Below are 69,007 nucleotides of genomic sequence, written 5' to 3' on the forward strand. Positions count from 1 at the left end.
CATCAGACTTCTTATTTCTAGGGGACGGATCCGTCTTTGGGGGCTTGGATTGAGTGTTCATGGCTCTCATCCATGTATGCACCTCACTATGCGAACAGCTCCCAATCTAACACCAGGAATCTCCTTAAAAAATGTAACAAAGTAAAACTGGTATCGGGAAACTTTGCAGGGTAATATTATTGGGGCATGACAACTGTACACAGCTAATTCACATTTCTGCTATATTTAGCTTAAGCTCTCTTATATGAAGAGAGTTAACCGAGGGGGGGGGGGGCGGGGGGGGGGTGCGGACCGCACCGGGTGACTCATTTTAGGGGGGTGACACCAAGACAAAAAATAGCAAAATATATAAAGAAAAATTGGAGGGGCGGGGGCAAATCGTAAGTTTGAGGGGAGGGGGGTCGCTTCTGGGGGATGACACCATTAAGTGCCGCACCGTGTGACACCCGACCTGGCTACGGCCTTGCCCCTTAGAGATACAGACCAGACTAAGTAAAGGTAAATAATGGAAAGGACACGCATAAAGTGGGTGTTGGGCGGAGCATATTAAGACAGAAGGACATGCAAAAACCACACACAATGACCGACAGAAAGTAGGATTGGCAAAACGTTAGAAAGAAAAAAATAGCTGATTCATTTTTTTTTTAAAATGTAATTTTGCGACGTCAATAATAAAAACTGTTTAGAACATTGTTCTTATTAATTAAAATAATGTAAATAGGTCTAATGATTTTGAATATTCCAAATAGTGCTAAAATGCGTGTAAAAACGGACTTATTTTTAACTTAATTTAGGTATAATTAAAAATCATTTTAAAATGATTTTTAGCTCAGTTATTACAGATTGATTTAATTAAAGAAGCAGAATGATTTCAATGAATCCGATATGCAGCTTTTTGTACTTGGTCAATTTATATTATTAATACAAATATTAATTTTTGTAATATAAATTAGAATTTAATTAGGATTAGTGTTGAAAGAGAGAATAATTAGCAAAATTCCTACCCGATTAATTAAGTGTGTGTGTTTAAGTGTGATAAATAAATGCGTGGGTATTCGTGTGTTTGTTGGTATGGGCCACAGAAAAAACAACATAAATACTGGAAAGTTTCCACTATTCAGTAAGGTTCTTTGCTAATCTTAATTTTTTTTAATAAAGAAAATGAAATACTATAGGTAATCATTTGTGTGGTTAAAAAATGTAAAACAAGATCCATCGTCCCGACATTCAGAATCTGCTACTTGTCTTGTAACCAACCTATAAAAACATCGTGCACTAGCTGCATACCTGTGCTCCACCACGGTGAATCTTTTTTAAATGTACCAACTTGGGAATAGAACAAAACTAAACCCAAACGCAAGCACAAAGTCAAACACAATGCGAACACAAACACAAAAAAACACACAAACACAACTCAAACACAAACAAAAACGCAAACACAAAAACAAAGCATACGTAAACAAAATGCAATCACAAATGCAAACGCAAAAAAATACAAACAAAAACTCAAATGGAACACGCAAATACAAACACAAAAGAAAAAAACAAACGTAAACAAAAACGCAAACGCAAACACAAATGCAAGCGCAAAAGCACAAACGAAAACGCAAACATAAACACAAACGTCAACGCTAACGTAAACGCAACACGCATAACATAAACACAATTTAAATGAAAACATAAACGCATAGTGTTCACAGTCTAGCCTGGTGCTCTAAAACGCAGCCTGCCTGATTCAACTTAGAAAACGACAATAATACCCCAACATATCCATAAAATAAACAAAAGGCAGTATTTAAAATGTCCATGGGTTATCTACCGTATTGCACTTTATCAGTCCATGCTAATTATACAATTCCAATAATAATTTCCTCTTGGACTGCCGCGGAATTTGTATTCACATTTTTATTTCCATTAGCGTGAGTTGAATATCTTTTTAAATTACCTCCCCTGCACAATTATTAAATATTTTGATTAAATAGTTTTTTCGACTCTATTGTTATTAAAATGTATTTAATTTGTCTAAGAATCTATACGAAAATAGTATTTGACATTGATTCTTTTAATATGTTTTAGCAATATGCGTGTATTTAATATTTACTTCACATTATGCGAAAGAGTAAAAGTTGTGGCAACCATACAAATAAAATTTAAGTCTTTATATAAACAAACCTTACTCTATTTTTTATAATGCGATACAATGTAAAAGCAGGGCATATTACTTAACGGTTCCAAAATCTATAGCTGTGACGGAAAGAAGTTTTCCACACAATTTTAGGTCTCCTAGCAACTAAACACCAACTGTCCACAAACGTTTAGGTTTCCTCCATCTCATTTACTATCTGAAGAGATCGGCACCGTCATTGTACCCTGAATCATGAGCAAAAGAAGACACAACAATAGAGATCCCACTAAAAAAGATTTAGACATTGTTTGATGGGAGCTTTCTTGTCGGTAACCTTAATGACATGAGCTCTCTTGTCGGCGATTCTAACGACATAAGCTATTTTGTCGGTAACGCTAATGACATGAGCTCGATTATCTGCGACATTAATGGCCTAATCTCTCTTATGTCGGTGACACTAATAACATGAGCTATGTTGTCTGTAGCCCTAATGACATGCGCACTATTGTCGTTGACCTTAACGACACAAGCTCTTTTGTCGGTGACCCTAATGACATAAGCTCTCGTTAAGGCATAGAATACTACCACGTCACAGTTTTAAAAAAAGAGAAATAATGTGCTACAATGAGCTGGGCACCCTACACCTCCCCTCCCACGTGACGTCAGTTGAAATAGCTGACACTTTCACTCATCAAAAACAAAACAAAAAAGCATCACGATGTATTGATCTACTTTTATTTTTAGTGAACATTTCTTCTGAGATATTTAACGATGGACAATTTTATCTGATGGTATAATTTTACTAAATGGTATAGTTTTTTTGTTACAAGATGGTAAACAATTTGAACTACTTTCACTTTCCTTTCATTGGGTCGAAATGCCATCTGACGAGGGCGTCACCGTGCCCCAGGGGGCCGGGGTTGTAGACCGCCTCTGGGAGGGGGTACTTGCAGTAGACAGAGCTGCAGACGTAGTCTTTGAACTGGCAGCAGGATGGGTACACGGGCTCGTGAACACGGGCAGGGTACTGCAGGGGGTGGGGGAGTAAAAGAAAGATCGGCGATGGATAATAGTTATTTTATTACAAGTCTTAATTTAGTTCACAGCCTCTGTGTGTTGTTTGTACGCGGGCTTGAATTTCTTATTTTCAGTGCATTTAAAAGTTTGTTGCTATAAAGGTTTTTATAAATATTTCTTTTAAAAATAGGATAAAAAATAAAATGTCGATAAATATCGTATTTTTAAAATGTCAAAATTATCTGATATTTCGTTGATGTTTAATATCTCTAACAGATGATTTAAGACAGCACATCTTGGTAGTAAGGTTATTAGTAGGGTTATAACTAAGGTTACTAGTATGGTTGGTATTTGGGATGATAGTAGGGTTGGTACTAGGGTTGTAAGTAGAGTTGTTATTTAGGTTGATAGTATAGTTGTTAGTAGGGTTGTTATTAGGGTTGTTATTAGGGTTGTTATTAGGGTGGATAGTATATCAAATTGAGCGTAGAGCCAGATAGTAGTCACAAACTACAGCTGATATCTGACAATTTATGTATCATAAAACACTGACACATTGAATCTGTCATGGACATATGACATACCGTGTGACACTGACACATTGAATCTGTCATGGACATATGACACACCATGTGACACTTACACACGGAATCTGTCGCTGAATTATGACACACCGTGTGACACTGACACGTTGAATCTATCATGGACATATGACACACCATGTGACACTGACACATTGAATCTGTCATGGACATATGACACACCGTGTGACACTAACACACGGTATCTGTCATTGACATATGACACACCGTGTGACACTGACACATTGAATCTGTCATGGACATACGACACAGCATGTGACAATGACACATTGAATCTGTCGCTGAAGTATGACACACCGTGTGACACTGACACATTGAATCTGTCATGGACATATGACACACCATGTGACACTAACACATTGAATCTGTCATGGACATACGACACAGCATGTGACACTGACACGTTGAATCTGTCATGGACATATTACACACCGTGTGACACTGACACATTGAATCTGTCATGGACATATGACACACCATGTGACACTGACACATTGAATCTGTCATGGACATACGACACACCATGTGACACTGACACATTGAATCCGTCATGGACATACGACACAGCATGTGACACTAACACTTAAATATGACACACGATGTGACACTGACACTTACATGACAGACCGCAGGTGACTTCTCGTGTCGTTCCTCCCGTAGCCTCCACGTAAGGGGCTCCTCATGACTGTGGGGGTAGGGGCAGTTGATCATGGTGTGGTTGCCCATCCATTTCGTCACCCGGGTCATCTCGTCAATTGACAGATCGTATGTGTTAAATATGTCCTGGTTATATGGGCCGTAGCTGTAAACAGACAGATCGTATGTGTTAAATATGTCCTGGTTGTATGGCCCGTAGCTGTAAACAGACAGACCGTATGTGTTAAATATGTCCTGGTTGTATGGCCCGTAGCTGTAAACAGACAGACCGTATGTGTTAAATATGTCCTGGTTGTATGGCCCGTAGCTGTAAACAGACAGACCGTATGTGTTAAATATGTCCTGGTTGTATCGGCCGTAGCTGTAAACAGACAGATCGTGTGTGTTAAGGGTCCTAGGTGCGTTGACCACAGGTGCTTTGATCATAGGGGTTTTGGCCACAAGTACCCATCGCAGTTTGTTAGAATAACAGCCACCCACCTGCATTAAGAAGGCGTGGTCTCGCTGAAAGAACAGCCACCCACTTGCATTAAGAAGGCGTGGTCTCGCTAAAATAAAAACCACCCACTTGCATCAAGAAGGCGTGGTGCTCGGTAAAACAACAGACACCTAAATGCACTTAGAAGGCGTGGTCTCGCTAAAACAAAAACCACCTACCTGCACTTAGAAGGTGTGGTCTCGCTAAAACAAAAACCACCTACCTGCACTTAGAAGGCGTGGTCTCGTTGAACCTCAGGTCCATGATCTCTGAGATGACAGGCGGGTACCTGTAGGCCACCATCCCGTGATGGAAGAAGTCGGAGTTTGGATATTTGTTCCTGTTCCACATCTTGTCTCGGATTTCACTGCGAGACAGAACGAGACTGCGCGTGTTAGCATAAAGTGTTACATAACTTCAAAGCATTGAAAGATAAATACCTGGGAAAAGAATTGTTGTTACGACATTTTCTCAAGTAGAGCATTTGAACCCATAACGTAGCTATCTGTCAGCTTCACCTGTCCTCTAACTCACAAGCCCACAAGCTCATCTGTCACCTTTGTTCAGCTGTCCCTTATCTCACCTCTCCTATTTGCTCACAAATCCCTTATCTTACCTGTCTTATTATCTCACCTGTCACCTATCTCAGGTGTCCCCTGTCTCACCTGCCCCTTATCTCACCTGTCCATAAACTTACCTTTCCCATATCTCAGCTGTCCCCTGTGTCACCTGTCTCCTATCTTACCTGTCCCTTATCTCTCTTTTCACATTAGCTCAAGTGTACTATTAGCTTACCTGGCTACGTGGCTGCGGCAGTTCCCAGAATGGATGATGGTGTGTATGAAGTCTGGCGCCGCGTGGTTTCCGGTTTCACGGATGGTTGCGTAGTTCAGTCTTCGTCTTAACCACTTCTCGTAGATGCTGGGTGGTACAAATGTGGTCAAACCGTGGTCAAACTGGCAGTTAAATGATGGTCAATTGGTGGGAAAATTGTGGTCAAATAGTCGTCAAATGATGGATAATTTAATATTGGTAGAATCTAGTGTAATAAGAGGCAAAACGCAGAGAAAAGTGTTATAATTTCAGGGAATTAGAGGGTTACAAAGGCATACAAATAGGCTACAGTCGTTTGCAAATAAATACTTACGACATATACTTAAATAAGATGGACATACAAAATACCAAACAAAGACTTGTTGCAAAATAAAAAAAAAACAGCAGCCAATAGATAAGGATATCAAGGCCAGTAAATTGGGATGGATTGGTCAAACGCTAAGAAGAGAAGAAGGAACTATTGCAAACAATGCTAAGGACTGGAATCCCCAGGGAAAAAGGAAAGTGGGTCGGCCAAAGATATCGTGGAAAAGAACGGTAGAGGGAGAGGCAAAGATCGCTGGGCTCACGTGGGCACTGATAAGGGGAGCAGCCCAAAACCGAGTCCGCTAGAAAGTGTAACTGCAGCCCTCTGCTCCCCATGGGTTACAAAGGAAAAGTGATGATGAACAATGTTGTTTTCTGGTAAAGTGTAAAAGGATCTGTTATCGGCGGGTACCCGCAGGTATTTGTCATATTTCCAACATGGCATTGACAGTAGGCAGTTTCTTCTTGTCGCCATTTAATCTTTGGGCCTTTGATTGGGTGAGGGGTAGGAGGATGTCTAATGTTTAGAAGATAAGAAGCTTTAAATTATTCGGCCGGGTCTTATCAGCTGACACATCAATGGTGTTGTTTCTGGGTGTGTTGTCCTGCAAGTCTGTAGGTGGTGTTTGAGGTTGGGTAGTCTGTCTGGAATGTCTGTCTGTGTAGTCTGTCTATTCTGGGTAGTCTAGTCTTGGTGGTCTGGGAACAATCAGCTAACTGTAGCTGCTACAGTTGATGTTTCAGACATTGTGTGGTGAGGTACATCTGAATACACACACACACAAACACACACACAAACAAACACACAGATACTAAAGCATCTACTCACTTTTGGCGGATGCCGTCAGTTTCTTGGTTGAGGTAACACTGTCGCATGGTGCTACGGCGGTTGGCCTTCAGTGTGGGCTACAGTGGCGGGCCTTTAGTGTGGGCTACAGTGGCGGGCCTTTAGTGTGGGCTACAGCGGTGGGCCTTCAGTGTGGGCTACAGTGACGGGCCTTCAGTGTGGGCTACAGTGGCGGGCCTACAATGTGGGCTACAGCAGCGGGCCTTCAGTGTGAGCTGCATGCACTTCTGTTGATGAATTGTGTACAATCATCGTGACAATTGAAGTTAGAATTATCACGATTAGAGTACACAAATAATATTACAAATGTCACAAATGGTCAAGATATGTAAATTAAGACCACTACAGACACCATTGTTCAAGATATGTAAATAAAGACAATTTCAGACACCATTGGTCAAGATATGTAAATAAAGACCACTACAGACACCATTGGTCAAGATATGTAAATAAAGACCACTTCAGACACCATTGGTCAAGATATGTAAATAAAGACCACTTCAGACACCATTGGTCAAGATATGTAAATAAAGACCACTTCAGACACCATTGGTCAAGATATGTAAATAAAGACCACTTCCGACACCATTGGTCAAGATATGTAAATAAAGACCACTACAGACACCATTGGTCAAGATATGTAAATAAAGACCACTACAGACACCATTGGTCAAGCTATGTAAATAAAGACCACTTCCGACACCATTGGTCAAGATATGTAAATAAAGACCACTACAGACACCATTGGTCAAGATATGTAAATAAAGACCACTTCAGACACCATTGGTCAAGATATGTAAATAAAGACCACTTCAGACACCATTGGTCAAGATATGTAAATAAAGACCACTTCAGACACCATTGGTCAAGATATGTAAATAAAGACCACTACAGACACCATTGGTCAATATATGTAAATAAAGACCACTTCAGACGTAATTTTGTGACTGTGTGTGATGAGGGGGGTGGGGGCGTTAAGATGGTGCGACGTCACACTTTTGCATTGTAAAAAGGCAATGTTATAAAACTAATTGTAGCCGTTATTTTGCGTTTTAGAAAATTATTTTAATAAATTGTAATAGGAATTGATTAAAATACTCTATTTTGACAGAGTTCAGACAAGATTTTAGAAAAATATCGATGTTTTAAAAAAAAATTCATCTGCAATTTGGAGGGGGGGGGGGGTTGTAGGCTGAGGTGTGACGTCATTTTAGGGGGGGGGGTCTGGCTTTTTGTGGCGACGTGTGACTGAGTAGAGGGGGGGAGGTAAAAATGATCAAAAAGCGTGAGTTCATTTATGGATGACCCCCAAACAACTAAATTCTGACCTTTTGTCGTATTGATTATTCTCAACGAATCATGTAGCTAAATATGGACTGTACTCGGGGACATGATAAATCTACTAGGACATGACTTCAAAACACATTAACTAGACTATTAAGGCCATCTTTATTTATATTTTCATTTTTTTTTTAAATTAGAAACTTTTTTATTTTATTTTGTTTTGTTTAATTACAAAATGAAACAATTTTTTTAAAATTTTGTCTAGACGCTGGAAGTACTAAAAAATCAAATAAATCTATCACAAATTTTCAGTAAGTCTGATCAAAACCAAACCATCAAATGTTTGTAACTACATTTACTTTAATAACACCGCACACATAATTTATTGAAATATTTAATGAAACCTTCGAAACTTCCCGCTGAGCTCCACTATTATGATTATTCCTAAAGACTTCGCAGATAAAGCTTTAGCTTTCAGATGGCTAAGCTATGCGACCTTTTTTTTTTTTGGTTTTTTAAATAAGCTTAAAATAATGGCCATACCATTTGTATTACTTTAGACTACAACTTACGATCAAATCTTGACTTGCCTGTGCACTTTAGATTTTGAAGCGATACTTAACAAATCCAGACAGATTTACCAAAAAAAAAAGTTGTAGATACAACTCTTTATCCGGAAGTTTAGGTATTCTGGGTGAGTGTTGTGGGAGTAACAATTTGGGTCTGAGAGTAAATGTATTTAAAACGTTATAAGCTCTCTAGGACTATTTCACAATGTTTGATTTGGGGTTTTTTTTCAGTCATTTTTTCTCCTCTTCATGATCATAACAAACCCAAGATGACATTTTTTTCCGGTTGCACTATTCATTTAGTTAAATGACACTACGCAATCAATTTTATTCTATAATATATAGGCCTACATTAAATCTTTAAGAGGACCGATTCAAAGAATGATTCCTCAATTTTACTGCTTTTTTACTTTCTTGTATACGTAGTATAAAGGAAATATTGTAATCCCTGAGTGGGAATACATAGTTTTGCAATAGGGTTTTTAAGTCTCGAAATCTTCTAGCTGGCAAGTACGTGAACGAGAAGTTGTGACCTACTTACAAGCTCTATTGTGTCCATATGTCTCGGTGTGTATGTGTGTATGTATGTGTGTATGTATGTGTGTATGTGTATCAGTGAACACGATAACTTAAGTACCGTTATAGCTAGGTTGATGAAATTTTATACATAAGTATTATATCAAATTTTTAGCAATTTCCGGTAACCGGAAGTGGAACCAATTATACTTTCAATTTTTCAAAAGCGTATAACTTAAGAACTATTTCAGATAAATAAACGAAATTTCACATGTAAATACGAGATCTAATTTTCTGTCTTTTGTCAAATTTTGAGTAATTTCAGCTAACCGGAAGTAGTAACTTACGCTATCTCCGATTTCTCAAAAAATGCATTGTGAATTTATAAAGTACTCATAATATTCCGCACTATTATACACATTTTGTTTGGCGTTAGCTTGGTGATAATTTTTTATACGCGATTCTATTCTATTTTAAAATGTTTAAGTAATTAATATACCGTGAATGATCTCACCTCTCGTATATTCTTATATAACACTACGGGGTATGGCAACTCGGGATATAGACAATATTTTAAATCCATTTTTAATTACTTAAACTTTTAAAAATAGAATAGAATCTCGTAAAAAAAAAGAATTGCACACAAAGTGAAAGCTAAAATAAAATGTGCATAATAGTGCGAAATATTATTTGTACTTTATAAATTCACATGCGGTTTTTTTTTGAGAAATCTGAAATAGCGTAAGTTACTAGTACTCAAGTTATAGGCTTTTGAAAAATTGAAATTAGAACAAGATCCACTTCCGTATATCGGATATCGCGGAACAGTCGGTACTGATCTACAAATTTGATATAATACTAATATATGAATTTTCATCCACCTAGCTGTAACGGTACTCAAGTTATAGTGTTTACAGACAAACACGCACACACACACACATACGGACAAAATTGTATACCAGAAAGTAAAAATGTATTAAAAATCATATCCATATCCCGAGTTGCCATCCCCCGTAGTGTTGTAAAAGAATATGCGAAAAAGTTTAGGGGAGATCACTCCCGTTTTGTTTAAAAATTACAACAAATCTCTGAATCAAATGTAGTTTGGCTAAACAACCCTCCCCCTCCCTCCCTCTGCACCGTCTAGTGGTCAACACGCCACGTAATCGTTTATCTTAACAATAGTTTTTCATCGAAAATCTGGACATTTTATATTTTTTTTTAATTTAAATTTTTAAAAATCGATAAAAAATCTTGCTAGATTTTAAACAAAAAGATTAAAGCATTACATTTATGACAAATATAAAATGAATATATTACAGAAATAATTATAAGAATCATGTGATGAGATTTTTAAAAAGTATCAGCTGTAGTATTTTCTAGGGTAGTGGTAGCACATATCTGTTTTCTAGAGAGATTGGTATTAGAGATCTATTTTCTAGAGAGATTGGTATTAGAGATCTATTTTTAGAGAGATTGGTATTAGAGATCTATTTTCTATAGAGTTTGGTATTAGAGATCTATTTTCTAGAGAGATTGGTATTAGAGATCTATTTTCTAGAGAGATTGGTATTAGAGATCTATTTTCTAGAGAGATTGGTATTAGAGATCTATTTTCTATAGAGATTGGTATTAGAGATCTATTTTCTATAGAGATTGGTATTAGAGATCTATTTTCTAGAGAGATTGGTATTAGAGATCTATTTTTAGAGAGATTGGTATTAGAGATCTATTTTCTAGAGAGATTGGTATTAGAGATCTATTTTCTAGAGAGATTGGTATTAGAGATCTATTTTCTATAGAGATTGGTATTAGAGATCTATTTTCTAGAGAGATTGGTATTAGAGATCTATTTTTAGAGAGATTGGTATTAGAGATCTATTTTCTAGAGAGATTGATATTAGAGATCTATTTTTAGAGAGATTGGTATTAGAGATCTATTTTTAGAGAGATTGGTATTAGAGATCTATTTTTAGAGAGATTGGTATTAGAGATCTATTTTCTAGAGAGATTGGTATTAGAGATCTATTTTCTAGAGAGATTGGTATTAGAGATCTTTTTTCTATAGAGATTGGTATTAGAGATCTATTTTCTAGAGAGATTGGTATTAGAGATCTATTTTTAGAGAGATTGGTATTAGAGATCTATTTTCTAGAGAGATTGATATTAGAGATCTATTTTTAGAGAGATTGGTATTAGAGATCTATTTTTAGAGAGATTGGTATTAGAGATCTATTTTTAGAGAGATTGGTATTAGAGATCTATTTTCTAGAGGTAGTGTTATCGGAGATCTATTTTTAGATTCAGCGTGTCCAGAGAAGGCACTGTTAGAAATAAGAGCATTGATTTTACCTCTGTATAATCGGCTTTATCGAAAGTTCTAGAACAAATTAAACGTCCGGGGGTTGTCGTGGGAGCTGTTTACCATGGGGCGGTCCCCAGTTTTTTTTTATCTCAGGTAATTAAAACTCACAGTTGCGGCTCCTGCTCTGCTAATCAGTGTTTGCTTAATTATTCTGGAATGTAATTTCTAAAATCTATGACTTGATTGTTTGGGCATATTTTGCAACGTTTAGTTAATGTTACACCCCCCCACTTCCCCCTACCACCCCCACGGTTATAAATACAGCTTGATGTAGCTCGTTTTCTCTATCATTAGCAGGTTTACGTCATGATGTCAGCCCCACCCCCCCCCCCCCCCCCTCCCGTCTTCACCCTTGTCAGGATTTGTCAACTTTGCTCTTAAAAAAGTATGTAACTCACTCTAATTAATCACTTAAATAAGTGGAAATATCATTTTTCTGTATATATTTTGCTATTTTTTGCCTTGGTGTCACCCCCCCCCCCTAAATGGTGTCACCCGGTGCGGTCCGCACCCCACGCCCCTCCCCCCTCGCTACGCCTCTAGGCCAGCCTGAAAAAAATAAATGCTATGTAGTGTTTTTCAAATATTTACCTTGTTTCAAGCATACTTAGCTGAACATTTATTCGGTAATTATTGCCTGGTTTTCACACCCGACACACCTGCGACACTTTTATATTTCATATTTAATTGTAAAATAATAAAACACATAATTTAAAGTTTTTTTTTTAATACAAAGCACAATCATGGAAAATGTTTGAGCAATCAGTCAACATCAGTGAATACTAACTGCTATCTATGTTTAAGGCAAAAGTGTAATTTTAGGATTCAAGCATGCAATTTTTTATTACAGGTCTGGTCAAGGCGTAAATGTAAAGTTGGCAGGTATAAAATTTAATAATTACACAAATTAGGACCATCCATATATGTCGTCACACATTTAAACCCCTACCGCAGTACTGATTAGTCATCAAAATCCTATATCTCTATGCAATAACGTCACATCCATTACTCTCTACTATATTAACTGACCTCGCTCAATAGTAAGGTACAATAATTAGCATTCTTTTAATTAACAATTATAAAACAATTTTAGAAACATGCAAAAGTTAAAATCCGATAGGAAAATTACTTTGTATAATGGCAATACGTGACTTCATACTTTCTTACTCCCCACCCTTCATCCCCTACTCGTGGAAGCAAATTAAAATCAAAATCACCTACTTTCCTATTCCTTTTGACAGACACCCACAAATAGGCTATGTAGGCCTATATATCCCGAAAGTATGACATTATGTATGGACGGCCCCTTCAAGACATATTATTGTTACTTTTAAAATGGAACATAATATTTCGATTTTAGGTACACATAAACAAATATGTTTTTCACAAAACAGACTAAGGCGAGTTATTGTGTTTTTGCCCAGCACACCGGAAGTGCAGCACAGAAAAAATGGCTGTGCGGTACTTCCGGTTGTGGCCAGCGTAAATAAAAACGTTCATGCCAGAGTTGAGGAAGGCGATGAAAGGCGCCCAGTTGATAACCCAATTTGGCATGTTGACAAGGCCGTACAGGAGACAGAGGAAAAAACCTGGCAACATGCAGACGATGAACACAACTTGGGTCAGGAATATCGTTTTTAGCAGACGCGTGCTAGACTTGGACAAATTTTTCTCCACAAGTTTTCGAGACACGAAAGGCTCAGTGTAAATTCTCGGAGGACTGTTCCGAGGTTCTCGCGAGATCTCATCTACAGATCGCTGAGAACCAGAGCTAATAGATTTACTGTTTTTTGGTTGCTGGTTGGGTAAGTATATCTTTAGAGACGAATGTCTTGAAGAGTGTCTTTGTAGGTGGTCCGCTAAGTTTTTAGGATTTAGTGCCTGTTCATATATATTGGAATGATAGAATCTGCATTCAGCTCTCATTGGTGAGAGCTTGTCTCCAAAATCCTCTAGAGTTCTAGATTTGGTTAGAGGTCTGCACGTTAAAGCTTGTTTATGGGTACGGAATGTTGTGATGCTATCAATCTCATCTGCTGAACACAACGTAGCTAACGGTTGAAAGTGAAAATGTAAAGATGGCATTGAATAATTCAGCCTAACGGTTTCTTTACTGTTCTGAATGCTCAGTTCAGAATTCGTTTCCATCTGAATCTGATCAGTTGGCTTAAAATAGATTGGTGCGCTACCTGATACGTAATTGTATGCTATTATTTTCTTTGGCTGGTAATTTATAGGCCACGATCTGTCGCTATCGTTTTTGTTTGTGCTAATTATGGGCATGCTTCGCCATTGTCTCAAGCCCAGCACACAATGTTCTTTAAAATGACATAGATCGTATCTGTCCTTGAGTGTAGCGGGTGAATGCTCTTCGTTGCCGTGTGTTGGTAAATAGTGTATGTTACATGATGTTCGGGCAAGGCACGGTTCTGTTAATGACTTCCTGGTGTGTAGACGTGACTTAGACCCCGGTGGACGATGGTAAACATTGCAAGGTTCTAGACGTATGTGGCCTTGCTTGCAGTCAACTGGAGGCCAAGAGCAAAGGTCACAAAGGTTACAACTATTTGCAAGGTTTGGATTTTCTACTAGGACATTACATTTGCTTGTACAGCTGTAGGCAACCCAATTGTTGACTGGACGATAGCTACTGCCACAGTGCCGAGGATCTGAAGAGGTCCGAGTGTTTTTGTTGCTGGCATTTAACACGGGGTGAGTGACGGATCTAACAGCTGGCCGCAGACTCTGTGAAACCTCTGGGGCGTGAATGAAAACAAAACCACATCTAGGCGATAGGTACTTGTCGTCTTCCACTCCCGAATTCTGCCTTAAATTGAAGTATTCGTGTCTTCGACAAAATGTTCTCATGCAAGTTTTAGGCTGTCCGTGTTGATGCAAGTTTGCCGGAAGTGACGTGTGATAGCAGGGTCTTGAAGCTCGCCTTTCGTCCTTGACCCGGGCATCTTGCGAGTTTGTGAGTGGTAGATCTGAATCAACGTTTATTCCAGAGTCAGAGACCACTATTTGTTCCTTGAGAATTTCCGAAGGTATCATCCGTTCTATCAAAAGACGATTCACATTTTTTAAACCAAATATTATTTGCCGTTTTCTGCTGAAGTGGGGATAGCGTCTGTACGGAAATGTCCGATTATGTTTATCTGAAAGTACAAAGATAATTGTTTTACACCTAACAGTTACAATTATAAATATTTCAAACTGTAAAAGTATGACAAGCACTGAACTTGAACAGATACTTTATTTACGATTCAAATAGGACACTACGGGGGATAGCAACTCGGGATATAGACAATATTTTAAATCAAATTTTAATTACTTAAACTTTTTAAACTAGAATAGAATCTCGTAGAAAAAAGAATTGCACACCAAGTAAACGCTAAATAAAATGTGTATAGTAATACGGAATATTATTAGTACTTTATAAAATTATATGCGTTTGTTGCAAAATCGGAAATAGAGTAAATTACTACTTAAGGCCCACGGAAGTTACTCAAAATTTAACAGAAGACAGAGAATTAAATATTTGAATTGGTTGTGAAATTTCATTTACCTATCTGAAATAGTACTCAAGTTATAGACTTTTGAAAAATTGAAAGTAGAAAAATTTCCCCTTCCTTTTATCGGAAATCGTTGAAAAATATGAAATAATACTTATGTATGAAATTTAACAACCTATCTGTAACGGTACTCAAGTTATCGTGTTTACAGACACACACACATACACACACACATACACACACACAGACATACGGACAAGATTGCAAAACTATGTTTTTCCTATTCAGGGAGGTGTAAAACGTCGAGATTTGCAAAAATTTCGATTTTCTTCACGATTACCAGACTTTCTCTATACTTCGTATATACGAGAAAGTAAAAATATTTGCATCCAACTTGAAAGACAAACATTGTTCTTGTAGTAGATCTGATAATCTATTTCAAATCGACAAGCCCATAATTTACTTCTACAGTTTATTTATAGCTTTAACGTTGTAAATTACAAATCTTCCTTAAATGTTTTTAAGATAACGTGATAATGTTATGTGCTATGATTAAGCCAAGTTATATATTAAGGGAACAGGGCATTTCCCCCCTGTCAATTACCCCCCCGGACATTTCCCCCCGACATTACCGCCCAGAGTAATTACCCCCCCCCCCTGTCAATTACCCCCCCCCCCCCCGCCCAGTAGGACATTACCCCCCGGACAGGGTTAGAGTTAGGGTTAGGGCTAGGTTTAGGGTTAGGGTTAGGTGTTGGGCTAGGGTTAGGGTTAGGGTTAGGGCTAGGATTAGGGCTAGGGTTAGGGTTAGGGCTAGGGTTAGGGTTAGAGCTAGTGTAATGGTTAGGGTTAGGGTTGTGTCTAGCGTTGGTTTTGGTTTTGTGTGAAGTTTTAGGCTAAGGTGGGTGCTTAGGTTTTGGTCTTTTTCTTAAGGTTTGGATTAAAGTTAAAGTAGTATAAAGGTATAGAATTCTAGTTAGAGTTAGGATTCTAACTTGAGAGGGGGGGTGGGGTAATTCCCCGGGGGGGGGGGGGGGCGGGGGTAATTGCTCCGGGGGGTAAATACGAAGGGGGGGGGGGGGAAATGTCCGGGGGGGATTTCCAGTGGGTAATGTCCTGTAGCCATATATTAAACCATACTTACGTGCTAAACTTCTGTTAAACCAAACTAATGTGCTAAACTTCTGTTAAACCAAACTTACGTGCTAAACTTATGTTAAACCAAACTTACGTGCTGAAGTTCTGAGAGTATTGTAGTTATCGTGGAAGACCCACCAAATTATGCAGTAGCAGACGATACTGAGTGAAATACCAGAGAAACTGAGAACTGTCGTCAGGTAACGGACGTACCAGACTTCGGCCTGGAATAGTTAAATAAAACGTAACAAACATACTCAGCATATAAAAGGAAAACTGTAAAGCTCCAAGCAAACTAAGCGATACAATAGCAATGTCCGTTCCCGGTCGAGCGCACAGTTGTCCTTTATGGAAATCTATCAAAGGCTGGACAGTACCTTTAAAATTTAGTTCAAGCGAGTACTGACCTGCACCATGAGCAGACATTTCTGGTCAGGTGAGTACCTGTTGAAGGCCATCGGCAGAAGTCCGTACACGAGCGAGCACGCCCAGACTCCAATGATGATAAACGCTGTACGTCGTCTGACGTCACGACTAGAGTCAGCAGCGTCAGAAAGAAAGAAATTCACGTCAAAACAAAAAGATCGAATACAAGTCTTGTCACCAACGGATACAAATGAAAAAAGCTTCATACATTAATTTTATTTAATTCTCTTTGTGGATATCATAATTAACATTTGTAGACCTAATTAAATAATAAGTAACTGGTATATTGAAAACTAGTTTACTAAGTGAAGGGCAGTGTTTCTTCCAGACTTTTTTCTCCGGGGGGGGGGGGGGGTTGCACTTGATATTTTCGGGGGGGGGGGGGGGTGGTCAATATTTTCCTAACCCTAACCACTAGTAAAAGTATATGTTTACTATATATATATATATATATATATATCCATTTCGTTCGGGGTGCGGTAGACTTTTTTCGGAGGGGGGGGGGGGGGGGGGCTCAAAGAGATGCCTGGAAGAAGCTCTGATGAAGAGGTTATGCCAAGCAAAAGGCGTGGGCGTTGGGAATGTAAGGAGACTTTGTAAGCAACTAGACTCTGCCTTTTGCTGTTGATCCTTAGATAAATGTTTCTTGTTTTCGTTATCCACACATCAAGTAGGTAGGCTACTTCACAAACTATTTTTACAGATCAAAATTGTATTTGATTAATTAGTTGAAGTCTACTTAAGTTTCTGTAACCAAAGCATTAGTGTTATGGACGGATAAAAGATCTACTCACTTTTTATAATGTATGGATTAAAGATCTACTCACTTTTTGTAATGGATGGATTAAAGATCTACTCACTTTTTATAATGTATGGATTAAAGATCTACTCACTTTTTGTAATGGATGGATTAAAGATCTACTCACTTTTTGTAATGGATGGATTAAAGATCTACTCACTTTTTGTAATGGATGGATTAAAGATCTAATCACTTTTTGTAATGGATGGATTAAAGATCTACTCACTTTTTGTAATGGATGGATTAAAGATCTACCCACTTTTTGTAATGGATGGATTAAAGATCTACTCACTTTTTGTAATGGATGGATTAAAGATCTACTCACTTTTTGTAATGGATGGATTAAAGATCTACTCACTTTTTGTAGTGGATGGATTAAAGATCTACTCACTTTTTGTAATGGATGGATTAAAGATCTACTCACTTTTTGTAGTGGATGGATTAAAGATCTACTCACTTTTTGTAATGTATGGATTAAAGATCTACTTACTTTTTGTAATGGATGGATTAAAGATCTACTCACTTTTTGTAATGGATGGATTAAAGATCTACTCACTTTTTGTAATGGATGGATTAAAGATCTACTCACTTTTTGTAGTGGATGGATTAAAGATCTACTCACTTTTTGTAATGGATGGATTAAAGATCTACTCACTTTTTGTAGTGGATGGATTAAAGATCTACTCACTTTTTGTAATGGATGGATTAAAGATCTACTCACTTTTTGTAGTGGATGGATTAAAGATCTACTCACTTTTTGTAATGGATGGATTAGAGATCTACTCACTTTTTGTAATGGATGGATTAAAAATCTACTCACTTTTTGAAGTGGATGGATTAAAGATCTACTCACTTTTTGTAATGGATGGATTAAAGATCTACTCACTTTTTGTAATGGATGGATTAAAGATCTACTCACTTTTTGTAGTGGATGGATTAAAGATCTACTCACTTTTTGTAATGAATGGATTAAAGATCTAATCACTTGTTGTAATGGATGGATTAAAGATCTACTCACTTTTTGTAGTGGATGGATTAAAGATCTACTCACTTTTTGTAATGTATGGATTAAAGATCTACTCACGTTTTGTAATGTATGGATTAAAGATCTACTCACTTTTTGTTATGGATGGATTAAAGATCTACTCACTTTTTGCAATGGATGGATTAAAGATCTACTCACTTTTTGTAATGGATGGATTAAAGATCTACTCACTTTTTGTAATGTATGGATTAAAGATCTACTTACTTTTTGTAATGGATGGATTAAAGATCTACTCACGTTTTGTAATGGATGGATTAAAGATCTACTCACTTTTTGTAATGGATGGATTAAAGATCTACTCACTTTTTGTAGTGGATGGATTAAAGATCTACTCACTTTTTGTAATGGATGGATTAAAGATCTACTCACTTTTTGTAGTGGATGGATTAAAAATCTACTCACTTTTTGTAATGGATGGATTAAAGATCTACTCACTTTTTGTAGTGGATGGATTAAAGATCTACTCACTTTTTGTAATGGATGGATTAAAGATCTACTCACTTTTTGTAATGGATGGATTAAAGATCTACTCACTTTTTGAAGTGGATGGATTAAAGATCTACTCACTTTTTGTAATGGATGGATTAAAGATCTACTCACTTTTTGTAATGGATGGATTAAAGATCTACTCACTTTTTGTAGTGGATGGATTAAAGATCTACTCACTTTTTGTAATGAATGGATTAAAGATCTAATCACTTGTTGTAATGGATGGATTAAAGATCTACTCACTTTTTGTAGTGGATGGATTAAAGATCTACTCACTTTTTGTAATGTATGGATTAAAGATCTACTCACGTTTTGTAATGTATGGATTAAAGATCTACTCACTTTTTGTTATGGATGGATTAAAGATCTACTCACTTTTTGCAATGGATGGATTAAAGATCTACTCACTTTTTGTAATGGATGGATTAAAGATCTACTCACTTTTTGTAATGGATGGATAAAAGATCTACTCACTTTTTGTAATGGATGGATTAAAGATCTACTCACTTTTTGTAGTGGATGGATTAAAGATCTACTCACTTTTTGTAATGGATGGATTAAAGATCTACTCACTTTTTGTAATGGATGGATTAAAGATCTACTCACTTTTTGTAGTGGATGGATTAAAGATCTACTCACTTTTTGTAATGAATGGATTAAAGATCTACTCACTTGTTGTAATGGATGGATTAAAGATCTACTCACTTTTTGTAGTGGATGGATTAAAGATCTACTCACTTTTTGTAATGTATGGATTAAAGATCTACTCACGTTTTGTAATGTTTGGATTATAGATCTACTCACTTTTTGTTATGGATGGATTAAAGATCTACTCACTTTTTGTAATGGATGGATTAAAGATCTACTCATTTTTTGTAGTGGATGGATTAAAGATCTACTCACTTTTTGTAATGGATGGATTAAAGATCTACTCACTTTTTGTAATGGATGGATTAAAGATCTACTCACTTTTTGTAATGGATGGATTAAAGATCTACTCACTTTTTGTAATGGATGGATTAAAAATCTACTCACTTTTTGTAATGGATGGATTAAATATCTACTCACTTTTTGTAGTGGATGGATTAAAGATCTACTCACTTTTTGTAATGGATGGATTAAAGATCTACTCACTTTTCGTTGTGGATAAATTAAAGATCTACTCACTTTTTGTAGTGGAAGGGATAGGAGATCGATAGGCATCTGTCTAGTGCCAGTAGGGCTAAGTTCAAGGTCGAGGCCATGACAGACGTTGAAGCAAACGAGAGCACAGCCAAGCATGTGTATTTTTGTGTGATGACTAATGACGCTTCGTCTTGGAGGGCTGCGCTGTACAAGTTGGTAGTAAGAACTCAATGTCATATATTCACACACACACACACACATATATATATATATATATATATATATATATATATATATATATATATATATATATATATATATATATATATATATATATATATATATATATATATATATCCGTTAGATTTACACACATTGTTACAAGACATAATTGATTTATTTGTATAACTGACAAGGACAGTGTTTACACAAACTGTCCAATTTTTATGTTTTACTATTATTTTAGCTTTAATCACATTTCGGTTGTCGATCCAAGTTATCATTAATTGTAGCGCTACTTGCACCGGTTCCCAGAAAGATGCGCAACGGAAAAATGCGCAAACAGAAATTAGCGCACACAGAAAAAGGCGCAAACAGAAAATAACGCACACAGAAAAATGCGCAAATAGAACATGCGCACACAGATAAAGCGCAAACAGAAATTTGCGCATAGAAAAAAATACTCAAAGAGAAAATTGCGTACACAGAAAAATGTGCAAAGATGAATGTGCGCACACAGAAAACACAAGAAAAAAATTTTCGCACACAGAAAACTACACACAGATCGCTTACAAATGAGGATTATGGCAATGTGCGTGTGTTGTGTGCGTGCATGTTTGAGTTTTAACGTGCCTATATACATACATAGACGGAAATATTTTATGTCAACGTCTGTAAAATTTTATTTAATAATAAATGCGGCAGATATTTTTAAAAATTAATAGAATCTTACATTCTTAAGTTTTACGATTATAGATGCTTTTTGACCAGAGATGATAAGCCCACATGCTGTTTGACCACAGAGGGATACTAAAAGTCGATGATTAAATCGAATAAGTGGTACCCCGAGGTTTCCAATCAGATAGCTGAGTGCATGTGATCGTCGATTGGGCTTTCTGTGGGTACTACTTGATTCAACGCTTTACCTGCAACAGGGTCGGCCTTCCAACGCTTTTTGTGGACGGATGACATCAAACACTAACCAGTTACTCCGGTCGCCGATAGGTGTTCAATGTCAGGATTACGATGGGTGATTAACGTACACTCAAGACTTTCATACAGCACGTCCTGGGACGTCTAAGTAGCAGTGTGGACAAACCCGCAACCCAGCAATTAATGTCCCGAGAAATATAGCACCGGCGTCGTGGTCAGGGAAGGAGATTTAAATGTCTATGAGGGTTTAATAACATTATTTGTTCATAATATTGATATTATGAAATGAGGTGTAATTATTAAAACCCCTACCTTGTAAGTAGCAGTCATATTTTTTGATGTCCATGTTTTAACTCCGTTGTAGCCTAAAGACTAACAAAGTGTCCCACTAATAAGTTTGGCACATGGGCCCGAAAATCCTTGCTACGCCACTGTATACAGCATTCCAATGAAACTCCAAATTATACCATAATATAAAATTATACAAATTTCTTAGACAAATTTCTGTTAAAAATATCTAAAAAAAATATGTATGCCTATAAATATGAACTTGACCTCAATAACCACGGTGTTTATTTCGTCCTCCGTGTACCAGTATAAGCACTTCCAGGATTTGACGTTGAAAGTGCTTCTATTTTGGACATCTTCCTGTTTAAGTAATCAAGAAAAAAACATTCGCCGATTTGAGGGATTATGTCTCGCACCGTTCGTATACTTTTTGTAGTGGTATGGACAAGAGATCAATAGGCAAGTGTCTAATGCCAGAAGGGCCAAGTTCAAGGTCGATGCCATGACAGACATTAAAGCAAACGATAGGACAGCCAGGCATGCTTTTTTTTGTGTGGTGACTCATGAAACTTCATCTTGGAGGGCTGCACTGTTAAAGTTGGTAGTAGGAACCAATGTGATAAGTATATATATATATATATATATATATATATATATATATATATATATATATATATATATATATATATATATATATATATATATATATATATATATATATATATATATATATATACTAGCTGCATACCCATGCTCCGCCACGGTGAATCCTTTTTAAATGTACCAACTTGAGAACACAACAAAACTAAACACAAACATTTACACCCTTGCTTTGCTACGGTGTGGATATCGCCACGCTGTGGACATGGATATCACCTCAGTTAAGAACCGAATGTGATATATATATATATATATATATATATATATATATATATATATATATATAATATATATATATATATATATATGCGGCTAAGTAATGTGTCAGTCATTCCGTCACTGCTATAGATTCTATGACCATTAAAGTATACAACATATGCGTGCTTTTTACTTGCATCGCAATGTCTTTTTATAATTACTGGAGTTGGTTCTATTTATGTAAAGACTTCAATATTTTATCGTCGGCAAAGTTTTTCCTCCTTTGCATAGTCCACAGACGAACGTGAAGAAAATAATAAATACATTCACATTGCTTAAACAGATCAATGTCAAACAACATTTTCGCTTATATTCCTAGAAAAATGATATATTTTAATAATAGTAGGGTAAAAAAAAACTAATTAACTAAAATGTTTTGTAATTTTGCCAGGGTAGGTAATTTAAAAAGAAATTTAACTAACGCTAAATATTGTTATTTAAGTTTTAAAAAAATATGAATGCAAATTGCGCGGACGCCCGTGAAGACATTATTGTTTGCATAATATATTCGCGTGGAATAATAAAGTGTAATGTGGTAGGTAAAACGCGGATATTTTAAAGACTGCCTTTTATTTTTTATACACTAAACGTAGTTTACTAATAATTTATTATTTTTAAACAATCTTCTTCTTCTTCTACGTTCTTAATTGAGAATATGGAATATGGTGGAGTATCTCAGGGGCCTTGACACAAGGGCATATTTCGCCACACCCGATTTTTAGTTTTTTATGCATGTGTTGATTTAGTCTGTTATGGCCTGTTCTGAGTCGAAAGATTATGTATTGTTGTTTTCCTGTCAAATTGTAATATCCATCATCTTTATTGTAGTGAGGGTGTGTGTCAGACCACATTTGTGGTTTTTTTTTTATTAAACTTTATATTTCTTTCGGGTGTAGCGAGAATTTCGCTTGTTTTTTCATTCCCCCAATTTTTGCCAGCTGGTCCGCAATCTCATTACCCTGTATCTGGCAGTGGCCCGGGATCCACTGCAGCACAATTCTGCTGCAGTTATTTTTTTAGCCTTTCTAGTGCTATCCTAGGTGATTGAGTATAGGACTCTGAAAGAAATACTATCTGACTATTTGGAGATTCAGGGTGTTCTGACAGGAGGTTTGCTGCATGCTCTAAAGTTTATTTCTCTGCTCTAAAATTGTCGGATAGGCTGCCTGTGGCTATTGACTTTTCCAGGCTTTCTCCGCTTGGCCTTTCAATAAGGACGCCAGCCCCGCCATTTTTTGTGGCATCTTCAGCTGAGCCATCTGTGAATACTCTAATCCAGGTATTGCTGGGGTACTGGTCCTTAATGTGCTCTTTGTTATTTTTAATCAATAACAGTTTAGAAGATGCTCTTAAATGTTCTCTATGTTTATTTCTATCTTTGCAGACAAACTATAGTTATTATAGTCGTTCATTAAATTGAATCAGGCGCGTCCGCCGGCACCCCTGGAGGGTTCGATTTGGCGCCCTGCGCTATCCTGTGAGCGCTATGATGCATACTTTCGTTTTAAATAGTGCGATGAACTGTGGGTAAAACGGGTTACTATACTATATGTGTTCACTAAATCGTAACCAGGGAGCACTTTGGCGACACGGGCCTTCCTGTGAGCGAAATGGTGCCTGAGTTCGTTTTCAACAGTTCGATAGGCTATGGGTAAGAAAAAATACTTAAGTCCTTCTCTAAATCGAATCCAGGGCGTGGGCCGGCGGCCCAGCAGGTGCAATTTGGCGTGCTGGACCAGACTGTGAGCACTATGCATTATATTTGCATTTAAGTTTGTGTTTATGTTATGCGTTATTGTTTGCGTTGAGTGTTGCGTTTGATTGTATTTTTGTTTGCGTTTTCATTTGTGTTTGCGTTTTTGTGTCTTTGTGTTTGTGTTTGCGTTTTGCGTTTGCGTTGTGTTTGTGTTTGCGTGTGTTTGTGTTTTTGTTTGCGTTTGTTTTTCTTTGTGTATGCAGCTAGTATATATATATATATATATATATATATATATATATATATATATATATATATATATATATATATATATATATATATATATATATATATATATATATATATATATATATATATATATATATATATGTATATATATATATATATATATATATATATATATATATATATATATATATATATATATATATATGTATATATATATATATATATATATATATATATATATATATATATATATATATATATATATATATATATATATATATATATATATATATATATATATATATATATATATATATATATATATATATATATATATATATATATATATATATATATATATATATATATATATATATATATATATATATATATATATACAGATATACATATATACATATATACCATTGCCTGTGCGGATGTGGGTGTGAGGGAACAGGAGAATGTAATGACTGAAGTTGTGGTTAGTTCGAATGTAAAATTTTTTAAGGAAATGGTAAGAAGTATAGGGTAGTTGTATGGAAAGGGTATGAAATATTGCTAGATAGAAGGCTCAGCACCAGGAGGGGTGGGATTGTTCTAGACCCACCTGATGTAGGTGTACAACTTTAAGACAGCCGTGACCCCGACCAGGAGGTCAGCAAAGGCCAAGGACGCCAGGTACATGTCCGGTGTAGTCTGGATGCTGGGCGTGGTCCGGATGGCGATGATGGTGATGGTGTTCCCCGCGATAATGACGAGTCCGATGAAGATGGTGAGGATGGAAGGTAGCAGGGAGAAGGCAGGCAACATCTCGGCACCAGTAGAGAGGTTAGAAGAGTTTAGCGCTGTCAACATGGGTATGGGTCAGGCTGGGGAAATCAGATTTTACATGGACAAGGGTTAGTCTGGAAATTTTATATAATTTCAGATTAAAATATTATATCATATTAGTAGCTCTGTATCAACTTTTGGCGATTTCCATTAACCGAAAGTGGTACATACTTCCGGTTTCTTTAAGTCAATTACTATAAAACGAAACTAAAGAATAACTAATTAAGGAATATTTTTAAAAACATGCTTTTTTAGCCAAGTAAATAATTGGGAAATGTTAAGACGGATTGATGGGAACTTTGTGTGTACGTTCGAAATGATCTAGACCGAATAAGCGACCTTCGAATTGAATGATGATTTTATGTAAACATAACTATGCAATGTAGCTTACAAACTTTTTTTTTGAATTTATTTTATCGGCAAAGTTTTGAGTGCAAATTGCAACAAATTTGGGTTTTCAGAAGATCGAGCACAGAGTTTCAGTACAGTCAATCAATACTTGTCTTACTATATATACATATATATATATATATATATATATATATATATATATATATATATATATATATATATATATATATATATATTACGGTCAAAGCCCGAAGTGCGGCCAAAGCACGCATTGGCCGGCTTTCTTGCCCAAAGCCCAAAGAGCTTAGCACTGAGAGCGTATTTAGTACATTGACCGGCCAATGTGCGCACTGGCCGGGATGTCCTGGTCAATGTCCTATCTAGACTAATTTGTGATCGCGTTTTTATTATTGTGGGTGCAGTTTCAATTTGAGTAACGTATTTTTTGGCTCTTGTTTTTATAACATTCTATATGCTATGGACCAAAAGGGACGTCAGACAAAGAGACAGACATACCAGATGGCTGCCAAAATATTTCCGAATTAAAGAAGATATTGCCTTAACTTAAACTAGTTCACAGAAAACCAAGGCATAGCCATAGGTTCAGAAGAACGTGCCAACCAAGATGTTCAAAATATGATGATGACATGGATGCAGACAAATGAGTTAGCTCAATGGGCTTAGAGTCTCAAATCAAATTCATTCACGTACGAAGCTTTGTTTGGATGCACTTCAAACCTACCAAGAGAGGCTCTCGATAATTTAAATACTGGGTAAGATCATGAGAACATTGAACAAGAAATGCCATAAATGCAACCACATCTTCAGCTAAAATAAATGCTGCCATGGCGGAATGTCTAGAACAGTTGAGTTACAATAATATGACCAACAGGCTGTATAGTTTGAGAAAAATGTTGTAGTGCAGCCCATTCTTGGGGGTCATCCATAAATGACGTCACGCTTTTTTAGACGATTTTTACCTCCCCCTCCCCTCCGTCACACGTCGTCACAAAAAGCCAGACCCTCCCACATGAAATGTCGTCACACCTCCGGAGGCGTCGCAACCCCCCCCCCCCCCCCCCTCGGAGTCCAGGGTGAACTTTCAATTAGGCGCTTCCCCCCAATATAAATATATATATATATATATATATATATATATATATATATATATATATATATATATATATATATATATATATATATATATATATATATATATAAATATATATATTATTTTCGTTCCCTAAAACTTTACTTCACGCCAATTAAATTCCATTTAAGATGCATTATCCTTTTAAAAAGGATTAGTAATGTCTGAAAATAATAAACATCATCTGTGTTTAAAAGAAGTTTGCAGCAGAAGCTAATCCGATTAGGCCAGTCTTGTTATGTTCTATCTTTGGAACAGTCTCTAGTATAGTATGGTAGATAGCTGGATTATAAGTTTGTTAGAATATGTTCATACAAGTGACCTACAATAGCAACTTATTAGAGACATTTATGATTTATTGTACACATTGAATTTAAATGCATTATCAAAACATTCAATCTGGATCTTTAGCTAAATGTGAAGTCTCTTTAACTGTATGGCTAAGAGCTTGGTGGTTACAGACAATGGAGAATGAAATAAAAGCAACGAAAGGTTGTGGTTAGGGCACAATATCAGTAAGACAGTAAATAACATCACTAGGCAGGTGCTGGTGTAAAGTCCTCGGGGAAAGAGAAAGTGAAGGAGACCAAAAAAGTCTTAAAGGAAATCGTTTGAAATAGAGATGGGGAGGCTGGATTATTAGGGTAGCTACGCCTCTGCACACCTCAGCCTACAACCCCCCCCCCCCCCCCTCAAAATTGCAGTTGAATTTTTTTTAAACATCGATATGTTCCCAAAATCTTGTCTGAACTCTGTCAAAGTAGAGTGTTTTAATCAATTCCTATTACAATTTATTAAAACAGTTTTCTAAAACGCAAAATGACGTCTAAAATTCGTTTTCTAACATTGCTTTTTTATAATGCAAAAGTTTGACTCGCACCATCTGATCCCCCCCCCCCTCCCCCTCATCACACACCGTCACAAAATTACGGATCCCCCCTCCCGCTACGAGTGTAACGTCATTTATGGACGACCCTTGTGGATCCTGTGGCAACGATCTCCATGCAATTTGCTGAATAGCTAATAAAGCAGATGAAGAGTACGGAAGGGACATTACTTTTAGACTAGCCCGGTACCCGTTTCAAGTGAATTATAGGCCTATATATTTTAAAATGCTGTACTTGTAGGAGAGAAAAAAATTATAAAATAGTTATTGGTAAAACGCAATGTGCTTTACTACACGCTGAACAATATTTGTGACAAAGCAAAGAAATAACTAATTAGCCAAAAATCCGACAAATTTAACATAACACAGGCACACACTGATTAAGTGACTAAAATGATTCCGTTAAAAACTCGGCTATTCAATTGTATTCTTCGTGTTTTTAAAGTGATTTATTTTTATTAGGTTTTTATGTATAAATCTATAGATTTAAATGAAATTGTTAATTTCTTCATCGGTAACAATACCTTACTCAATGCACTCGCTGATTAAGAGACTTAAAATTAAGAGACGTAAAACATTTAGTTAAAAACCCGGCAGTTATGTTGTTTTTGTTTTTTAAAATAAAAAAATTATTATAGGAATAGATTCTAGAGTAGATTATAGTCTAAATCTAGATCTTAGCGTCTGCGTCTAGTTTTTCCGTAGATCTAGTCTAGATCTAGAATCTCTAGCTCTAGAATCCAAATAGATAAAGTAAATTTTATAAGTTTAGGCCGAGAAGATTGTATTATATAAATCTCATAGCGTGCGTAGATCTAAATCAAATTTGAATGAAATAGTTCATTTCTTTAAATTCTAAAATTGGAAGATGACGCCATGAACTTTGTGTAAACATTTGGCCATTGACGTCATTGTTTTATGCGTTCTTTTTCACAACTATAAACACATTTCCTGTTGCATAGTTAAAACTGTTTTTCTACATTCGAATATGCCTTATTTTTTAAATTTTCTTCTTTAAATAAATTGTAGTTATACATTTAAAATATCTACCATATTATTTTCAACAAAAATCCGTATCAAATTCTCCATATATCGCTGAAGATTCTGATGTGATATCCGGCGAAAATATTTTGCGGACAGAGAGAGAGAAGTGCGCACATGGTCTTTTATATATTAGGATTATGTTGTAAAAAACAAGAAATCATGGGCAACAGGTCAGCAGCTATACCAGCATGCAAACTCAAGGTGCAAAGATGCTAAGAAAATCAGATACAAATGTTAAATAAGCTGAAGTGGGAGATAATGTTCCCATTTGTATACCAGATGTTGACAGAGGTCGCAGTGATCCCTGCATCGTCATTACAGTTGTCATGAGCGTCGAGTACCATAAAATAATTTGAATATTTCTGTCATTTACTTTAATTAATAATCAATGAATACTTAATTTTATGATCCTTACGGTATAAAAAAAAACCAAAATCTGCTGATTATCTTCTAATTCTGACTTAGGCCGGTCGTCCCTAGCCATATAATCTTCTGATTTGGACTTTGGCCAGTCCACCATAGCCAGTCCGCAAATTGGCTGGCCAAAGACCGAAATCAAGTAAATTTTCGGACATTGACCGGTCAGTGGGAGGCAATATTGGCGAATGCGCGCTTTGGACAACTTCGAGCTTTGACTGTATGTATGTGTGTCTGTCTGTTTGTTTGTTTGTTTATTTAGAAAAAGTCTGAAAGAAACACTGGTGTCGCGCATAGCCACTACGCGAAGAATTGCATTAAAGAAATTGCAAGAAAACCACTTTTTAGATTAGACACATTAATTAGGCGGTAATTTTATTATAGAGTATCGATGAGGAAATTTCTTTTGAGTTGGGGAGGGGGGGGGGGGGCTCAGACGTTCTTACGCGGGGATGGGGCTTCGCCCCTACCCGAAGAATTGTATGAAAGAAACTCTTCACGCAAACCACTTAGATTAGACAAAATTGCCTTTGTATTCAATGTTTACTCGATAATCAATGACGTCATATTACTGTGTGCACTCTCCGGCTTGACTCTGTGCTAAATGTGGCGACGTCATACTTCGTTTTTCGAATTACTATGCAGGTTTTTAATTTCCTTGTGTTTTCTCTATAGCGTTCTTGTCAGATAGAATTTTTGCTTATGTTTTCTCTAGAGCGTTCTTGTCAGACAGAGCGTTCTTGTCAGATAGATAGATACATACATACACAGACAGCGAAACTATTATTATAGATGTACCAACTTGGGACAAAACGAAACAAACAAAACACAACCACAACACAACCACAACACATTCACAACACAACCACAACACAACCACAACATAACCACAACACAACCACAACACAACCACAACACAACACAACCACAACACAACCACAACACAACCAGAACACAACCACAACACAACTACAACACAACCACAACACAAACGCAACACAACCACAACACAACCACAACACAACCACAACATTATAATCACCAACGAACAACACGTTTTCCTAGGCGCCCTCGACCAGAGAGAGCCTTTCCAGCATAAAAATATAAGTCACATAAATAGATTCTACTCCATAACTTACAATAAAACAATGCGATGGTAATAAATGTACGGCAAGTGGTGTTTACTTTTATGGTTCTAAGAAAACACATTGGCAATGTAATTAGAATCACTACCGAAAAACACGCTTTTAAAAACCTAAGCGAAGCTTGGCAGTATGCCTGGTATATATTTATATATTTATATCCAATTAGACAGAAAAAATATCGATTTAATAAAGCTTCGAGAAAAATAAAACTGTAATAATTAGCAAAGTATTAGCAAAATGGGACGGGGTAGCCTAAGTGGTAGAAATCTAGGCTGTTATCCCGAAAGTCTCGAGTTCGAATCCGAGTTCAAGTCAGTAGAACGTTTCTTAGTCCACACCGCTCTAATGGGTTCCTAAACAATTTTAGGAAAAGTAAAGGTGGCTGCCCAAAGTGCTGACAACGTTCGCCTGTCTTGACCGTGATGAACTATATGTCGGAACTACTGATGTTAAATGACGGAACTGCTGCTCCTACATGTCGGAACTAAATGTCGGAAATACATATCGGATCTACTGCTGCTACATGACGGAACTGCTGCTGCTCAACTTATTTAGTAGTGTGAAATAACGGGCTTTTGACAAAACACAACTAAACACTTTCTTTAGCTATAATAGCAAAAACATTTTTTCGATCAGGAAATCTTATGTTTGTTGCATTTAAAAATATTTTCTTGTAAAAGTTTTAATTGAACTTTAAGATAATTCTGTCGTTATATTTTATGACGACTGGCGGTCTAAACACCGGTTTTAAGGCATGCTAATTACGCATGCTTCGACTCGTCTTGCCAACCTCTCATGATTTAATGAGAAAGCACGAGATAATCACGAGCCGTATAATTTTAGAGACTCGCATAAAGTACAAACTAGATCACATTACTCTTTATGTGAAGCACACATTCTAAAAATCAAAATAGAAACTCCCTATTTTTTTGAATTCTTGGGTACACATGTGTAAAACAATTCATAAAAAACGTTTTAATAAAAAGCTTTTATGTAATAATGCTTTTTACGTGTGTCAAGACATGAAGACAATGCATTATGACATTAAATTTGACTTAATTGGTTGACTAATTAATTTTTTATGAATTAATTAAAATTTTGTCCAAATTAGTAGGCTGTCTCATCAAACAATTCCGCGCTATTAGACACGCGTCATCACGTTCAATATGGCGTCATTACGTTCAATAGGTGCGCAATGGTTTTTAGTCATGTAACTCTATTGTAAATAAAATATGTAAAGTACTAAAAAAATTCATAAAAAACGTTTTAATAATAAGCTTTTACATAATAATGCTCTAAAAAGTAGAAAATAAATTATAGACTACTATTTAAATTACTATAAAGAAAAGCGTGGGTCTCTTCCTAAATATTAGTAAAGGTATCCAATAGATACTAAAGTGACCCACGCTTTTCTTTATACTTATTTAAATAGTAGTCTATAATTTATTTTCTACTTTTTTGTGAATTATCACATAAAAGCTTGTTATTAAATCGTTTTTTATAAAAAATATTTTATGAATTTTTTTTTCAGTACTTTAATTTAAAAAAATTTAAAATAGAGTTGCATGACTAAGAATAGTTTGATGAGACAGCCTACTAATTAAGAAAAAAATTTAATTAATTCATAAAAAATAATCAATTAATTAAGTCAAATTTAATGTCATGTTGCATTATCTTTGTGTCTTGACCCACGTACCAACTACGAACCGTATCTGTCAGTTAGAAGTGCCTGCAATTTCGCTCGGGCGTTTCGACCTAGACTAACTGACGACAGACTGACGACAGATGGACGAGGAAATTATTTAAATAAAAAATTCATAAGAAAACATTTTAATAACAAGCTTTTATGTAATAATGCACTAAAAAGTAGAATATAAATTATACACAATATACTATTTATACACTATATACTATTTAAATAACTATAAAGAAAAGCGTGGGTCTCTTCCTAAATATTAGATACTACTATTTAAATTACTATAAAGAAAAGCGTGGGTCTCTTCCTAAATATTAGTAAAGGTATCCAATAGATACTAAAGTGACCCACGCTTTTCTTTATAGTAATTTAAATAGTAGTGTCTAATATTTAGGAAGAGACCCACGCTTTTCTTTATAATTATTTATATAGTAGTGTATAATTTATTTTCTACTTTTTAGTGCATTATTACATAAAAGCTTGTTATTAAAACGTTTTTTCATGAATTTGTTTTCAGTACTTTACATGTTTTATTTACAATAGTTACATGACTAAAAACGATTGTCAAGTTTATAGCTAAAGTTTCTGTAAAATATTATGGTAAAGAACTAGACTGCTGACCCGACTTCGCGCGCCGATTGAACGTGATGACGCGCTTTTGACGTAGAGCCCAACACGGCCGTCATGACGCGTGTGGATAGAACTGTCTACTAATTCGGTCCAAATTTTATTTAATTCATAAAAAATTAGTTAGGCATCCAATTAAGTCAAATTTGATGTCATAATGCATTGTCTTCATGACTTGATCCACGTACCAATTACGAACCGTATCTGTCAGTTAGAAGTGTCCGAATTTTTGCTCCGGCGTTTCGATCTAGACAGACAGACTGACGACAGACTGACGACAAACTGACGACAGAGGAAGTGAGTTAAATAAAAGCTTGTAAAAAGGTTGTAAAAATAGTTGTATTTTATGTTTACTACCGTTATACAACAACCGAATACTGAGGGCACACATTTATACTAGTAAAAATATACATACTGGCCTGACGGTTCATAACGGCAGGTACAATAGAGTTGTTAATAGAGTACATCTGAGAATGTATTGAACGGTCGTAAGAATGAGGGGATTTTTCAATCGCATTATCGAGAGTTGGTTGAATTTCTGAACTCGCGAGTTGAACTCAAGAATTCGGGGTACGTACATGTCGAGGCGTCTGTACCTCTTTTCTAGACAATTTTAATCGATTTTAAAATGTTTAAACGCATTAAAATAAAACGAAGTTATTACGATCTAGTTTTGTTATGAATGCGGTAAGCCCCTAGTACTCTCTATGTACAACTGTCAACTATAATTATTCGATAAATTTTAAAATAATGACGGGAAAAAAGACATGGTAAGTTACAATGTTAGAGTGAGATGCAAATACAAAAAGTTACTAAAAATTTCACAAACTGTACGTTGTTACCATTGTCAATAGCCTTTAGTCATGACAAAAAGAAAATTAAAGTTGTTTTATCTCTAGATCATACATTTTCTGGAAAGTCTTTTCCATGACAGTAGTGATCTATTTTAAAAAAGAGCTACAGTTTAACAAAATGTATACGAAGTACACTTTGTTTTTGTAGTAGGCACTATGCTTAAAATAACATCTAAGCACAAAATCAAATTAGGAGTAAGATTTAGAACAGTGGAAAAAATCGCCACAAATTTCAAACCTCTAACATCACATGTAAGCCAGCCTGGCATATGAGTTTGTAAGCTACAGAAAGAAACACCACCAAGAAGATCTGGCACAAGACGCCCAGCGGTATTGTTTGATCCATTCCCGTCTGCTGTCTTTTAAATCACTTCCTGTCTTGTATCCGTCAGGACAAATATTAGCGCCGGGCGGTCAGGCGGCATCGCGGGGCGGTGGTAGTCGATTACTTTAAAAAATTGTGTTGATAAAAGATACTCGATTACTTTCGCAGGCCGTGCGTATTGTTAGCGGTGAAACGATAAAGAGGGATAATAATAGGCCGATACAGTGATGCGTAAAATGACAACATTGTCATGACTCTCGCTGGAGATTGACCTCTACATGGCTGAAGACAGAGTGACTCCACTGTCACACATTCTGCGACACTTACAAATTGCAGAAAATTATGAGAAAATGAACGCTGGGTGGTTATGTTGAAAATGATTTTGTATGTTGTTTTTTTGTGTTGTGAATGTTGTTATGTATGTTGAAGTAGATGTTAATGTGTATTTTGTGTATAATGTTGTGTATGCTGTTTTGTATATTAAAGTGTATGGTGGTGTGCTTGTGTGTTAGTGTTTGTGCGCGCGCGTGTGTGTGTGCCCCCTCACTTTTTAGTTACTTAAATAGTGGTTCATAAATATATAGGTAAGCTGGGGTAATTCCACACACGGGGTAATTCCACACACTATATACTGAATACTCTCTACTTTAATAGGGAGTCAATATCTATACTACTAAAACTTAAGTTTGTTTACATGTTTGAATATTTATTTTTTTTTGTTTTTTTTTTGTTTGTTTGTCTGATTGACTACTGTAGAGGATCTGCGCTATGTGGAGAGCTGTAAAATAGTATGTAGGTAGAGAACAATTTTTGTTTTCAGACAGACTGTTAATCACAAATTTATTTAAAGACGTTACTTAATTTATTGATTTATTCATAGGTAGATTAACCACATTAATTTTAAAGTTTTCAAACAATGGCTTTAACTTGACTGAATAGTGACGTCACTTGATTTGTTTACTTTTTAGTACAATAAAATGGCAGATCCCATCATCGACTTTGTGGCCCATTCAAAAGTTTAACGCGTCCGTTTGCTGTATTTATTACGTTTCAACACTATTATAAAAGTTTTAACACTTCTTTTTATTTTATTATACAATACATTTCTCTAGATCTACAGATCTGCTGTCGAAGGAAGAAAAAGTTATGAATCTAGATCTAGATCTAGATTCTAGATCTAGGTCACTAGACTTTACGTAAATTCTAGATCTAGACTTAATGTAAATTCTACGTCTAGAATCTATTTCAGGCCTTAATTATTTTATATAAATCTTTGTTTAGCTTCAATGAACATCTAATTCGAGAATACATGAGATTTATCTATCTAGGTTCTAGATCTAGATATAGTAGCTAACTTGGAGGCGTGGTCGGTTGCTAACAAAAATGACGTTCGGACCGGGCGCATGACTTCCGACCATTTTTAGGCCATGTTTACCACGAGCAAAATGGCGGGTTTTCACGTTATATAAACGTGCTATAGGTGGCCAGGGCTAGTTATGCCAGAAAAGCATTTTAAAATTTGTTTTGGAGAATGAAGACTAAATTTTGAAGTCGGTGTCATTAAAATTAATAGAACTTTTAAAAGGTCACCTGTGACGTCAGTATATGAAGGGATAGTGTGGTCAGACCCATGCTCAGCCGAAATCGGTGTTTTTAAAAGATAAAAAAACGTCTTTTTGAATGTGGGGTCTGGTTATTTTGTGATGATAAATCACCGACGTGATGTCATTTATGGATGACCCCCGAAACCCACAGTCATCCAAGGTATGACGGGTAAGTCTAGTTTTACTTAAAAGTTACTATTTCCTGTTCATTTCCAGGTCATTTTTTGTACTTTCTGTTATTGTTAGTGAAGCGTTCATCCACAGTCAGAGCAAGAATTTTAATTTTATCTGCATCTATCTTCAAACATCCTTACGTAAGTACAACCCCTGCACTTTTTAAAAATAGTTTCTTTTGTCTTATTTTTAATTGTTGTCAATTATTTATTGATTTTGTTATGAATGCTTAATCATTTATGTTAATGGTAACAATTAATAATGCTAGATTTTGCCGTTAATTTGAAACAGGAAAGCATGTTTTTCTCAATAGTAGGTATGGGGCAATTCCACGCTCATGGTGAGGGGCAATTCCATACCCTATAGTTTGGTATTATTTTTACTGTACCTATACTATTTATTAAAATTTATGCAATATGTATAGCTAAACAGCCCCCATACACACATTAGTAATTAGACTTTCTAACATTTAATTTTGTTCTCATTTCAGAATGGTCAGCAATTATTATCGAATAACGTCAGCCTATGGCAAGAAGGCAATGAAAGCTGCGGTTGAAAAGGCCTCCTAATGAGAGCTGAATTCAGGAGGAAGAAATGGAGGCTTTCTCTTCATCCAGTGATGAAGGATGGTTGCCCCCACGCAAAATTGTTTTCATGGGGAAAAATGATTTTTACAAATATATGAATTTTTAAATGTTCACGATGAATGTGAAATTTCCCCTCTTGCCATGTTTTTTTTGTAATAAAAGTGAAATATTTAAAAATTGTATTTTGTTTTGTGAATTATCTCTACATTTGTTTGCCATCATATAAGTAATGCATGTCTGGTTATACCCTCAATATTATATTGTGGTAGTGTTAATTTTAGATTTTTTACAGATTTTTTTTTAAAAAAAGTAGTGTATGAAATTACCCAGGGTTACCCCTAAAGAAAATCGTTTTATTTTCTTTTTAGTGCATAATTAGACTCATATAATACCTTGTTATTAAATCGTTTTTTTTAAATTCAGTACTTTATATTTTTTTTAAATACAATGCAACAATAAATGCATTTATAAAAATAATTAAACACCAAATGAACGCAAATAATATTCGTATAATAGAGAGATAAACTTCGTACTTTTTGTAGATCATTTTAACTAATTCTTTAAAAATGAATTAACATCCAATAAAGTCAAATATGCTTCACATTGCATTGTTATCGGGTCTTGACCCACGTGCCAAGCTTGAAAGAATTCGGCCCGGTAGAAGTGTTTTAAATTTCCATCGCCATTTTCGACCCGTGACGGGCCAAGCACGACAGACAAAAACTAGTGCGAGGAAGCAAGTTAAATAAAAGCTTGTAAAATCAATGCAACAATGCAAGCATAACAAATAAGATTATCTAATGCCATTGCTGATGCCATTGTTTATTTGTGGAATAAATTTTGCACACGCAATAAAATTGTCATTGTTGGTAATAGCCAGTAAAACATATGCGTTTACCAATTGAATGATGAGATATACCAGCCTTAGATTAAAGACTCCATCCTCTTTACTCTGGCCTCAACAATTAACTTTGTTTTTGTCCTGTACTCGGCTGTGTATTTTGCCCCCTTCCAGAAAATCCTTTAGGTCTTTAGTTTGTCGAGAAGATTCTGCCTCGAGGTCTTCTTTTTTTTTTTTTTTTTTTTTGCAGGCGAGAGTAGTAGTCTGGAAAAATATTATTTAAAATGTAATTAGTTGGCAAGTTCTTTTCAAATGATTTGGGTTAACACTCAAAAGTATTTCTTTAAAAAAATATTTTTAAAAAAAGCAAAAATTAAATAAGGGATTGATCATAAGAAAATGGCGAAAAAAGCATTTCAGAGCTTCTAACAAGCAGGGAACAATGGCGTCACACCACGTGGTACATTGTCTAACCTCAGCCTTCCTGTGATAAAAACAACTCAACTTCATCAAAAATATAATGGCCTCCTATGTTTAAGTTTGAGCTGAATTTTAAATCTTTACAGTGTGAGAAGACAACAAAAGACGCTCGCTATTTTGGTCGCTCCACGACAATTGGTTTAAATTAAAACGGATTAATGCAAAGATTAAGATGGATTTTTAAATTAATGGATATCGTTTTTAGTACAAGGACAAGTAGAAAGTGCATTTGTACATTGGTTTTAATTATAGATGTATAAGGAATATGCGGGGAGGTGTGGGGAGGTGTGGAAGGACTAGTGTGTTAAGGAATGGGGAGGTGTGGAAGGAATGTATGGGGAAGTTTGGAGGACAAGTATTGAAAATGAGGAGGGTCCAACAATCGGAAAAAATATGTGGGGAGGTGTGGAAAGAATATGTGAGGAGGTGTGGAAGGAAAAGTGTGTGATGGTGTATGGTTGTTTCTCGTGGTCGTTATGTAATTTTTCCCTTTCATTCTACTTAATATTTTCTAACATGAAATTAGAAATATTTTTACAAGATTTTTAAAAACGGCTGTTATGTGTTTCGTGTTGTTTTTTATGAAAACCCCCAATAAGTTTGCTTTTTTAAACTAGACTACTCAGTATTCTTGAATAACCGTGTGTTTCAAGGGTAATTCTTAAATGACGTCATGTTTATTTGATAATTTTTAACTTTTCCCTCCCTCTCTATTGTCACTTATTATCACAAATAAACCGGGAGTTAACTCCCCTAAAGTTTCTCAAATATTCTTTTATAAAACAACAAGAGATGGCAACTCGGGATATAGACATATTTTTAAATCCTTTTTTAATTAATTAAACTTTTTAAAATAGAATAAAATCTCGTAGAAAAATAATTGCATACCAATTGAACGCCTAACAAAATGTGTACAATCGTGCGGAATATTATTAGTACTTTATAAATTCACATGAGTTTTTTGATAAATCAGAAATAGCACAACTTACTATTTACGGTCAACAGAGATTACTCAAAATGTTATAGAAGGCAGTGAATTAGATCTTTTACTTAAAATGTGAAATTTCATTTATCTATATGAAATAGTACTTATGTTATAGGCTTTTGAAAAATTAAAAATAGATAAAGTTCCACTTCCGGTTATCGGAAATCGCTGAAAATTTTTTACGGATCTACAAATTTGATATAATACTTATGTATGAAATTTCATCAACCTAGTTGTAACGGTACTCAAGTTATCGTGTTTACAGTACAGACACACACAACACACAGAGACACACAGACAAGATTGCAAAACTAAATTTTCCGACTGTTGTTTTATATAAGAATATTTGAGAAAACTAAGGGAAGATCACTCCCGGTTTTTTTTTTTGTGAACGATTACAATACTTTCTTTATACTCTGTATACGAGAAAGTAAAAAACCCTACCCCACATTCAAAAAGACGTATCACCTCAGACATGTTTTTGTCTTTTAAAACACAGATCTCGACTGAGCATGGTTCTGACCAAACTATCCCTTTATATGCTGATGGCACAGGTGAACTATACACCTACCAAACTCTACTTTACCTGCCTAGTGTCCGGCCAAGTGTCAGACAATGTTTTTATATTTTTAAAATATATTTATAAGCTGTCTAGGCTCTTTATGTTAGAGACGATATTTAGTCTATATTGTACTTTGTCTATATTGTACTTTGATTCTGCGTAAGAAACTTGATTTACGCGAATACGCCATAGTATTATTTCAAATTAAATTTTACCCCAAATTAGCCAATTCCGTTGCTAAACAAACAAAGATTTATATAAAATAATTAAGGTCTAAAATAGTTTAGTATATAAACATAGATTCTACCAATAAATTAATTAGCTTCTTTAAATTAATTTCTGATTGACAGTTTGGTCAAAAAGAACATTGTTCTTTCCCTAATTACGTATTTTACAGCTCTACACATAGTGCAGATTCTCTCCTGTAACCAAACAAACAAACAAAAAATATATTCAAACAAACTTGAGTTTTAGTAGTATATAATATAGACCAGCCATCGTTACCCGTTACACGGGCAATTCTGGTGACTTTTACCTCTCTTCTCTTTACAAATAGGCGACCCGGTTTTTCTTTTAAATATTTATCTCCGGGGAGCGGCATTTAAAACTGTCCAAGGGAGGGTGTGGGGAATATGTGTGCGTGACAGGGGGGGGGGGTGTTGGGGATAGCGGATACCGGTTTTTCTATAATTTTTTTATGAATTGCTTTTTTCAATATCGTTCGGAGGTGAAAGGGGAAGAAACGGTAGAGATGCCTGAAGAAAATGTATATCTACGGAAAGTAGTCGCACATGAAATCGTTTACATATTTTAGCGATACAAGCTTTTATGAAAGAACGCAAATTAGTTTTATTTTCTTATTTTCAATGCACTTAAGAAAGCTTGTTGCTATAAAGGTTTTTAATATTTGTTTTATTTTCAGCTTTTTAGTGATTCCTAATTTATGACGTCGGCACGACTAAAATCAATTGCCTTAAAACACCATCAGTAGCACGCGATATCTAAAAGAATATTGTCTGTCTGTCCTGTGAAAGCAGCCGTCCGTTACCATATTTTAAAAGACGACAAAAAGTTCTAAATAATTTTACCTCCCCTTAGTTTCAAATCGTTTAAAAACTTAATTATCTGCCCTTAATTGCTTTCATTATATCGACCGGCTCTACAATTGTTAACATTCTCGTGAACCACATATCACCAGACTGTTAGGGTGATTGTGTCTAGCTACTATCTCCCCTTCTTTTATTGAATATAGTAATCAACCGGGTGATTTAATTTAGTTATCTCCCTTGGTATCGAACCCGTTTAATTATTTTTAATGCCCTATTAAACATTTAATTAAGTTACAAAATAGATAGACTTTTATTGTCACCGAAGTGGGATGTATCTGGAAAGCTTGAACGAAATCGCTCCCACAAACAGACGTTGCGAACTAAATAGAAGCTTGTACGAACGCCGGTGCGCCAAAATAGCCGAGCTTCGGTGTAAGGGGAGAAGACGGAATTTTATTGTACACATTTATATATTTTAAAATTTTAAAAATAAACCACTTTTGGCACGGGTTTCTAAAATTAGAACAACGAATTATTTTGTTTTGTTTTTTTTTAAAAACTGGAAATTTTTAAAATTTAAATTATCTGTATCGATTATTTAATATATACCAGTAAGAATGCAGACAAAATCATATGTACGTTGTATTTTAATCTCATGTTAAACATAGACCAGACAACAATATCCTCTCTTATACGCTCATGTGCTTTAACTTTTTAAACAGATGTGAAGAATTCTAAAAACAAATGATGACGTGATGAAAACCACAAAAGGAAATCATTATGAGAGACACAGAACAGTTTTTGTTTTCAGCTTGTTGAGAATCAACACGTAAAACGAACTCAACTCAGTTTTTAAACCAATTATTTTTAATTAACAAAGACGACGACGTAATTAAAATAAAGCGTGAGTAATCTCCCCTGAACTTTCGTATATTACATTTTTTATATAGAATAGAATGGCATAGGAAAAAAAGAATTGGCTTCAAATGAACATACACAATCTGTATAATCAGTAGCGTACGCAGGGGGGGGGGGGAGCAGGGGGAGCGGCCGCATTTTCAGCAAAGTGGCGCCTTTTTGGAAACTTTTTAAAAGTTTTAAACAATGATATTTGTTAAAAAAATATTTTTGGTCGGCACATCTATGGAAATCACAAGATTTCTTTTCATGCAGCAATTAAGCATTATTGTACTAGTCTAGTAGTGTCTACGTTTACAACACGAATTAACAGCTGCATCAGTTTGCCATTCTAAAAATAACCAATACGATGCATTGCAATATTCAAAAAACCTCTGTGGTAGTACCACTTGGCAATAGGGGTGTTAAGTTTAAGGCAACTGTATAATGTATTTGCTTACGAATAATTGAATTAGAAAAAGTTATACATAAAACTTCACACATAATTACTTTATATATACAGTTTGAATCGTGTGATTAATTTAAAAAAAAAATTACAATACAGAAACAAATACAACTGATGTGGCACCTCTATTTAAATTTACTTATGAGCAAACTGCGTAGTGGTGGGGAAATTTTGACAAGGTCGACAACGCCATCACGATGAAGTAGTAGTATTCTTACAGTTTGGGCGATAGTGATTACGATTACAAATTATATGAAACAGTTACAACCCCTCCCCCATGGACCCCTCTGTAAAAAAAAATATTGTCATAATACCACTGCTACTTATTTAAATCTATTTCTGTAATATATATTTGTGTAATATATTTTTGTGTAATATATATGTATGTTAAGAACAGTCATCTAAAAACTGATGCTATGTTCACTCTGAGTTGGTTATCTCCCCCCCCCCCCCCTACACACCTCACCACCACAATTGTGTAGAGCGACATTAATGTCACACCTAGGTATACACTGGGTTGGATTAATTGACCTAAAGTGAACGGACTGTGGTGAATGAAGTTGAACCCCCCCCCCCCAAACCCACCCCGAACTGATCTGTTAAGTACATGTAGAAAAACGCGTAATGATGTACCAAAGTACCATGCCGCCTGAAAATTAGCTTTTTAAACGTAAAACTCTGGGAATATTGTCGTTTGCAATTACCAATAAAAAGGTAATGATCAATATAGTGATTAAGAACACAAAGAAGCAGTAGTTAATTAAAATATATGATTTGAACTAAACACCGTTATTTAGTTAAATGCAGGCTGTTATTCCGAATGTTTTATTATTATATCGAAAAGAGTGTTTTTATACCAACTCTGATTTTAAAAACTTTCACTATGCTGTAATACTTTAGCATTTATGATGACGATATCTTAAATTCTGATTATAGACAAAAACATGTTGTAAACACGAATAGTGTTAAACGATTTCATTATATTCTTAAGTAATTATTTATTTGTTTTGACATTTATAATTAAACGTGTAGATATATACATATTTATATTAAGATAGTGATTATTTCCCCTATTTCACTTGTCTTAAATAATTTCCCAGGAATTATTATGTAAGAATTTTTTTTACACGAATTACAAAACAGATTGTGTTACGTTCATTGTTTTTGGTTGTAGTGTATATATATATATATATATATATATATATATATATATATATATATATATATATATTTTGTTTAGATTGATACAATTTTTTTTGTCGGCCTACATTGTGTTTTTTTTCTTATTTCTTCAGAGTGCTACTTTCAATTTATTTTACATCATAGCGAAGCAATGACATAAAGCTAGTAATATATATATATATATATATATATATATATATATATATATATATATATATATATATATATATATATATATATATATAATACACGTATAGAGAACGTATTAAAAATTCGGCGCCTTTTTTTTATCTTTTCGCTCCCCCTACAACGAAAACCTGGATACGCCTCTGTGTATAATAGAGCGGACCATTAGTGCTTTATTAATAAAACACTGATTAATTTTTAAAAAGTTAATTAAACATCTAATTCAGCCAATTTTTATGTCACAATGAATTGTTATCTAGTCTAGACCTACGTGAAAAGTTATGAAGAAATCGGTCCAGTAGAAGATATATATTCAGAAATTGGAAATAGCGTAAAATAATATACGTTAACAGAAAATCATTCCAAATTTGAAAGGATGAATATAATAGGACGAGAAAAATGGCCCGTTGAGGAAAGGTACAACGGGCGCTAGGTTGATAGTGCTGTCTATTTTCTCGGTACTTTAATTTATACAAAATATAGTCATAGGCATATGCCTAAACCATGCACCTAATCTCATTCATGACAAAAGTCGCATTTAGAGTTTCTTTCAGGCAACTCTACTTGGGAGGAGGGGGCTTCGCCCCCCTCCCTCCCCCTACACACACACACTCCAAAACATGTCTACCGTCCCATTCAACTAAATATAATTATATACTTTTTCCGGTGTCCGCCCCCTCCCAGAAAATTGTACCCCGCCCCCGAAAATTTTAAGTACCCCCACCCCTCACCGGGGAGGAAAAAGTCTGAAAGAAACACTGGTCGCATTTGTAGATCATACAAACTAAAGGAAGAATCTGGGCGGGGCTTCACCCCTACCGGAAGAGATGCTTGAAAAAAAAACTGCACGCTAAACACTTTTTATATTAAAAAAGTTCCCCCCTCCGGGGAGGAAAAAGTCTGAAAGAAACACTGGTGTTGCGCTTAGCCACTACCCGAAGAATTGCATTAAAGAAATTGCAAGGAAACCACTTTTTAGATTAGACACAATAATTAGGCGGTCATTTTATTATAGAGTATCGATGAAGAAATTTCTTTTGAGTTGGGGAGAGGGGGGTGGGCTCAGACGTTCTTACGCGGGGGTGGGGCTTCGCCCCTATCCGAAGAATTGTATGAAAGAAACTCTTCACGCATACCACTTAGATTAGACAAAATTGCCTTTTTATTCAATGTTTACTCGAGAATCAATGACGTCATATTACTGTGTGCACTCTACGGCTTGATATTATTTTCCACTATATGACGTCATACTTCGTTTTTCGAATTACTATGCATGTTTTTAATTTGCTTGTGTTTTCTCTAGAGCGTTCTTGTCAGATACATAGATAGATAGATAGATAGATAGATAGATAGATAGATAGATAGATAGATAGATAGATAGATAGATAGATAGATAGATAGATAGATAGATAGATAGATAGATAGTTAGATAGATAGATAGTTGAAACTTGACTGAGAATTTACTTTTTTTATTTCCAGAAGCTCCACTAAATCTATTTTCTTTCTGGTGTTTTTTATTTGTCTCCCCTCTTTATTGCTTATGTCCCTTCTTAAAATCTTTCTTCTCTTGTTTAAAGTCTTTCTTCCCTTGTTTGAAATCATTCTTCCCTTGTTTAAAATTTTTCTTCCCTTGTTTAGCTCGCTTTGCTTGAGGCACAAAAGAATCTTGTCTTCCCCTTTTCCTTTTTTCTCTCTTGTACCTGCAACGTCATAAACAACACCTATATATGAGCGTAGCTCAATTTTTTATCATTGGACGCTACGTTTTGCAAATCAGAATTAATAATGCACTTAAAAACTAGCACAGTTCTTGCAAAGGCAGGAAACGTAGATGTTTTTTTTTTATTAAAAAAAGAATGATATATTAATGAAAATAAAATTAAAAATTAAAGTATTTTGAATAAATTTACCTTAAGTAAATTGACATTGACTATTCGGGATTTATTATAAAAATGGTAAAAAATCAAATCGTGCAAGCTCCCACCTCTCTAAGTCTTCTTTTCTTTGATCCAGCTCAAGTTTTAACCTCCTCTGTTCTTCTAGAGCTGTGTTTAGCTCCAAGTCTTGGGTCACATGATTATGTGAGATTTCTGCCACGTGACGGTCCCACCTCGCTTTTGTGCTTTGGATATCTTCCTTTAAGCTGAACATGTTCAACATTATGTTGTCACTTGTTTTGTTTTTTTAACAAAATCAGCATAAACATTAATCAAATAACAAATTTAACTTAAGATACCCTTGCTTAAAAAACGAAATGAAGGAGTTTTTGACAGAAGGTGTAAAAAGATGGCAAAACACCAGAAACAATGTCACAACGACTTCACAGTTCAAACATTCAATCTATTTATAACGACATCTGAATTTAATCTTTCTACCTCAAATAATTTTTAAATTCCCTTTCTCATGAAAGATAAAAGAGATAATATTCTTGTAAACCTACACACAATAAAAATAACTCTTCCTGTTTAGAAAAATATCTAAACCAAACAAAATTGTAACTTCTCACTTTTCAATTTGGATTTCTTTCTCTTTCATGGCATCTTGATTAGCCCACTGGAGTTGTCTTTCCCTGATCAGGCAGTCCTCTAGCTTTGATTGAAGATCTTGTACAGTTGCCTGCAGCGATCCTTCCTTCTCATGATACCCATTTTTAACTCGTTCTAGCGTGTCATCCTTGTCCATTGCTATTCTGTCCATTTCGGTAAATCTAAAAAAGATCTTAAAACTTGAAAGATTTTGATGACACAAAAGACAGTGCAGTAGAAATAAATTTTGATAAATTTATAAATGTGGTTTTAAATTTATTTTTGGATTAACAAAATTAACAATTTAAGAAAACAAATTTATTTCAATTGAAGAAATAATTAGTTACTTACTTTCTTTGGAAGTCTTCCTGAAGTTTTTTCGATGAGTTTTCAGCTGAAAAAAGTTTGTTTTTTTAAATCTGAAATTTTAGAAAGTTTTAAACAATTGTATTTTATTTGAATCTACTTTCAAAAATTTTTCTAATGAATTGTAAGTAAAATTGAAATAGTGAATTGTTTTTAAAACAGTTATTTAAAAAAAATATATAGCTGGGTTACAGTCTGTCCTATTTTTTTAGACCCAGTGGTCATTTTTTTTCAAGCCAAAAAAACAATTCTCTGTTAGCCAGAAACTTAAACCATTTAACTCTCCTATTTCAATATCAGCAGAAATATCTTCATGGCCATAGAAATATCTGTGTACTTCCCCCTCTGTGGCTACTAAAATATGTATCTACAGCCATTTAAGCTACAGAAATATCTAGCTACAGCCATTTAACTATGCTTACTCCATGGCTACAGAAATATCTAGCTACAGCCATTGAACTATGCTTACTCCATGGCTACAAAAATATCTAGCTTCAGCCATTTAACTGCCTATTTCATTGCCACAGAAATATCTAGCTACAGCCTATTGTGTGGCTACAGAAATATCTAGCTACAGCCATTTAACTATCCCTACTCTGCATCTTTCATGGCCACAGAATCAGCCAGCTCCCACTCCCTCTTCTTGACCAGTTTCTCCAGATGCCTCTGTGTGTCCTCCGCCACCTCCACTATAGCTGTTGTCTTATCATTACATTCGCTGGACAACTCCAGCTCTTTCTCTAGTATTTTTATCAAGAGAAATACAAAACACATCTAGTCCTCTCAGATGGAACAATTGGTGAATATAAAATTTACAGCACTCAAATTATTATGCAATGTGTAAAATATTAATTTTAATACTTTGGGTACCCTAGACAGAAGGAGCTCAGTTATTTGAAATTAATATAATATTAAGATTCTAAATCTTTTTTTACGACTTTCTTTTTTTTAAAATAAAGAATCTGGATTAAAAAAAAGTTAGGGAAGGTAAACTTATGTTAACTTTCAGTTCATGTTCCAAAGCTTTTGTGTTTAACTCATCAACTTGTAGTTTGAATTCATGCTCTCGTTTTTTCAAATTGTCCTCAAAATCTGTTGATATATATCAGGAAATAGTAGATCAAGTTAGCAGTATTATGGTGCATGTAAAAACAATTCTTTATAATAAAGGAGATTTATAAATCAAAGTTAGCTATGTCGTAAAGAAGTTAAAATTTCACATTTTAACTATATGGTAAAATTTTGTTCAGGATAGATACGTGCATAATTTATACAAAATAAGTTTCCTACCTTTGGTTAATTCCCTTTTCTGAATGTCCAGTTCATTTTGTACATTGGTCAGTTGTCTCTATAAATTTCTCCTGAATTCTTCATACTTTTTTTCTTTCATCAAGCAACTCTTTGTCTTTACAGCTGTGAAATTTTTTACAAGACAAAATCAATATATACAGATTTCATAGTAATTTTGTATATTTAATCAAGTACAGTTGATCTTTTTTCTTCTTCGTTCTTAATTTTTAGTGTTGAAAGGGATCCCCCTCTAACACAATAAGAATACAGTTTATGCGCTATTGAGGCCATTGACACCGATTTCAGTCTGCTTTTCTTTTTGGATTTGCTTCCATAGCCTTTGTCCAACCAAGAACAAACTACGTCTACAAGGCAGCAGTTGTTTGATTTTGGAGTTGTCTCTCTTAGAAGAGTGGCTGTCCCAAGCTAACGAGCCTCATCTGCCCGAGGATTCAAACTCGAGACTTTTTGGTTTAGCATCCATGAGCTTTACTGACTCGACCACGCCGACCCCAGTTGATCTTTTAAAAAATATGTTTGTCCAGAATACAAATTCATTTTAGATTTTGTAAAATGCAACATATGATATTGTATTAAATAAAAAAACTACTTTTCCCAAAAGATTGTTGTAAAAAATAATTCCTGTGTGATTGATAGAACAGTATTTTAAATATTAAAAATTACAATTCTTAGCAACTACCCAAATGGTTTTACCTCTTATAATGATCAACTTCAGGTTGCTTCTCTCTCAGCCGTCTATGGTAATTAGCTTGAAGCTCATCTTTGGTCTTTTCCTCCCTCTTGATGACGTTTTTCAAGTCATCAAGATAAATCTTCAGCTCACTGATCTCAGCATTCTTTTCATTCAGCGTCATACGAATCTCTAAATAAATAACAAGTCTAGTTTAATTTTTTAACTCTAGTAATTTTCTTCATATATAATTTGAAAGGCTACATAAAATCACTGAATTGATAAAAAATGCATAGGAACATGCAGTTTAATTATTACATTAATTAGTCTCTTTTTAATCTACATAGACATTTTATACAACTGATTCAATTTCTCTCTTATATACCGGTAATGATATATAAATGGATGAAGCAATGCTCTATACTAAGTAGGGGGCAATATGATAAGAAAGTTGCCAACCACTAGTCCTGTGGACATCCAAAGGCTTTTGCCTCCTCCCACTGAGCATAATAGGTGTGTGTGGATGGGTGGGGGGGGGTTAGTTTGGTTGAAGGATGATCTATGGTATCGAGCCTGGGTTAGGAACTCTTGAAATCTGAGGTCACATGCACATTCCGCTAGACCATGAAGTATGTTGACTCTAAACTCTATTGTAGACATTTTTTTATGCTAGGCTTATAGTTTACCTGAAAAGGAGACATCATATTTTTCTAGTTCTCTTTTTCTGTCTACCAACAGTTTGAGGTTGTATTTAAAATGCTCTTTCAGCTCATTTTTTTTCATTTTTCTCTTCTTCCAGCTCTATATCTTTCAAGTGACAATTTTTTTTTATAAATTTTCAATTCTAAAACAAGAAAGTCAGAATTTAAATTAGTAGGCTTATATGTAATGTATAATGATAGGAATAAACACATCTTTACTTAATGTAAATAAAAACTTGTCAGCTACCTTGATTCTAGAATTTGACTACATTCCTTTTCTTTTTCATCTGCTAATTTTTCCATGAAGATGAGTCACCATGTGGCATTGTTATAACTTCTTCTAACTGTTAGAGACAGTGTAAAGGTATAGATTTACTTATACAAAGAGATGAAAGACTATAAAAAATTTACAATAATCACTAGGAGGTCTATTTTTTTTACACAACTTCACTATAATAATTAATGAAACACCATGCTGTGGTTCATCCAAGCAAGAATTAGCTTAGGGCCTATTAGTTAGAAAGGTATATGGAATTCTTTCTTAGTTTTTCTTTCTTGTTTTTTTTTTTTTTTTTTTTTTTTTTTTTTTTTTTTTTTACTGCAATGAGTGTGGGACAGAGTGGTCTAGCAATAGAGAGCTGGACTGCTAACCCGTAAGTCTCGAGTTCAAATCCAGCTTTTTAGTCAGTAGACCGTCCCTGAGTCCATCCAACTCTGATGGGTACCTAACTCACGTTAGGGAAAGTAAAGGCGGCTGGGCATAGTGATGACCACACTATCTCTTCATATGCCAAGGTCACAGAAACAAGTGAACTCTACTTCACTTGCCCTATAGTCTATAGACCATCAGGTTTGAAAAGGGAACTTTTTTTTACTGTACTGAGTATTAATAGTTGGTTATAAATTATAAAAATCTATTAGGCTTACTGTTTGATAAAATGCAACAAAAATTGGAATTTTTTTTTTTTTGCTAAGTTGTCATCCATAAATGACGTACCGCTTTTTTGACGATTTTTACCTCTCCCCCTCCCCTCCGTCACACTTCATCACAAAAAGCCAGACCTCCCCCCTAAAATGACGTCACACCTCAGCCTACAACCCCCCTCAAAATTGCTGTTGAATTTTGCTTAAAACATCGATATTTTGATCAATTCCTATTACAATTATTAAAAACGCTATCTAAAATGCGAAATAACTGCTAAAACTCGTTTTCTAACATTGCTTTATTATAATGCAAAATATTGACGTCACACCATCTGAACCCCCCTCCTCTCCCCCTCATCACACACCATCACAAAATTATGGACCCCCCCCCCCTAGGAGTGTGACATCATTTATGGACGACCCCTAGTCCTAGATCTAGATTATCATTTTTATTTATTTCTTTTTTGTAGAAATGAAAATATAGTTTTAAAAAATAGGCTACTTAGTACTGTAGTCTACTTACTACTATACTTAATACTTAGACAGATACTCTGACTCTGCAGAAGTCGAAATATTTTTTTAAAATTAAAAGACTAATATTATAATTTTAATAGGATTACTATCTACTAGTAATTGTACAAATACAAATCTAAAAATAACGATAATTTATAAATACGCATATACATACATGTTAATTGCTTAATGCTTAAAAAACGAGTACATCAGTTTTCAGTACTGTCACACAACACGAATATTTAAAGTGCCGCCATATTGGCATCAGTGCTTGACAACTAGACTACTCTTTAACTTTAGAGATAAGAACAGTGTTAATAAGTTTGCCAGAAAAAAAGATGCAGACAAAAGTAACTTAAGCACAACATGACAAAGACTACATTATTAAGTTGATTTGTTGATCAAAATACGTGAATTTCTATTAAAGAAAAAATGGTGTAGTGTAACTCCACTAATTGAGTCCAGCTGATTTTTCCATGTTTAAATCACATATTGAATGTATCATGTAGTGACAGAACAATCTCTTTGCACAAATTAAAGTGTATTTCTTCTTTGGTATATTATAATTATTACACAAGCTTTTGAGTTGCCTGTCAACCCCCGCCTCCCCCCCACCACTCTTCTTCACTTAGCTACTTCCCCTGATTATCTCTACCGCCCTCCCCCCCCCCCCCCCCGAACGAAATAAAATTTATATAATTTATATAGAAAATACTTTTAACAGTATCCGCCCCCCCCCCCCGAAGAAAGTCTACCGCCCCCCCCCCCCCCCGAAAATTTCAAGTGCCCCCCCCCCCCCCGGAGAAAAAAGTCTGGAAGAAACACTGCTTATTATTTACTGTTTATTTAATGAACCTGTTGCTTTCATTAACCCCAATAATTTTTTCTTGCATTGTTAAAGTTTTAGCCTAATTGAAATTTAATTTTTACTTCACATAATAATTACTTTCTGCTATATCAAGGATTATCAATCATTAATTATTAACACGAAGTTTAAATGTTGCAACAGTTCAGTTATCCTTGAACTCAAAACTATGTCAGTTAGAAATAACCGCCATTTAAATTTCGACGTCATTTCGCTGGCTCTTAAGAGGTACACCCGGAGGGGGAGGGAAAGGTCCACAAAAGTCAACTTTTTGTGGAGTTGTTTGAGTGGAGATGGGTGGTCGTAAAGTTGATCATTCTCCTCGGTCTTCATAATGGGGTCAGTCTGCTTTTCCAGTGGGTCATAAATCCGTGATATCTAGTCAAAGTTTATAAAAGTAGTATCTCTGTTGTAAGCAAGTAAGGAAGGAAACCCAAGCAAATGGTCTACTAATATATCGGGATCATGAACCCAACATGACCTTTTGATTTCTATTAATGCTGTATATACCTGCTGAAAATTATACTTATAAAACTTTTCTTTCCATTGAAAATTGCTTCACACTCTGAAACTAGTTAAAATATTAAAAAAAAAATAATTGAAAAAAAAAATGCGCTCATCATATAGATCAAGAGTCGATCTATTTCTTAATTTTTCAGTGTAAAGTACCTCGTAAAATGTATTTAAATTTTTTTAAGTAATAGATGGAACGAGGGATAAATACAGAGTAAAGACCCAAAAAAAATTTTGTCAGTGCTCGAATTCAAGTCTTTGACGCCAATTTAAAATTTTCTATTCGTAGACATTATTTGCCCTAACAAATTATAAATCAATCTTAACATTGCAATGAGGATAATTTTTAGCTTTGCATCTTTGCGCTAACTTTAAGTAATGTATTCAACCCCACACAAGCTATCACGTGTCATTAGACATGACTTAATTGAAGTCCGATTAATTTTGAAAAAAACAAGGTAATTAAAAAGTCTAGTGACAATTTTAGCGCAATTTCCTTATGTTAGCTAAAAATAGCTCTGTCGTAGCGTAAATCAAGAGCAGGGTTAGTAAAATCATTGGTTAGTTATTAAAACGTTTTTTATTAATTTTTTTCAGTATTTTACATGTTTTATTTACAATAGAGTTACATGACTAAAAACCATTGCGCGCCTACTGAACGTGATGGCGCAGCCATGGAACGCGATGGCGCAGCTATTGAACGTGATGACGCGTGTGGTGTGGTTGGAAAAAATGCCTACTAATTCGGTCCAAATTTTAATTAATTCAAAATTTTTTTTGTGACCGAACGAAAGGATATTTTTGAAAACTTTCTTCGGCAATATTGTTCTAAATATGGCAGAAATCGATTGGTACATGTTTCAAGTCGCTTAGTGGTCTGGTTGCCGAGATATGGGCCAAAAACTGCATTTTTTCGAGGTTTTTTGGCTTTTCCGGGAAATCCATGAAAGAAACCCGTAATTTTTATGGCCTATGTTCATCCTCGTAACTTGCTTAACATAATTGCTTTTGGAACTAGTCATCGATATTGCTTCGTTGAGGAGGAGATACGACTTAAAGCCCGGACACACATTCATCCATACATTCATACATTCATTCATCCATCCATTCCCAGAAATGACGAGTTAAGGGCATGGGCGGGCGATGAGTACCAACTTCCTTATTTCCGAGTCTAAAGATGTAATACTTGGCTAATAGTTATAACTCAAAGAGTTAAGCATAAAAATATTTTTTTTTATTTTTTAAATCTTCCGTTGCCATGGTGACGGCGGCCATATTGGATTTTATTGACGATTTTTAAATGGAAATAACTCAAAAATGGTTTGTACAAATTTCATGAAAACTTAATATAGTCTGCAGACACATGTGTTTAAGACTTCTGATAGATTACATTTTCAAAAAAGAAAATAGTTTTTTTTTTTTACTTTTTTTTTTCAAACATTACTGTAAAATTTCATTATTTCGTCCAATTTTTTCACTATTTCAACAACAAAAATTTTTTTTTACAAAAATTCCAAAAGTGTTCTATCAGTTTTATTTGAACATATATAAAGAGTAACTGGAGCAAATTTAGTTCAGTTCTGATAATTATTAACAAAGTTATTTCAACAATTGTACAAAAAAACATCAAACTGAGAAAAACGCAAAAAACTAACAAAAAGTTGCAAAAAATAAACATTTATCGCTTTATGTCACTAAAATCGACCACATTTATAGCCTGAAGTATGGTGCTGCTGAATATATTCCTTCTGAGCTTGTTCGGGTGTTAGTTTTCTTTTTTTTCTGGCGCTCTTTGTGTTACCTAGAGTTGTAGTAAAGCTGTTGTCATGGCGTCTTTTTTCGCGTCCTTCACTGAGTCTTCGACTATGGTTTCCTTCTTTTGACAGCAATGCCATAGCATGCCTGGGCCCAAAATTGAATTATGCTATCGCAGAAACAGCAGTATATTTTGCATGGTCTCATGTCTAAAGCCAATTATGATAAGACGATGTCTTTGTTTATTGTGAAAGGCCTTGTTCTGGATTCTTTTGCAGTTGTATACTTACGGTTTACAGCATTTTTATTACTGCCACACCATGCTTGAAGCAAACCCTTTACACTTTTTTCATCAATAGTAGCCACTACATCACAGTGTGCGAGGAAATGTATAGATAACATCAAGAAGTAAATCACAGTCGACAATAATTCTGCATGGCTGTGGTTTACAATTAGTACTACCAGTACTAGATGTAACAGTGCTTTCTTCTGTCTGTAAAAACTGTGTCTTACATTGTCGCAGTTTCTTAGTAAATGTGCATATTACATTTGCACCAGTGCTTGTCTGAATAGTGCTAGATTGAGTAGAGGTAGCTGCAATCAGTTGCATTCGGACGTGCCCTAGCTTTAGTATATTAGTTAGATGTGTGTATCTATTTTTTGCGAGTGTTTTGTTCTACGCATTATCGAAAGAGAAACAAATTAAATCGTCTCACTGCTTATGATAATTCAACAACTAAACTAAACTGTTAATAGTATATTTAATTGAAATAATTATATGTTAAAATAATGTAAGTATTTTACAGAAGCTTAGAGAAACAAAACTAGATCAAACTTAGCAACGCGCTGAAACTAAGGGAATGTTTACTTCCGAAGCGAAACGACCAATCGCTAACTAGCTTCCGCCGTCGTATGCCAATGAAAAAAATGAGGTCAAAAATTCGCATACCGGAAAAACCCGACTGAGTAAAATAAACAACTTTATGACGTAGAAAAATAATCACATTAAAATAGGTATTTTGATTGGTCATTTAATTTTAGAACAAATAAAGAAAGGAGGTCACGGCCTTTCCATTGATATGAAACACATTAGGTTTCCGCGAAGCCTAATAGTACTTTTCTAGGTCGAAAAATTGCTATTTTTACCAAAAAATTAAACAAAAGACCCTGTACACACTACATTTAACCCGGTTTTTCATAATTAAATACTGTTTCTAGGGTCATAACAATGTCATTTTTATTACAAGCTTTTATTTAACTCACTTCCTCTGTCTGTCTAGACGGAAACGCAGGAGTGAAAATTCGGACAGTTCTACTTGACCGATACGATTCACAGTTGGCACGTGGGTCAAGACATGAAGACAATGCAATCTGAAACTAAATTTGACTTAATTGGATGCCTAATTAATTTTTTATGAATTAATAAAAATTTGGACCGAATTAGTAGGCATGTCTAGCCAACCACACCACACGCGTCATCACCTTCAATAGCTGCGCCATCACGTAATGGCTGCGTTCAAAAACCATTGCGCGCCTACTGAACGTGATGTTCAGTAGGCGCGCAATGGTTTTTAGTCATGTAACTCTATTGTAAATAAAACATGTAAAGTACTGAAAAAAAAATTCATAAAAAACGTTTTAATAACAAGCTTTTATGTAATGATGCACTAAAAAGTAGAAAATAAATTTAAATAACTATAAAGAAAAGCGTGGGTGTCTTCCTTAACATTAGTAAAGGTATCCAATAGATACTAAAGTGACCCACGCTTTTCTTTATAGTTATTTAAATAGTAGTCTATAATTTATTTTCTACTTTTTAGTGCATCATTACATAAAAGCTTGTTATTAAAACGTTTTTTATGAAATTTTTTTTAGATTCAACGATGGTTATTCTGTATAGATCAAGTAAAAGTGGGAAATCGATGATTTAGTGGATTTATGACGAAAAGTACACCCGCCCATGCCCTTAATAAACGCAATTCTCCAGAATGGAAATTGCGCTAAAAAGATTGTGCCACAAGCGTTCACCTTCGTCCCACAATGAGAATCTCTAAAGTAGATTTTAATTTATCAGCACAATGCAGGAAGTGGGTTTTTTTTAAGTTTTTTTTTTTTTACTTTTAAAGGTTTTTTTCCTCTTCAAATTAAAATTTAAAGCTATTAGATCAATTTTATTTCGTCTACACTTTTTAGATTTCTTCATTTAATAGTGTCGGCATGGTATATACTATCAGGTAAACTGATGGAAATGTTATGGGCATAATTTGTTTCAAGCACCTTGTGGGTTGGAGGGGGGGGGGGGGGAGGAAAAGATTGGGGAATGGACAAAAACCGGAAAAATTCAACACCCTTTCTGGAAGAAAAAGAAAATGTATACTTAATTTGTATAGAAAATATATACTATAAACAGTGTGCGATTCCCCCTCCCTCCCCCAGCCGTAAATTTTAAAATGCGCTCTTCGGAAGATTCTATGCCTAATCCACTTCAAAGTTGTCTACTGCTGTCGTTAAAACCCCAGCCGTCCTTTTATTGCTAATTATGCTTTGATTTTCTGGGAAGTTTGTGTTCAGACGGACGCAAGCCTCATTAGAGTTGAGAAATAATTGGATAATACACGGCCAGATCTTGAATTGATGTGACACAACATAACACGCCGCAGTCAACAGACCCATTTAACAGCGTGCTGACAGCTTACAATCAATAAATGTCGTGAAGTATTAGTTATGGGAGGGGGGGGGGTGGTAGTGGTAACAAGTGGGGATAAGTGAAAGAGGGTTAATTTACATGAGGCGGGGACACGAAATTTGATTTTAGGACAATAATCTCATGGAAAAAAAAACTCATGAAAAAAAACAGCTTAGCACTTCAGATAAAAACCTCCTAACAGATGAACACCTCCTTACAGATAAAAAACATTAACTTCTAAATGATGAACACCTTCTAAATATTGAACACCTCAAATGAACACTTTCTAAGAGATGAACACCTCCTAACAGATAAACACGTTATCTTCTAAATGATGAACACCTCCTTACAGATAAACACATTACCCTCTACAAATAAGCACCTCCTAACAGATGAACACCTCCTAACAGATGAACACCTTCTAAAGGATAAACACCTTTTAACAGATGAGCACCTTCTACAAGATGAACACCTTCTGACAGATAAACACCTTCTAAAAGATGAACAGATCAGATGAACACATTCTAACAGATGAACACCTCCTTAATGATGAACACCTGAGGTGAACACATTGTAAGGTCACCCTGCGATAATTTATGTCTAGCGGCTTTTAGAAATAACGTATACATCTTATGTGTTTTTGATTACCTGGGCGTTTTGAATTCCAACCCCGGCTTTATGACTTTTAAATTAACCTGGGATCATATAACTTAATTTAACATTGGGAGCCCGTGAATTAATTAATTTAAAAAGAATTTACTCGCGTGGATTATACTGCTGGCACCCTAATACAAAAATTGTCTCCTCTCCGGTTATTCTAAGGTCCAAGAATGTCTTCTTCTTCTTCTTCTTCTTCTTCTTCTTCTTCTTCGTTCTTAATTATTAGTGTTGAAGGGGATCGAGATTTATCTGCCAGTGGGTTTGAACTCGAGACTTTTGTTCAAATTAATCAACCATGAGCTTTTGCCGACTCGACCACGCCTCCAACACAATTAAGCGTTACGTGTCAACTGGTTGTGCGCCATTCATTGACTCCGATTTCAGCCTGCTTTTCTTTTTGGATTTGCTTCCATAGCCTTTGTCCAACCAAGAACAAACTACAAGGCAGCAGTTGTTTAATTTTGGAGTTGTCTCTCCTAGGAGAGTGGCTGTCACCAGCTAACGAGCCTCATCTGCCCGAGGGTTCGAACTCGAGACTTTTCGGTTTAGCAACCATGAGCTTTACCGACTAGACCACGCCGACCCCCCAAGAATGTCGTGTTCCTTGTAATAGGACACGTATTTCAAAAACTTGAGAATTCTTCTCTTTTAAAAAAAAATAGATTTAGCTTACATGGGAGCAGAACCCAATGCCAATTACAGATGGAATATCCTTGGACCTTTTGTTTTTCTCTGACACAATCGATCCAGGGATTCAACATCTTGCTTTGGGTACATTAGACCTGACAGGGTGATGTAATCTATTACACAAAATAGAGACCAGGGTATGAAGCGCATTGAAATCGTGCAGGTAATTAGTCAAAGTAATTGGTAGGTTAATTTTGTTGTCACTAATTGTCAACACACATAAGGTTTTTAAACGAGTCGATTTAATTGGGCTATTTTGGTTGGTCATATTAGCGCCAACATCTTCCATTTATTTCACATCATACACATTTTCACATAAGGAACATATTTCACATCAAATACATCAAATAGATCATATACATCACAATATATTTCACACAATACACATTTATCACAGCACACACAGTACATAGTGCTCAACTTTTGTTTGTTGGCGTACTTTCAGCTCTGGGAGTATAAAACATACAAAAATGTTTTATATAATTGAAATCTACTCCAAGTTATCAAATCTCCACCTTCCTCTCACGACTAATCTAAAAAGATTGACAAAACCTTATTTAGTAAAGAACGAAAAAGTTTTCGGGGTGTTTAATCTAATACAGACTCCTAAGACATGGTATAAAAAAATAGATCAACATTTAACTGAATTTTCTTTTCATCTGATTGAAGGAAACTGGATATTTAATAAGAGGATACAAAACGCGGTTTTTTGTTTTGTTTTTTACATTTTTTGTTAGTAAAGCCAGATATATATTTCATTGCTTAGAACTTGCAAACTAACGACTGTTCTAGATTTCCAATAAACGAATAACAAGACCTGCTGGAGTGAGAGATCATCGACCTAATAATGTTGAAATGCCTGAGTAAACACTATTCAGTTGGTCAATAGTACTGTCTGGACAAACCTTAACTAGATTAACAGTCTTCTTGACGGTGATAGCTAGATGCTTTAAGCAGGTTGTCTTTTTATAAATAGATTCATGACGATTTTAATAGCGTAAAATTGTTTTTTATTTGACATCAGCAATTTTGAAATTGAAGACAAAACAACACGTGTCTATAGTCACCAATAGCTGTAATATTTAGAGATTATATAGCTCTAGGGTTCTGTGTGTAGGTGTAGGTTTCAATCCCGCCTACGCCTTTGGAGACAAATAGAATTATTCTATTGTTATATAAACGCGCCAACAAGCCACTCAACAAAGCAAATCTACATGAACAGTAAATTCACTTAGCACAGAGTGCATTCCGAAATCCTTTTTAGACCTACATGTACCATTAAAAAGGATTGTTGCGGAGAAAATAGATAATTTACAGAATGGACGTTAACTTTCTTGCGACTGATAGAATGGTCGATAACTTTGTAGCAACAGACGGAATGGTCGATATCTTTGTAGCGACTGACAGAATGGTCGATATCTTTGTAGCGACTGACAGAATGGTCGATATCTTTGTAGCGACTGACAGAATGGTCGATATCTTTGTAGCGACTGACAGAATGGTCAATATCTTTGTAGCGACTGACAGAATGGTCAATATCTTTGTAGCGACTGACAGAATGGTCAATATCTTTGTAGCGACTGACAGAATGGTCGATATCTTTGTAGCGACTGACAGAATGGTCGATATCTTTGTAGCGACTGACAGAATGGTCGATATCTTTGTAGCAACAGACGGAATGGTCGATATTTTTGTAGCGACTGACAGAATGGTCGATAACTTTGTAGCGACTTACGGAATGGTCGATAACTTTGTAGCGGCATACGGAATGGTCGATAACTTTGTAGCGGCTTACCAAATGGTCGATAACTTTGTAGCGGCTTACGGAATGGTCGATAACTTTGTAGCGGCTTACGGAATGGTCGATAACTTTGTAGCGGCTTACGGAATGGTCGATAACTTTGTAGCGGCTTACCAAATGGTCGATAACTTTGTAGCGGCTTACCAAATGGTCGATAACTTTGTAGCGGCTTACGGAATGGTCGATAACTTTGTAGCGGCTTACGGAATGGTCGATAACTTTGTAGCGGCTTACGGAACGGTCGATAACTTTGTAGCGACTGACAGAATGGAGGATTACTGTTTTTATAGATGCTGGCAGGAGGGAATGAGAATGTTTTGTGAATGAAAGTCAAGGGTAAACAGACACCTCCCCCTGCCCCAACCCACCTCACGATACCGGCTGTCTGCTGCTAAAGCGAGCTCTAGGAGCGCGACAGGAAAGATTAATAAGACCCAGCAGACGTGAATGGATGTCACAATTCAAACGGATATTTTGTGCCAGGTCCTGCTTGCTTGTGCTTGTTTTGTAACATTCAGATCGATGTGCCAGACTGGGTTAACTAGACTCTTGTTGACGGTTTGCCATTGTTGTTTACATTTGAACCCTTCTGGTTACATTTTTAATGGTCTATCTACAACACTGTTTTGTGTCACTCTTGGAATAAAATAAAAATTGGAGATGTCGAAACAAAATATCTATGGATCTTACTGTTTATGTGTTAAAATAAAAGATTTTGTACAGATGTTATTTTGTATGTGTGGGGGTGGGGGGTTGAGCTTCACGTCGTCGTGATCATGAGCCTCTTCTTGATATTACAGTAGCCTCCCCATGTCTGTTTTTTTTTTAAGTAACGTCCCCTGTCTGCTGTTGCTTCTACAGTAGGGGGTCATCCATTTAAGACGTCAACGAGGTAGAAAGGGAATCCGAAAAAAATTCGACTTTTGTGGATGCGTGCGGACTGGGGGAGGAGGGGGGGGTGTTCGGGTAATTGTGGACATCCACATATAGAATTTATTAACAACAAAATACTTATATTTAAAACAAGCTGCACATAAAATGTAGGTTATATATTAGATTGGCTGTTCTCGTGTTGAATATCCCCAGCACAATTGGTTTAAATTGGTTATAAATATTATGTTGGTATTTATAGATTACCCAAAACGTAAAATTGGTCTTTTGAACGACAGTATGGATTACTTTTACAACGCGGCCACAAAAATAAACCAAATATATTTGGTGGTTTTTAGAGTGCTTTAATTACTGATAATATTTAAAGCAACAAACACGATATAAACTTTGGAAAAGGCATACTAGTTTCACATAATCATTTTTTTAAAACCATGTAAATACAATCAGTTGGATGGGCAGGAATTGCAGTGGGATTTCATATGAAGTGTCTTCAACCAAATAGTTCTAGTTGAAAATTACGCTTCATTTTTACTTTCTCGTATACGAGGTGATTCTAAATGATTTCTGGTGACCCAAACGACTACTTTACGCTATTTTCAATTTCTCAAAAAAAGGAGGCAATAGTTTCATTATAGAGTACTAATTTTCCGCTCTATCTATGTCGAGATTGAGTTCATCTTGTGCGTAGTTCTATTTTCTTCTCGTGTGTATTTTAAGAATGCAAATATTTAAAAAATTAATTTAAAAAACATTTCGGACTTAAGGTGCCGTGCGCCTTAGTGTGATATAAGAATATTCGAGAAAGTTTAGGGGAGATCACTTCATTCTTTATAGTGACATAATTTTATAACTCATTTACGTTTCATAAAATTTTAGTCCGAGTTTCTCTTTTGTTTCTTTTCATACAACTCCATTCAACCCAACGTTCAACCTTTCATTTATTCATACATCTTAATTATTATGATATATAGGCTTACATCTGAATGGATACTAATACACTTCCGTTTTCCTACATTGTGAACCAATACAGCACAATGAAAAAAAAGGGGAGGAGGGGGGGGTTGATTCAGAATACTAGAGACTAAGATTGAAGAGGTGGAGTTATGAAGGCAGGCAAGTACAAAACATTTTAAAATGATTTAAAAAGCGACATAATAGGTACAGTAACGGGGGTGGTGAGAAGTTGGTAAAAAAAAGTTAAAAGTGACTTGGGTCCTTGTGTGACTGGTGTCATGGCGTTTAAGGTTGCAGTAGGGTGACTGTAGGATACGTTTAACGGCTGTATTCATATTCTTTGTCTCTGTTTCCTTTTTTTAGTAAATTTATACAATAGGGTTGAAAAATCTATGTAATCATACTAAATTTTAAAAAATATGGCCAGTGATAAAATTATAGTTATATTTTAAAAACGCAAAGCTGTTTGAGATCCATCGATTACACTCATTTTCATATTTTTTTAGTATTGAATATAAGCCGTTGAAAACCCGTTTAGAATTATTTTATCAATTCAAATATTTTTTTAAAAAAACCTCCTAAACCTCTCTTTGAAGTCAACCGGAATAGCTAGGGAGAGTAAAACAATAAAAGGCACAAAAACTATTTTCTATCATAAAATACGCAATAGTGGTCATTAGTTTATAGCCTAGAATTTTAGTTATATTAAATGAAACCATTTAACCTATTTCATGCAAAGTATATATATCATGAGACAACAAACAACACAGAGAAAGGCTCAAACTCATTTCTGGTCTGAAAAAAAGTCGAGCTTTAAAATATCTGTTAGTTACTCTAGAAAAAACACTGCTAGAGTCCATTTGTTTTTTGTTTTATACAAAACCACTATCAAGGTGCACATTTAAAAAAATATGACTTTACCCCTCCCCCTCCCCTAAGCGGCACGTGGAGGTATAGTAGTTCCGCTCGTGTAATTCATCTATATTTTGAAAAACTGCGCTCTTCACTAGCCACGGGCACTGGGAAAGTTAATAGTATTCTCAAAGAAACAACAACATTTGGTACACAATCTTCCAAATTTGGTTGTATTATATAGAGAAAAACATTTAATGGTGACATACGCTTGCTTGAGCTTAACTGAAACTCATTGCTAAGATCATCAGTGTCTATATATTTTTTTGCGTTATGCAGCTACGACGTTTCTAAATGTTTGGAGTCAGTAAGTACATCCGCAGATGTCTTATTGTTGATATTAAATTTATAAAAAAGGAAGCCAAATACAATATTATGTTGTTCTAATTGTTAAAAGCTTTCTTCCAAAGACTGTAGATCATCATCATCCCGTTCGTGCCCAGAGGGGCTCGTCATAAAGGGATAAATAGATCGCTATGCCTATTACCCAGTCTATAGTTTATATAATATAATCAAAGTTATTAATTATAAGGTATTTTTTTAATAATAGCGGTTACACACTTTTGCGCCCCCTATGGATAGCGCCCTAGGTGACCGCCTAGTTCGCCTTATAGGTAGCGCCGGCCCTGACCCCAGTAACTAATGAGTTGAAATTGTAATGTTCTATCCCGCAAATACAAGTTGCGCATCAACAACTAGACCACTTGTGTTCAAACATTCAAGTTCATAACACCAGAACATTTCCAACCTCTAACAATATGCTTAGGTTCAGTCCTTTCAACAAATACAGTACAATGTACGATTGTACAAAACGGCGAACACAAATTGGAGATGGAAGTAAATTCTATAATTCCGTATCAGACATAAACAAACTAAATCTTAAAAACTTACCAGAAGAACCCACAAGGAATTACAGCTTAAATCAGTCGGAGAAAGGGAATCATTCAATGAGCTTTATGTTGTTCGGCAGTCAATCGATCGTGCGAGATTCTCGGAACAGTCCTCCACCAAGCCTTCCGTGTCCAGAAAATTTGTAGAGAAAGATCTGTCCACGACCAACACCCGTCTGCTAAAAACGATATTCCTGACCCAAGTTGTGTTCATCGTCTGCATGATGCCAGGTTTTTTCCTCTGTCTCCTGTACGGCCTTGTCAACATGCCCAATTGGGTTATCAACTGGGCGCCTTTCATCGCCTTCCTCAACTCTGGCATGAACGTTTTTATTTACGCTGGTCACAACCGGAAGTACCGGCGGTCGTTTGTTCAGTGCTCCACTTCCGGTGTGGAAAACAAAATAATAATAGCTCTACTTAAACCATAGAAATAGCAGATATTTATATGAGAATACTTTCAGTTCATTAGGCGATAACAGAATATTATTTTTCTCAAATATGCCTTATATTTATATATATTTATTATATTTATTTATTTGTTACATTACCATTTTTCTGTACTGTACAATTACCTTACTTCTTGTATCTGCCTTGAAAAAAAAACTGCAGTATAATGTCAAGTTTATGTACTATTATTAAACATCATGTATATATATATATATATATATATATATATATATATATATATATATATATATATATATATATATATATATATATATATATATATATATATATATATATATATATACAATTACAGTAGTAAACGTTCAAGCTAAGCTCTAAGATGGAGACCTATTGCCTAAACACAATATGTTTGGTTCCTACCTTAAGACAAGTATCTACACAATATTATATTTATTTTTTTCTGCTAGAAACAGCTTAAATATCAGACAATTTCTATTAGTTTATTTGTTTTTGAATTTGCAGTTGGGGAATCAAAGCAAGGAAAAAGCTGGAAATGCCACTGTCATCTCAGTTTATGAATGAGCTGCCAACTTGTTTGCGCTTTCAATTACTCCTTTGGTTGAAGTCAAGCCACTACTCCGCCAAAGTCGGTCCTAAACACGTTTGAAAAATGATGAGGGTGGAGTGCGGGGATAGCAACCCTACTCGTAAAACATTTAAGCTAGTCTACAGAAACTGCAAATACACTAACCTGACGCCAACACGGCCAAGGAGGTTCTTCATTAGAAGAGCCCATGCTGCACTCTAGTAAAAGCCAGCTGGCAAAACATCAACATGCAAATAAAAAAACAGATTAGGGACCTGGAACATCATAAGCCAATATGAAAGCACTGATCCGCCCAGTGGCACGAGACGTTAATGAGACGTTAAAACTTCAAAGTTTCAACTAAGTTATTTCTTAGACGAAGTTCGACGAGATCTAATGACAGCGGCAAACCAGGTTGACCTGGCTAGGGGGGGGGGTGCTCCGGGGGAGGCTGGGGGGAACTATTAAGCCAATGAAACCATTAACAGACTCAATGTTACAGTCTAATAAATGTCTCGTCGATCAGGTTTGATTAGATAGACACTTTCAATAAAGACGCAATAGTCGACAATAAAATAAACTTTTTTATTTCTACCAAAAGCTGTCCCTGTTCTTGTAATAAAGATTTTTAAAGTATTTCGCTAAACAAAACGAAATAAACCGGGAGTGATCTCCCCAAAACTTTCTCGAATATTCTTATATAAAATAACAGGGGATGGGAACTCGGGCTATAGACATGATTTTTAATCCATTTTAAATACTTAAAGTTTTAAAAATAGAATAAAATCTCGTAGACAAAAAAATGCACACCAAGTGAACGCCAAATAAAAAAGTGCATAATAGTGCGCAATATTATTAGTACTTAAAAATTTTACATTAGTTTTTTGAGAAATCGGAAGTAGCGTAAATTAGTACTTCCGGTCAACGGAAATAACTCAAAATTTGACAGAAGGTAGAGAATTAGATCTTATACTTACATGTGAAATTGCATTTATCTATCTGAAACAGTATTCCAGTTATAGGCTTTTGAAAAATTCAAAGTAGAAAAAGTACCACTTCCGGTTATCGGAAATCGCTCAAAAGTTGATACGGATCTAGGATTTTGATAAAATACTTATATATGAAATTTCATCAACCTAGCTGTAATGGTACTCAAGTTATCGTGTTTACACACGGACAGACAGACAGACACACAGACATACGGACAAGATTGCAAAATTATGTTTTTCCGTATCAGTGAGGTGTAAAACGTCGAGATTTGTAAAAATCTCGATTTTTTTTTTTTGCACGATAACAAGACTTTCTCTATACTTCGTATATACGAGAAAGTAAAAATAATCTAACTTTCGGAATTCCTATAATTATATATTTCAAAACGTCTTTAAGTTAAATTCGAGTAATATTTTGTAAGGAAGTCAAGATTGAAGTGGAATAGCATTGCAAGCAAGGAGGACTGGTGGACATAGTTGCGACACATAGTTCAAAAAAAATTTTCTCTCTTCTCTTGTTGTAAACTAAAAATACATCTTCGTGCTTGTTAAGACTCGGACAAGGCCGTCACGCAAACTCGAAATCCTATAAATAGCTTGATTATATGTTTCCATTTCCGGTTCTAAATTGTCTGGCAGTTGCAGACCGCCCACAGATCAGCCCAGCCTAATGTTTGTATTCACACAGTGTGGAACTCAATGTAGAAAAAAATTCGTACTTTTAAATTAAAGTCTTTGCTTAAACAACATCCTTGTAAGAAATATTTTTTCAGACTAAGAAAGGTGAAAGGGGGGGGGGGGGGGGGGGGAGGGGGGGTGGTAAGGTTTGAATTCTCATATAGGATTTCAATCGTCAGTCAAACGCCATCACGCGGAAGGTCAATACATATCTTAGAGCAGGGGTTCCCAACCCTGTACCCGCGGGCGCCATGGCGCCCGCTGAAAGATTCGTATGTGCCCGCCTCTCACTATTCGACAGAGACAGAATTTTTTTCATAAACATTATTTCAATATATGATTTATTTTTGTTTATTTGTTACAGTTTTAATTTTTTTTGACTGCCTAGGATTATTAAATATGTTTGATACTTGTCTAGCGGCGAGCCAGACTGCACTATTTACCAGTGGCGTAGCCAGGATCGTCTCAAGGGGGGGGGGGTTCCAATTTTTACCCGGAGACAAACTTTCGATTTGCACCCCCCCCTCAAACTTTCGATTTGCACCCCCCCCCCCCCTTAAACTTTCGATTTGCACCCCCCCCCCCCCTCATACTTTTTATATATACCAAGGGATCTATGGGGGGGGGGGTTAATGACCCCCCCCCTAACCCCCCCCCTGCCTACGCCACTGCTATTTACGCTAGCCTGGAACGGCTAGTGCCATTTGCACATCACACCTTGTACACGCAGAAAACCCGAAGTGAACGAATGGAACGAAGGCGCCAAATCACAAGGCACATAACTCTGATTGCTTCGCCTTGAACCGCGTTGTTGTCGTTGTGATTGTTGCCCAGTTTGGGTCGCGACAGTTAGATAAGAGACATGTTCTTCAGACGAAACACGAATTAGGAGTTTTCTATTAAAACAAGTTAATTAAAAAGTCGAGTGACATTTAAGCGCAATTTCCTTATGTTATCTAAAAATAGCTCTGTCGTAGCGTAAATCAAGAGCAGGGTTAGTAAAACCATTGGTTAAAATACATGTTTTATTTACAATAGAGTTACATGACTAAAAACCATTGCGCGCCTAGCTACTGAACGTGATGACGCAGCCATTGAACGTGATGGCGCAGCTATTGAACGTGATGACGCGTGTGGTGTGGTTGTATAAAATTGCCTACTAATTCGGTCCAAATTTTAATTAATTAAAAAAAAATTTTTGTGACCGAACGAAAGGATATTTTTGAAAACTTTCTTCGGCAATATTGTTCTAAATTATGGCAGGAATCGATTGGTACATGTTTCAAGTCGCTAAATGGTCTGGTTGCCGAGATATGGGCCAAAAACTGCATTTTTTTTTGAGGTTTTTTGGATTTACCGGGAAATCCATGAAAGAAACCCGGAATTGTTATGGCCTATGTTCATCCTCGTAACTTGGTTAACATAATTGCTTTTGGAACTAGTCCTCGATATTGCTTCGTTGAGGAGGAGATACGACTTAAAGCTGCGGACACACATTCATCCATTCATCCATCCAGAAATGACGGGTTAATAAACGCAATTCTCCAGAATGGAAATTGCGCTAAAAAATTTAACAGGCTAAAAGCGCGGTGCGTAATTAATTGTATTCATAAGCGATGATCTATTAATAAACTATTATAATACATTATGACTATAAGAAAATAAAAGTTTTGGAAGGAGTGTGTCGATTTAAAATAGGTGGTGCCCGCCACCCTACCGATATTTTAGAATGTGCTCTAGAGTAAAAAAAAAGGTTGGGAACCCCTGTCTTAGAGAGAAGGAGTGAGCCAAATTAGCAACGAACTTGGATGTTTTACCTGGAACTGTTACAGGATATGTTTAACGCTTCTTACGCCCCGACGTCACTAGACATCAGTTTTTATCACCGCCAGGTCTTCTCGTGGTCATCTTAATGTACGTAAACAAACCAATTTCTATTTCACCCCTCCCCCCTCCTAATTCAACAAGCGTATTTCTGTTAATAAAAATCTTCAAAATGTATCCATTACATGTCTTGAAACGAAAATACTCAATTACTGACTGTCAAATAATTTAAAATCATCTATTTATCTACAAAGTTTGCAGTTTACTTTATATGTTAAGATTTTTTTTCTACTATGCGATAATACTATGAAAGAAACTTCCGGCAGAATTGTTTTCCCAATAGTAATAATGTTACATCTTTACAAAAAAAAAAACCTCCATAAACTTTCATATTTTAGCCTCAATTTACGATTAATTTAAAAAATAATATAAGAAAATTATGAAAATATTTTAATTGTTTTAAAATGTTAAAAATTGAAAACATTGCCTCTAGTTCTGTAATGAAAACACGGCTATACACTATCTTAAACTGAAAATGAATTGTAGCTAATTTGCGTCAGCATCGGGTAAATTGTATTTAAAATTACATTTTTTTTTTAAAAATTGAAATTATATATTTTTCATAAAATCTTTTCACCCTCCCACCTCCCCCTGAATGAATAACGACGCCATTTTACTTTTTGTTCCACGTCTGGTCGAGAGCTGACAGTTGTTGCCCTTTAAAGGGTTTAATTAAAGAATACTTCAAGAAGTCGTGTGGACAGAAGTGCGTCAGAATGGTTTTGTTTTTAATCACATGACAATGCGCCGTTGTCCTTTTTGTATGGGTCATCTGATTAATTATCTGGGGTCCAGCTATCATATTTGTTATGTGACAGACCCCCTCCCCCAGCCCCCCCCCCCCCCACCCCTTTTACCCTACACAAACTCAAGCGCTTTATTAGAATCGTCTAGTTAAATTTAATCAAATAATAAAGAAAGCTAATTAAAAAGAGCAAAAAAATATATAATTTCTATTAAAGTTACAGATTGTACTTTTAAACAATGGCGTCTGTCTACACTGTGTTAAACGGTGAGTCAGAAGACGCATAAAATAAGCATAAAATGTAGGAGAAAAAAAATTCATAAAAAACGTTTTAATAACAAGCTTTTATGTAATGATGCACTAAAAAGTAGAAATAAATTATAGACTACTATTTAAATAACTATAAAGAAAAGCGTGGGTCACTTTAGTATCTATTTGATACCTTTACTAATGTTAAGGAAGACACCCACGCTTTTCTTTATAGTTATTTAAATAGTAGTCTATAATTTATTTTCTACTTTTTAGTGCATCGTTACATAAAAGCTTGTTATTAAAACGTTTTTTATGAATTTTATTTTTCAGTACTTTACATGTTTTATTTACAATAGAGTTAAGCCTACATGACTAAAAACCATTGCGCGCCTACTGAACATCACGTTCAGTAGGCGCGCAATGGTTTTTGTACGCAGCCATTACGTGATGGCGCAGCTATTGAAGGTGATGACGCGTGTGGTGTGGTTGGCTAGACATGCCTACTAATTCGGTCCAAATTTTAATTAATTCATAAAAAATTAATTAGGCATCCAATTAAGTCAAATTTAGTTTCAGATTGCATTGTCTTCATGTCTTGACCCACGTGCCAAGTGTGAATCGTATCGGTCAAGTAGAAGTTTCCGAATTTTCACTCCTGCGTTTCCATCTAGACAGACAGACTGTCGACAGAATGTCGACAGACTGTCGACAGAGGAAGTGAGTTAAATAAAAGCTTGTAAAAAGCGGGCGCAATTTCCCGTCAACTTTCTCGAATATTCATATATAACACTACTAGGGATGGCAACTCCGGATATATAGGATGATTTTTCCCCATTTTTAAGTACTTAAACATTTAAAAATAACTAACGACATCGGCATAATAGTACGGAATATTAGTACTTTGTAAATTCATATTCGTTTTTGGGAAATCAGAAATAGCGTAAATTACTACTTTCAGTCAAACGTCAATTTCTCAAAATTGACAGAAGGCAGAGAATTGGATCATTTTTCTATTAGAAAAAGTACTCGTGTCATAGGCTTTAAAAGTTCTTGTTCAGGT

General features: G+C 35.4%; 3 protein-coding genes across 4 annotated transcripts; all 3 read right to left on the reverse strand.

The window, feature by feature from the left end:
* Positions 1-2,859: 2,859 nt before the first annotated feature.
* LOC131948184 (uncharacterized) lies at positions 2,860-8,819 on the reverse strand. Its single transcript, XM_059309719.1, has 6 exons — positions 8,723-8,819; positions 6,849-7,093; positions 5,675-5,800; positions 5,103-5,246; positions 4,363-4,546; positions 2,860-3,152 (listed from the first exon to the last, which is right to left on the reverse strand). The coding sequence occupies exons 2-6, from the start codon at positions 6,893-6,895 to the stop codon at positions 2,979-2,981; spliced, it is 675 nt and encodes a 224-aa protein (XP_059165702.1). The 5' UTR covers positions 6,896-7,093; positions 8,723-8,819; the 3' UTR covers positions 2,860-2,978.
* Positions 8,820-12,341: 3,522 nt separating this feature from the next.
* LOC131948183 (uncharacterized) lies at positions 12,342-25,302 on the reverse strand. Of its 2 annotated transcripts, XM_059309718.1 has the most exons (6): positions 25,047-25,183; positions 21,339-21,936; positions 20,179-20,340; positions 16,660-16,786; positions 16,347-16,476; positions 12,342-14,758 (listed from the first exon to the last, which is right to left on the reverse strand). In XM_059309718.1, the coding sequence occupies exons 3-6, from the start codon at positions 20,253-20,255 to the stop codon at positions 12,996-12,998; spliced, it is 2,097 nt and encodes a 698-aa protein (XP_059165701.1). In that variant the 5' UTR covers positions 20,256-20,340; positions 21,339-21,936; positions 25,047-25,183; the 3' UTR covers positions 12,342-12,995. The 2 variants fall into 2 exon arrangements, with proteins under 2 accessions (XP_059165701.1, XP_059165700.1); XM_059309717.1 differs by lacking the exon at positions 21,339-21,936 and having other exon boundaries at positions 25,047-25,302.
* Positions 25,303-37,193: 11,891 nt separating this feature from the next.
* Positions 37,194-50,082, reverse strand: LOC131948186 (coiled-coil domain-containing protein 57). The gene is made up of 11 exons (XM_059309720.1): positions 49,964-50,082; positions 48,599-48,695; positions 48,337-48,494; positions 47,674-47,842; positions 46,960-47,082; positions 46,265-46,761; positions 45,655-45,697; positions 45,285-45,485; positions 44,763-44,921; positions 44,243-44,478; positions 37,194-37,235 (listed from the first exon to the last, which is right to left on the reverse strand). Exons 6-10 carry the CDS (start codon positions 46,269-46,271, stop codon positions 44,310-44,312), a joined length of 579 nt encoding a protein of 192 aa, XP_059165703.1. The 5' UTR covers positions 46,272-46,761; positions 46,960-47,082; positions 47,674-47,842; positions 48,337-48,494; positions 48,599-48,695; positions 49,964-50,082; the 3' UTR covers positions 37,194-37,235; positions 44,243-44,309.
* Between the last annotated feature and the right edge of the window lie 18,925 nt (positions 50,083-69,007).

Source organism: Physella acuta, unplaced genomic scaffold, assembly GCF_028476545.2.
Source record: "Physella acuta isolate Inbredline_101_S28 unplaced genomic scaffold, ASM2847654v3 ptg000628l, whole genome shotgun sequence".
NCBI classification, from domain to species: Eukaryota; Metazoa; Mollusca; class Gastropoda; family Physidae; genus Physella; species Physella acuta.

Excerpts from the sequence above, each read along its gene's own strand:
- LOC131948184 (XM_059309719.1), bottom strand. The coding sequence starts at position 6,895 with ATGCGACAGTGTTACCTCAACCAAGAAACTGACGGCATCCGCCAAAA. Across the intron at positions 5,801-6,848 it reads ACTGACGGCATCCGCCAAAA|CATCTACGAGAAGTGGTTAA; the intron begins GTGAGTAGATGC and ends TGTACCACCCAG. Across the intron at positions 3,153-4,362 it reads AGTCACCTGCGGTCTGTCAT|TACCCTGCCCGTGTTCACGA; the intron begins GTAAGTGTCAGT and ends CACCCCCTGCAG.
- LOC131948183 (XM_059309717.1), bottom strand. The coding sequence starts at position 25,294 with ATGTTGACAGCGCTAAACTCTTCTAACCTCTCTACTGGTGCCGAGATG. Across the intron at positions 16,787-20,178 it reads TATCCCTTCCACTACAAAAA|TCGTGACGTCAGACGACGTA; the intron begins GTGAGTAGATCT and ends TGCTGACTCTAG. Across the intron at positions 14,759-16,346 it reads TACTCTCAGAACTTCAGCAC|ATAAACATAATCGGACATTT; the intron begins GTAAGTTTGGTT and ends TTGTACTTTCAG.
- LOC131948186 (XM_059309720.1), bottom strand. Across the intron at positions 44,922-45,284 it reads AAAGAAATCCAAATTGAAAA|CTTAAAGGAAGATATCCAAA; the intron begins GTGAGAAGTTAC and ends GAACATGTTCAG. Across the intron at positions 44,479-44,762 it reads AGAAAAGAAGACTTAGAGAG|GTACAAGAGAGAAAAAAGGA; the intron begins GTGGGAGCTTGC and ends ATGACGTTGCAG.